A 72,089-nucleotide genomic window follows, 5' to 3' on the forward strand; every position below is an offset into this window, starting at 1 on the left:
TTTAAGAAGTTAAATAAGTGTATTCTTGAATGAACTTAAAGTCAGTATTAATAGAAGAGCAACATCTTGACCAATGAAAGCACCACAAAACAGAGTGTGTTAAGAATACTAGAATTTAGTATTATAAATACCAATCTAAATCAATGTGTTTGGACTCTCTAAAAATCACCACAGAAAAGGGATGAAATTATGTCTGTAAAAATGTTTCATTAGCAGAGTTTCTCACTGTGATTAGTCATGCATGATCATTATCATCTTTGTTTCCAGTTAGGATTTTGCTCCATGTGTCAGGTAGAAACTTGCGTTGCTCTTTTGCTGTTGTGTCTAAATATCCCTGACGTGAATCTGTATTTTTGTCTTCCATTCTAAAAACTAATACGTTAGTAAAAATACAGGGCACAGGCAGAGTCATTGATCTGTAAACACAGATGAAAAATGAAGATTAAGTACGTGACTAGAATTTTTCTTCCCCATAAGAAAACATGATTTGCATGGCATTGCTTGAAACACACTTAAATAATACAGCTTGCTTGAATTCTGGCAGTTTGTGTGACAGCTGAGACTTCTGTTATATCAACATGTGTCTTTTTCACTATTTCTTGAAGATCTCAGACAAGACAATTCTTTCAACATACCCTAAAGAAAATGGGAGACTACATTCACTACAGAAGATGGCAGTAACATATTGGTGACTTTCGTATGTAAGACAGAGATGGTATACTTAATGGCATCACAAGGTAAGTCCAGACATGCTTGGCTCCCGTAATTTTTCATTTCATACATCTAACGAAGACATTAAATATGTATTTATATATGTATCTATATCACAATTATGAATAGCCCTCCCCCATTCATTCCTAGCAAAGATTCATTTTTCCTTTAAGGGGCTTTTGTCCTTCTCAAGTAAAGCAGACCAAACTGTTGATTGACACCTTTTATCAGGGGAGCCAGTGAACTCTGCCCCTCACCTACTTCCTTGCTTGCCTATCAAGTGCCACCCTGCGTAAACTCTCCTTGCCACTCCCAGTACTTAAGAAATCACAATACCGTTTTGTAGTCTCTGTTGTGCCAGCAGCATTCAGCAAACCTATTGCCTCTCAGCTGGTTTCTTTTCACAATGAGGGTTTCCAATCAGAAAAGTCGAGACAGCAGAGCACTTGAAGTATGTCTACTTTCCATCAAGGTCATTTTCAGCCCAAAAATCCAGTAAAACACATTTGTTCAACATGGAGGTACAAGGACTTTCTCACTGTGAGATGCCATGTAAACCTTTCTTTTTACAGCTCTGTTCTGTGATCCTTCTCTTACTCCTTACATCACTTGCAGTCCTGGATACTCTTTACTCCTTTTAACCACAAACATTTTTTCCTACTCAGTTCTTCTAGAATACGTATAATCTGTGGAGCTGCTGGTCGTCCAAGTCCAGACAACTCTACAATAAATTTTCTTTTCTTCTTTCTTCTTCCCAGGCTATGACATTTATACCTCAAAACTTTTGCTGGACAGACTTGCCAAAGCTGGCTAACCCAGGTTTCTGCACACGGTTACAAAGCATATATTACAATTGTCCATGTATTGTGTGGGAGTATTATATGATTTTCTTATATATAATGACTTCTTCTTAAACAAAAATGCCTCCCAGACTGACAAGATTGGGCTGAGAAATGTTGCTTCTTGAGAAGGTTAAAGTCTGGCCCAGTGATTACATGCTGTGGACATAGAGTAATGCAGTAAAATGGTGCTGCTAATGATAGGTCATGTTAATGTCATGGTTGGACTAAAAGTAATCTCAGACTTCATTAAAAGATAAGAGAATACTCTTTGTTGGACTAGAAAGATCAGGTTTTGATCCTAGTCATTGTGATCCCAGTCATAATACACAGAGATGTAGCTATTTCATAAAAGCTTACTCTCTCAGATTTGGCAGGGGGAAGGGTTGAAGCAGCACAAGGTGTAAGTTGGTTTAAGAATGAAACTTACATGCTGGATATTTATCAAACCACTGATACCTTGGCGGGAACAAAAATAAACATTGAGTTATTTAAGAGACTTATTTTCTTGTGTTTACCCAAAGCCACACAAGTAATCTTCTCTTCAGCTTTATGCTAGCCACAGCTTCCCAATGGAATTCCAGTTTAAATCTCTTACATAACCAGAGCACACTTTCAGGGGAGAATTTAACCCTGAGGGAGGCAGGAGAACTGAAGAGACTTGCTAATAGTCATGTGAAAAAAACAGTCTTTTCATTAGCCCTTCATGAAGCACGGAGATTGCCTTGAAACATGCCCTAGCTAGTACCAGAAGTAGCCAAGCCACAGATGAAAAACATCCTTGTGCTCAAATGAAAAGGGAAAAGAAAACCCCTAGGTATTCTGTGACAATATTCCTAATGAGTTTCTCCGCAAGTCACCATTTAAAATGGCAGCCCTTTCTCACCAGCACAGAAGCACAGGAGTACCCTGGACTTTCAGGTTCTCATGTGCCCTTTCTCCTTTTAAATGCAGAACACATTAGCATCAGTTGCATTTAAGGGTCCATAGAAATCAGTCCTTACAGCCCAGGTGTTTATATGTAAAAAGTCAGCAAGTCTCACAATCCCTGGAAAGCAACACTTTCTCCAGGAGTTGAGAGAATAGCAGTTTCTTTCCTAGTTTTCCCTATGCTACATACATAGTTCACCTATTCTTTCTGGAGGTACCCTGGTTCTTTAATCCCCTTTTGTCTCACAGTAGTAGGAGCTTTATCCTACTTCACACTTGGATGGCTGAGAATTTTGGGTATTGTTCTTCCAAATGCATTACTTGCATCTCTAAACTTTTCCATCAACTATGGAGCAGTTTATGCATCTTCCATGGGATATGAAGACGCTAATAAGGTAGGTTTTTCCTTCCCACTGAAGTGGGATAAAAATATATGTAAGTTAAAGGTCATCTCCTCTTGATGGAATAAGTGTCTGGGGCATGAGGAGAACATATGCCTCATCGTTTTAATGACTAGTGAAAGATTGATATTATGATACATTACAACACTTGGTCATGGTCAAGCATTAACAGAAACCTATCAGGGTTAAAAAGTTATAGTGCTGATACATATTTTATAAAAAGTATCTAAAACCATAGCCAGTCTGAAGCAGATACTTTGAGGTAGGTTTGTGCCTGTATATGCAACTAAATCAGTTATAATACTATTCATTTTAGAATACTACAGAAACCACAAGTAATGCAAAGATAGTGATATCATCTTTGTTTCAAGTTAACAATAGAATTCTGTCCTGTCTAGATAATTTTCTACTGAAACAGAAAGAAATTAAGGACATTTTATTGTTTGTGAAAAGTAAGTCCTTTACAAAAATCCATATTTGCAATTAGAAAAAGTTTAGCAGAAGATGCCTATAGTGGATATCTTTGTGAGGTTTTGAGCAAAGCATTTATATTTTCCTGTCTGGCTTGAATTTTATTTTATTGCATACTTAATCCTGAACATTATTTATTTATTTTTAGTACTTTAATTTTTTTTTCCCTCCAGCATTACAGCTTAGGTATCCTTGTCATTGAGCAAGGACAGAGGGCTCCACAAGAGAGGGAGATCCAGGCGCTAAGGCAGGCAGGGTAGTGTCGCTCTGAAGAAAGCCAGGTCAACAGAGCCAGAGGGCAGCAATCATGACAGGTCTGTAGATAGTCTCCAGCTAAAAGTGGAGGTTAACAGATGAATACATGGTGATGAGACAAGTCCAAGGTCAAGCCAGGAAATCAAATCCATATGGTCAGAGCCAGTATTCAGATCAACAGGGTTCCTAACCAGGTGTGGGCATAGGTTATATATATATATAACATATATAGCTCTGGCAGAAAACAAGTGTGAGAGCCCAGCTTGAAAACAGATCCTGGAGAAAGGTGAAGAGTCCCTGCAAGGCTTCTCAGGCAATGTTCCTGCATGTAGCTTCAAGGAGGGAGAGCTGCACTGTCAGTGTTGGCACTGAGACCAGGCAGGTAGCTTCCAGGACAGAGAGGCACGTTCAGGGAGCATAGCCCCTTATAGCCTGTGTCAGGATTGAGTTTCCTTTTTGTTACTCACTTGACACATAAGACATAAAAATGAGATATTTTTTCAAGAACTAAGTATTGGAAAGCACTGTGGAGATTCATGTGGGCATCAGACCTCTGGCTGCTATTTAGGTATTTGAGAATCTCCTTCTTTTGGAATTTTGAAAACCAGGGAATTATTTTATAAGAACTAAATTATAAAGGAGGTGAGTGGTCTGGAAGACATGTGTGAGATAAGAAGATACAGCTCAACTCCTAAATCATATTTGACAGAGTAGAGCACTGAAATACTGTATGGTAGAATCATCTGATATCCCATGCTTCTTGCCAACCAGACTAGAAATCATTAAGGATGCTACTTTGGAGTATACTCTCTGAAGGGAGAGAGATATAAAAAAAAACCCCAGGAGAACAGGCAGCTAGGCAATATAAAATTGAAAAACTGGAAAATAAAAATCCTCTTTATAAATACGACTTAATATGCTCACGTATCTTCCTGCAGTAGGTTCTCAAGTTTTCCATTCTGGAACTAGCACATCATTGGAAAAAGCAAAGATATGTGCCAGGGATTTCAATCAAAGTGAGGCTGAGCCCTAAATCAGATGCCAGTTCCCTGTGGCTGCAAAGGATACCTTATTTGATTCCCAACAGGTACATCACATAAGGTATTCAGGTTTCAAATCAAGCCAGTTTTCTGTCTCTTCCTTTCTGTCACCATTTGGAGCCACTATTTCTTGTGTCAAAGCTACAATGCAAATGGGAGATTGATCTCAGGGTGCGGTAAAAGGAGATGCTGGGTGCTCAGTGTTTTCTGACAGAAGGAAGGCATGTCTGACTTCAGCAGAGAAAGTAATGTACCCAAAGAACCAGAGAATCCTGAATTGCAGAAAAATCTTTTCAGGTTCAGAAGCATACAAAAATCTTCTGCTTCTCCCGCTAGACTACTTCTGACAACTAGTCAGTCACAAAACAGCCTACAAAATGGCATTATGCCAAACTGGACATTTACCAAGTTCACTCTGCTTGAGGCAGAGATTAAAAAAGCTCATTGAGACAAAGGTTCCAGAGAAAGACTGATTTTCATTTTTCTCTATAACTATGACATTTAGTTACAGAATGAGTGGTTGTATGATGGTGTGATCCCAGGCTGCAGTTGTAATCCCTTGTTTGCATACAAAAATCTGAGGACAAAGTGTTAATTCCTATTGTTGAAATATCTGTTCTGCTTTTATTTTTTAATCTCTCTCTATTGTGAAACTAGGATGATCCTTTTTCCCTGTGAAGAAATGTGAGAATAAATTTGTGTAAGACATTTTGATAAATAGTAACTGGCAGAAAACAGAGTGGTGGAGATATAAAAAGGATACAGAACAATCTGACTGTTCTTTGTGCAGCTGTGATAAGTATTGAACTTAAATTATAGCAAGATAGAAGCTGCTGGGGCTATAGAGAACAGCTTCCAACGAGGAAGGGTAGTGAAGCCCTGGATTACACTACAAAGGAAGAAATAGAGGCTCCATTTCTGAAGGTCAATAAACACAGGTTAGACAAACATCCCTGTAGCCTGGCGTATGCAGGGGTGGTCATGACTTGAGGAAAGGAAATAGTCTGGATCTCTATTTATTTTTTGGATTGATCCAAAGAGATGATCAAACAGGCTAAATGTTCCTTCAGTTAAGAGACCCCCTGTCTCAGTGATCTCACAGTGTCTCTTAGGAATTCCTGGTCACCTGATATCCTAGAAATGTGGAAGCAATTGTGGCTTATGAGGGCAACCTTCTTGGGGAGAGAAGGGCTGTGTGCAATATCAATAAATGTGCATTGCTCATTGTACATAAAAATATGAGCTTCAGAAAATCAGTGAAGAATTCTGGAAATAGGAATAAGTAATACAGTGAGAAGTGAGGAGGACAGGAAAAACTCATTATGGGAAAATGAAGGTTTCAATTGAATGCCATTCCTACCAGTGGAATGACCAGTGGGTCTTGGGAGCATGATGCAGTTTAGGAACAGAATTGTCCCTCAGCTGCTGTCTGTCACTATTACCCAGGTTCTCTAGTAGATTTTAAGAACAGCTGGGGTTTGTGTTCTTAAGCTCTGCAGACATCTGTAACATTTCTGCCTGTGTGGGAGGACTGAAAGATGGGAGGCATTTGAGAACATCAGTGATGTTCTGCTCAGTTGAAAAACTCAAATTATTCTGTGCTGAACTGCGACCCACTCTTCTTAAGCCTCCCAGGCAGTCATCCTGACAAATTGAAACATTCTCACATTCCCAGACTTGCTGAATGCCCTTTGAACAACAACAGCATTGACGTGCTACTTTACAGTAACAGAAACACAAAGATTTATTCAGGAAAATCTCTTATGCAGAAATCTATAGTAAGTTATGTACTTAGGCTAGGATTTTTTAAAGTTTAACCTGGATCACTTTGAAAATAAAACTCTTGTTGGCTTTCTGAGAACTGGGAGTTCATTTTTTCTTATCCAATCTCTTTAGAGGCTTTCATTTGTATGTTACGTCAAATAACTAGCATCACCAATATTTTCAGTTAGTGAGATAATCACTGTTACCTGTTAGTTTTCTACCCATGAATATTTTCCTTGCAGAATTCTACATATCATCATTCTATCTTTTCTTTAGAAGAAGAAACATTACATACTGTTTTACATTATGAAAATTCTAGAATGTTGCTTTTATTCTACAATGTCTCGTGTCAATCCTCTAAAGAGAGAATAGTCTTATTCATAAGGAAAAATATTTCTAGTTCAAGTCTGTGACATATCTGAGGTGACAGGCTTCATACAACCTGCAGGAAGTATACAAGATACTTTTAATTTCAAGTTTTGATGTGCTTTCTAACATTTTTGAAATAAATTAAATATTCAGGCTTGGTTAGTCCCAGAGATCAAACCCAAAACCAGCAACAGAACAAGCCTTCCTATGATGCCTGGTGAAGTAGAGTGAACCTGAGGAATGTAGAAGCATACAATCTATAAAAGCATACAATCTATAAAAGCATACATTTGTTCAGCATTCCCAGTAACCAGAGAGTGCAGGGAAGACTACCCACCACCTTCACCAGTTAATACCACTTGCTTTTTTGAGGTTTCTCTGAATTTCTGAGGTGTGTACAACATTGTGAGTGGTAGTCAGAATAAGCAGTTTCTTTACTGTAGTTTTCACTGTCTGTAGTTACCTTTTTTATCTGTTGTGCTTTCATACTGCCTCCCTGCTCTGTTCTTTTGTGTAAGCTTGTAACTGCTACTTCTGCTGTAAGTGACTTGAATTGTCATCAAAGACTAATTATCTAACATTAACTTTTCAGATCTTTGAAAAACACTATGTCATCATTTCTTTTTTTAATTTATGATTACCATTTTTTTAGCTTGAGGCCTCTTTCTTTGAAATCCTCTCAAACTTTCAATATTTGGAAAAGTGTATTAGAGAAATGAGGAGATACTACAAAGTACAGTGATGGTGTGTGTGTAAGACTTGGGAGTTTGTTCTCTGCTCTCCAACATTTCTTCAGACACACACTTTGTTACTTGTTCAGCATTCCCAGCAGATTGAGGGCACTCAATACCTCTGAAGCTACTAATCTACAACAAAAATTATTACAGTATTTAGTCTTTTAATTAAATTATCAGTAACTTTGGAAAAAATCAGGTGTTACTTTTTAAACCTGCTAATCCAGGCTCAGCTGAGGTGTGAGTCTCACTGAACCACATGAACTCACACATGTGTTACTTGAATAAGAGTTTGCAACAAGAATGATGAGACAAAAACAAAGCATGGGAGGAAAAACACGGAATCAGATAAAAATAATGCATAATAATAACAACAACAATAATCCTCATCATAGCAGTTGTAGCCAGATCAGACTTTTGATCCAATTGTCAAGTTCATTTTGTAAGCCGCAAAAAGCTTGGAGGACCAGCACCATGAGGAGAGAACAAGAAGTCCATGCTGAAAGGCCTCTTTTGGCGCATGTAATTGTTTGCAGCAATGTGGATCTACAAGACAAAAGTGACCACCCTTTGTCTGTAGGGCTGCATTACATAGATCAGCAAAACCCTTTCTGCCGGGGGTTTCTGCATAAACAAATGATTAGGGCAACCCAGTGAAAGTGTGATCACTTGCTGTGCTGTGGTATTACCACATGCCAGAGCCCTGGGAATTTCTTGGGGCTGTCCAGTGCATCACTCTGCTCTTAGGAAGGTGTCGAAGGCCGCCATCTCCTGCCTCTGAACTCCCGGGTGAGAACCTGAAATCAGACAGGTTCCCTGCTGCACTGCCGATCCATGCTCCATTTGTGACAGTTTGTGCATCAAGAGGAGGCTTTCCTTGAGCCGGACCGGACAGGGTGGGAACTGGGCTGTAGTTGTTCTGCAAGGGAACCACTAGAGAGCAGTGTCAGAGTGCTCTGGCCATGCCCAGCGAACGCCGCGGGTAGGGGAAAGCTGGGCTGGTGCCAAGAGAGGCACTCGGACTCTGTGTCCTTTGAAATGATTTTGGAGCTGTCATTGTAAAATGAGAATAGAATGGATAATCTTACATCCCTGTAGATGCTAGGAGCCCGGAGCGGTGTAGCGTTGAGCAGGATGCCAACCCATACGCGGGATGAACATACTCTACATAGGGGAGTTTTATATGCTAAGAAGTTGCGCTTTAGCTACTGATTTCACAAAATACAGCACAGTCCTGAAAAATCTGATTAATGATGTCTTTGGAATGCCATAATTTTTAAATGTCAAATGAGCCCTGGTAGTGATTTTTTGAGTTTTTGTTTGAGGGTTTTTGGTGGTTTGTTTTTGGATTTTTTGGTTTGGGGATTTTTTTTGGGGGTATGTTGTTTTTGGGGATTGTTTGGTTTTGTTATTTGTTTCTTTGGGATTTTAGGTGGTTTGTTTGTTTTTGTTTGGTTTTGGTTTTATTTGTTTATTGTTTTAAATCAGTGTTCATATGTTGCTTCCAAGACAAGAACCATCTGGAAAACAAATACATTCAAGGATAGCTTTCATCACACTAATTTTTGCCATATTGCTAGAAATTGCTATCCTAAACTACTTGAAAGCACATAGGTGGCAACTTTTGTTCAGCAATATTATATCCATTGCTATTATTGGCTACAAATATTACAAATTTATATTTATTATATGATTATTGAAGCATTAATAAGAATACATGTTTTTAACAATATCTAAGGTTATATTCCTCATAAAATTTTGAAATATCTTTATTCTCCCCATGTTTCTTTCATAGCAGAACTTATTATTGTGTTAATTCATGATATGGAAATAATATATCTTAAGGGACCATCTGAGTACAGCCAATATAAAAGAAATATGTCTGTAAACATAAAATGATTTGATAATTTAATTTCAATCAGTAGAAATTACCTGGTTGGTTTTGGTTTTTTTTTCAGATTAAGAGATCCTTTGAAGAGAACAAGCCAAAGAACTCAGTGTTATTGCACTAAGCAAGTCAAGGAGCAGTACATAGAATTCATTTAGTCTATGCTAGACTGGGTCTGGCTGTTATGATAAACTAATCTGTGGTATGATGCAATGTTAAGATATTAATGCAAATTATGTAATTGCATATCATTCACAACCAGTAAAAGGAGCAAATGTAAAGCAAATATTATTAAGTTTGAGATGACTACTTCACTTTTTCAAATATATTTCTGATTTCTTTTTTATAAACAGAGAGTTGTGGATAGACCTGAAGAATATACTGATCACTGAGCTGTCAATCCTTTCTTTTTACCAAAGTGTTTATATTTATATTGCACTGGTTTTCTTTTTGAAATTTCCATTGCTTAAATGCAGAAATGGTAATGTGCATCTCAAGTAGCTGGGATGGATTGTTAAATCAGATAATTTCCAGCCATTTGTGTCCATCCATCTTTAATCCAAGATTCCCGTGTACATGTGGCCATTCTCCAGGAATTCTGAATGAGGTAATAGACAAGTAGCTTTAAAGGTAATGTGTGATATTTACAGTCCTTGAATCATGCTATCAATGTCATCTGAGTATTTTTCAGTCCTATTAAAGAAAACAGGATCACTGTGGTAATCTTTTGGCTTCTGTAGAGTCTGACAAGTTGTAATCTCTAGCTTCCATGCCAGCAAATTACGTTTTAAGTAAAGATATCCTAAAACGCAGAGCCAATAAAACCTCTCCAATATGTTAATATAAGTGGGCTCTTTTAAGCACATAATTGTACAAAATCTGAAACCAAACCAACCAGCTGTCCAAATAAACAAAACCCACTAATTGTCCCCTTCCCCCCCTGCAAAAACAAAAACAAAACCGAAACCAAAACCAAACAAAAACAACCACAGTGGCATGCAGAACTTCTCTAAAAGACTTCCACATAGCTAAACCTATAATTTGGGTGAAATCGTCACAGTGAAGCACCGGAAGACAAAACAAATGAGGTTTAAGATCTCACAACAAACATAAAATTTCAACCTAAAACAGTTTATACAAATGGCTCTTTAATGAGTGAATCCAAACAGATTTTTAAATTCATCTACAGACCTTTCAAAATTAATTTGGCTCACATTGTATTTTATTCATGCAATTTTGGCACAATGAATAATAAAGTCCAAGCATTTTGACTAAGATTCTTAATATAAGATTGGGCTGAGGGACAGAATTCAAGAGAAAACATGGAGAAATATTCTGAAGAGCTGAATCACAACTGAAGATTTGTGTTGTCAGGGCTTCAGCAAACATAGATATTCATGAACTTATCTATGTGTTTATTTTACCAGCATGGCTACACAGAGGTCCATTTCATCTGTATATGTAGCAGGACACTTGGATAGAAGTGTTCCTCACCTTCAGGGGCTGAGAAATTGAAGTCAGAGGTTCTCATACAATTCAGCCTGGAAGGAAGCTCAGGAAGCTGGTCAGCCTCTAGCTTTACCATTTATCTTACATAGTTAGCCTTTTCATGCCTTGGGGTTTATACACCTTTCCTCCTCCAGGCTCAGCTATGTCTCTGTCTTTAGTTCCACAGCATCAGTTCATCTGCCTAAGGGTCAAATATGGCTTGCATTTGACAAGGCACTGCAAGAAAATCCCCCAGTTTGGTTTTCCAGTTTTAAGCAGTAAGGGGCACAAATTTCAGTGGTCTGAGAGTGGGGCTGCCACTGCACTAAGTGGGGACTTTTCTAATGGTTTCAGCAGAAGTGCAGAGGGGTATTTCCACTCTGCACCATGAAGTGGGCTAGCAGAGAAGAGGGAAGGAGTAGGAAGAACAGCTGCAGCAGCTGGGGTTGCCAGGATCTGCTTGCCTAGCAACCCCCTTCTTAGGCAAGGACATCTAATTCAGAAACAATATCAGAAGCAGCCCTGACACTTGGTGAGCTGGGTGCACATTAGGGAGCATGGGAGCTGTCAAAACACCAGCTGTAGAGCTCCGAAGCCTCCTCAGTTTATTGGTAGGTCTGCATAGGTCTGCTTACCAGAACTTCTTTCTCTGATCTGTGCGTACAGAAAGAACTGTATATCGCTTATTACAGGGAAACAGCTATCTATACCAGGCAGTTGTTGATTTTTATTTTAGTAATGTAGAAGCCAAGAGTAAAAGAAGGATGTATTGGAAAAATCAGTTGTATCATCTTCTATCTTATTCCATTCATGTTGTGATAAGCAAGTGTTTAATACAGTGGATTATTATGCTTTAATAATATATAGAAAAACAATAGCAGATTTTATGAGTCGAAACTATCTTTCACTTAAAGTAGAATAAGCCCAGAGTGTATTATCATAGAGTATTCTGATCTGGTCATATACATCCTAGAGTGTATTTTTTAATACATGACTCATATAATCTGTTGTAATGCACTATATATACATATATAATATATATTTTGTCCTGTTGCAGTTCGATCTGTTTGCTATTATGATGCTGTATTCTAACTGAAATAGGCTTACGCAATCCATATTTTATGTGTCATTGTGTACATTAACATTTATATGGTTAAAATTTGTATTGTGTTACTAAAAGTATAGCAAAAAATTACATGTTCAAAGATGCCAGGTATAAAAGATTAAAGTAGGGGGTAAAAGATTATAAAAGATTGGAGTAGGGGAGCTCCATTCTTACACAAAAAGACTTCTTTAAATAAACTGTGTCTCCGCATATGGTCCTAGAACCACCTGCTCTTTGTAAAGAACCCTTCTGGAAGAAAAAGGTTAGTTAAATCCCCTCACTGTTTTATGCTAGTTTCTAGACAGATCAAAATAACATAATTATTGTGTTGGTATACCCGTAGGGAATTTTTCTTCTTTGCTCCAGAAATTGAAGAGAGCAAAATATGCCAGGCTATGTTTCTGCATTTTGATTGATTTCTGTAGAAAAATTATAAACTTAGGAGATGGAGCCCATGCTTTCCCTGTTCTCATATTGTTTGCTTTTTTGACTCTATTCATTTTTTTTTTCTTTCCTGACAGGTGATATTAGTGGAGGGGTGGCATGATTTAGATAACAAAGACTATGACTGTTGGCCCCTGGAAAAGCCAGATGAGTATAACATGCTGGACTGTGGAGGTGAGCGAGTCATAAAGAAAGATGGTATCTTACTTGGGGAATGGCTGAAACCCCAGAATTGAAGTATTCAATATAGTACTTTACTCATGATGGATATTATCTGTGGTAGAAAGCCTCTGAATCAGTGACAGCCTCTCTTTCTAGAGAAATAAGTGAAAGAAAACAACTAAAAGGTACTTCAGCGTAATTATTTGTCCAGTATACCTTTGTTCCAACAGAAAAAGTAACAGCAACAGCTGTAGCCCTTTGCCTAGAGAGAAATTTGAAACATTTTCTTTCTTAGAAAACCAAATGCAATTTAATCCAAACAAAGCATGGAGGCAGTGCTGCATTGTAGCAAATCTACTTGCTTGTAGACTGACTTGTAGTGTCTGTTCAAAAGCAAAACCACTGATTCTATGTCATGCTTTACCGCCTTGCTCAAAATTGTTTCATGACTACCTAAAAAACCCTCAGACCTTTAACCACTTACTCCTGCCAGTTTCAAAAATGCATTTACATGATGAGATAAGGAGAAAAAGAAAGAATAATTTTTTTCATCTGGTAATTTATTGAGATGAAAAGTAATTGACAGGCTACTGAAATGTGGAAAATTCAATTTAACTATAAGAAAAGTTTCTTATACTGTAGGGTTTATAAAAAGTAGAACAGGTTTGTTTCTCAGAAAGGTTGTGACTTCCCCATTCTTGGGGATTTTCAAAACCTGGCTAGACAAAGGCTAGAGAAACGTCCTTGAGATTACTTTGCCTTGAGCAGCACAGGCTTGGACCAAATGATTTCTGAAGGTGCCTTCCAATTTCAACTCTTCCTTGATTTTGTGACTCTGTAACAAATAAATAACTGAAGGAAAACTTTGTTTATGTTGTCAAAGGCAGGACCAGAGACAAATGTTCAATAGGATTTTTAGAAAAAAAACCAAGAACATCTCAGAAGGTGCTTCTAATAAAACACTGGGAAGTATACTGCTGAATCACACTCTGAGTTGAATGTTACAGTTAAACATTCTCCAATTAATTCTGTTGGAGCAATGAAATTCAAAGACCATCTAGATAATTTTAACTAAAACTTTTATCCCTGTGTGGGTTTACTATTGGTTTAACATTGAAACAGCTATTCATCAGTAGAGATGCCTTGTTTAAAACCATTTTTACTAAGTACAAGGGAAACTAACGTGAGTAGGTTGCTTAATTAGCGTATAGCCATTACAATCTGTTTAAAGATGAACTCTGAGCTCTATCCTGCCTTTCTTTGTGGATTTCCTTTGCCATTTTCTGGGCATTGCTAGAAGCAAAGCAAAACACATATGCTCTAGCCTCATCGTTGAGGATTTAACAAAAGATCTTCAAAGCTTTTATATGTGGGAGTATCTGTCATTGAAAGAAGAATTTGGTTTACCTTTGTAAGACCTTTAAAAGGAAGTAGAAAGTAATTTAACTAAAATTTGTGCTGACCTTTTGTCTTCATTCTCACATTTTCTTTGAAGCTCAAATCTCTTACTTTTTAGTAGAAATCATACTAGCATTTTTTTAAACCTTTGTGTTATAGTTTTTCTCTTAGTGTTAGCAATTAAAATGAGTTTTTACTTTTCAAGGGAGATGAGAAATAAAGAGGTTATTTTACGATTTGCCTAGTTATATCTGATAGGAAATTAGGGGGAAAATAGTGATTTCAGTACAGTGCAAGTGAAAAATGTACTGGTTAAAACAAGTATGAGTAACAAAAGAGGTTGTAACCGAACAACAAGAGCAAAGAATGAGGTCTCTTGTAAGTCAGGTTTACCAGTCCTCTGCAGAAGGGGTTTAATGCTTCCTGACAGAGTTACACAGTTGTATTATGTAAGTAATTTGATATGGTGCAATTTAAAACCTTCATCCAACAATAAAGAAGAAGGTAGGTTAATGGAGTGAGAAGATTTTGATAGTATTGTTTAAGTTTATGGATTTAAAACTTTTCCCAACTCTTGTCTCACTTCATTCTCAGTCCCAGAGCAGGTAATATGGAGTCCCAGAGACAAGAGACATGAGGAGGATAAGTAATTTTTCCCAGTTAAAATTGTGAAAATGGAAAATGACAGATGTCTGATTAGTAGTCCTTCCACTGTCCTCTGTTCTAGATACCCTATGGTTCTATCAAATGAGAATGCATTCTTAAATATATAATTATTAGTATATATAATTTATGTCTCATGAGTTTAACGGTTTTTGACTGAATTCTCTGTGTGGTACAGTTGCCTGTTCTTCATAATAAGGTGTCTCTCAGTGAAAGCAGCTGAGAATTAAGAGCAATGTTGCCTGATCAGAAGAGGAAAACAAATGTACCAGGACAAGCAGCAATTCCATATACTGGGAACAAAGTTAGTTTATATAAGATAAACAGATTTTTTCTTATGTTTCTTTAACTGCTTGATCTTTTCTATGTGAGTGTCAGAATTCTTCAATCAATGTGCATTTCTGTTTACCTATACAGCCGCTAAAATGCATGACACTTCTCGTCTCATAAAAAGTAATGGAAGAATACTCAGAGGGCTACTCGGAGGGCAGTGAAGCACTGGAACAGGTTGCCCAGAGAAGCTGAGGATGCCCAGTCCCTGAAAATTTTCAAGGCCATGTTTGATGGGGCTTTGAGCAACCTGGTCTCTATTGGAAGGTTTCCCAACCCATGGCAGGGGAGTTGGAACTATATGATCTTTAAGGTGCCTTCCAACTCAAATCACTCTATGATCCTGTGAATAGATGAAAATCACTGCAGAGAAAGTTTTACATTAGTATCTATCTGTTATGTAAAAAAACCATGACCCATGGTTGTGTTGTTTCTAGGACTGGAGATGACATGGGTGCAAAGGCCTCCAGAAAAGGCTGTGAGTGGGGAATCCTTCAACGTGACCTATGCAGTCTTTGCTTCAGAGAGTTTTTATCAATATGCTGTGCAAAATGGAATCCTTTCCCACAGGTATTACTTCTTATAAAAATGCTGTCATAATCATATGAGGATTCTATGTTTACATATTTAGTAGCATAATTGGAACACACACTCTGGGGCTCTTCATTAATTCCTTCTGTCCTTTGAGGCCTCTTATAGCTCTGTTTGTCCTGCTATTTTTTGCTTTGCTCTCAAAGCAGCCATTATGGCATGTTTGCCTGCTAGGTCAGAGACATGTCTCTGGGCATGTCACTACTGTCACAGTGCAACTCTGAACATCGCTTCTTGCCTTCTCTATGTGTGGAACTTATAGCTGAAGTTCGAGCATGAGTCACAGAGTCACTCTATGTTATACTCATTTCAATCATAGGTATGACTGAGGTGCCCAACATGATTATGAAAAAGAGCTACTCCAACCCTGAATGGTTGAATTCACCATTGAATTTGCTGGTGAACCTTCCTTGATTTTTATGGGATTAAAATCACTCCAAAAGCTTATATGTCTACTCACATGCTGTGTTGGTGACTGTGGACATCAGCATTTAAATAGAGAGTATGTAGGGGCACAACTCCAGATCTACAGATTTGGATCTGTAATCTAAGGGTAACACACTCTGATTTCACACTTTTGTCCATACTTTGCAATTCTCAATCCATATACAAGGGCACCTGAGCCAGAGGGTGGAGCCCCACTTTCTGTATTGTTAATATAAGAGATGTTTATGGTATGTTTTTCTCTGCCTTAGTGTTCACATTGCAAAGTTCAATTTATAAAGGTTGTTATCCAGGGTTATTTTATTTCGTATTGAAAGATGATCCATAATCTATTTGCAATGGCAAAAATGTATGTACTAAGCTTAAAAACCTTATTTAAAAATTGTTTATCACATTTTCTGAAATGTATGGCTAGTAATATTTCTGAGTACTTAACTGTGAAGCAGTTTTTCTCACTGTTTGGAATGAATCTGATTTTTCTAGCCTTTGCAGGGAGACTCCCTCAAATCAGTGAGGAATTTGGAAAGGTCTGCTTTTTGTGTACTTATACATACCTTGAACATAGTGACAGATGTCAGATATTTTAAAGAGAGAGAAATCTATGCTTCAAAGGGATCAAATTGGCATCTCATTTTAACTAGAAGGATATCTGGTTGACAGTAAAGGTTATAGTGGCTGACCCAAGTACATCTGAGGCTGGCAAGTCAGTATATGGGCAACAGCAGAATTGGGTGAAGTCGTGATAAAGTTGCTGAATAAAAAAATTCAGAATATAGGATAAATTTTAAAAAGGAGCCCTAAAGAAAAGTACATGATGGAATTAGACACCAACTTAATTAAGTATTTTTTTTAACTTCCAGTATGAACTCGAAGGCTAATAAATTTTAATATTTCATCTGTTCAGATGTTTTGGAGATTGACATATTTGCTTATCTCATGTTTCAAATATGTCTATACCCTTGTAAATCTGGCCATGAGTACTATGTTAACCTATTCCTCTCTGCTTTTGTTTATTTCTCATAATAAACAAAGTTGTCTCATGATAAACAAAGCCTTCTGTCTTAAATCTACTCATTATTGGCTAATTCTTCTTTCATTCAGAGCAAGCAAAAAAAACCCAAAAACCCCTATGTTCCTGAATTGTTTTATAAAGATCCAACACAAGTGCCTAATGTTTTAACTGAACTGCAATTAATTCTGGCTGTATCTGAGTAAATCATGTTTGCAGAAAACAATTTTATCTTACAGCCAAATTTATTAGGGTGATAACCACTGAAAATGTAACTGAGGAAACTGTGTTGCATCACACATTTTGAGGTGAATACATTCATCTATCAGGAATAAGCTTTCAAGAATTTTTTTACAGAACAGTCTATTCATAAAATCTACTCTAAATTTGTGGTTTGGGGAATTGTATGTGATATTATTGTCCACTACACTTATTTTCCTTGGCCATTTAGACTGTGGAGCAAAGACTGGAGTTAACTGGTCTGTATGAATCGCATGCATAGATGAAGGTATATAATTGAAAACACTGAGACTGGAAGTAGCCAGGGGCACATATGTCTCACAGTGGAAGTAGAATAATGGTGTCTTTGTCTGTGCCATATGAAGTAGTGCTAAGTAATCCCACCTGGTCATGAAGTCAGGCTGGAAAGAAAAGTGGAGATTGGTCCCTGCTTGCAGCACAGTATCTGCTGGAAGTCCCTAGTGCGTGGCAGTAGGCAGAGGTCCAGTTAACAGCAATCTTTAGTGCCCCAGGAACATTTCAACCAGAAGCAAAACAAAAAAGAAAGAAAGAGTTCAACAGTGTTTGTTTCACTGCATATATTTTTGCTGCTAATTTCTCTGCGTAGGACAAAGAACAAGCTCTCATGTACTTGTTGCAATTTTTGTGAAAGGAATGGATGTAAAAGTTTTTCACTCTCTCCTGTTTGGTTAGCAATGCTACTGCTGCAAAGGAATTCTGTGAGGAGCATGAATGTCCTGCCAGATGGAAAGACGCAAATGGAGACAACTGCTGTGTCCACCACGCCAACATTCATTCCTGTCCTTTGGCCTTCATGGTTAGTGTGATGCCACAGCATCATGTGGTCTGTTCTTGCTACCGGATGAGACATCATTGTAATAACCAGGTTCAAGTTCATGAGGTATTTCTGTGATTACAGTTGGACCAAATGACAGTTCACTAAAACCACTGTGGCAATGTCTGTCAGTTTTAGAATTTTTTTTTGTACTGTATGCAAAGCAAGTGTCTGGATCTTTGGACAAGGCAATATTCAGAATCTCTCTTTAGTGGAACCACTTTCATCCCTCTGAGTTTATGTGACTTGGATTGCTGTGCAGCCAACAGAGAAAGAAAGACAGATGACTGCATTCTAAAAGAAGCAGGGCAAAATTTCATTTGGAGGTATTCCAGTCTCTCCATCTTATAGAGAGACTGTGAATAATTTGCTTGGATTACTGAGTTGAGGGGTATCAGTATCACCAGCTGTGACTTGTGGAACTGAGGCCTATGTACACATGTCCTGAGATGGAATGATTTTTCTCCATTAAATCAGAGCAAAAAAAAAAGGAATCCAAATACAAGATAACAATATTTGTTCATGCAGTATGAGCAAGATTCATGCCTAGCCTGTCTGCTTGGCCTGTCCCTCTTTGAATGAATACTTAAAATTCTGAATCTAAAAATACAGTTTGAAACACCTTTATTTTTTATAACTATGAGGTAAACCTTAACCTGCATAAGAGTTTTCATGCAGTTGCCCAGTTTTTCTAGTTAATCTTCTTCTGGCAATGTAACACATTCTTCATGATTAAAGAGGGTGGAATAGAAAGCCTAGTCTACACATCTTGCAGCTGTTTCATGTACCTTTTTGTGTGAAGGCCTAATGACTCCACAACAGCTCTAATTTGCTTCTTGACGGTCTATTCTTAAGCATCTGTTTTATTACTGATTCCCTGATAGCCTTAGCTGGCACCAGGACTTTGGTTTAAAAGAGGAATCCCTGCTGGAACCATCGTATCAAAATTTTTGTCTAGAACCATAGTAAAGAACTTCAACATGCCATTGCTGTGGTGACCTCTCTGTTATTTCTATTCTTATGATTAGTTCTACTTAGAATTAAGATATGGAAATGACAAAAGCATCTTCACCAACATGCATCATCTGGTTTCTTCATAGTGCTTTAAATGTTAGAGTTTCTGCTTAAAGGAGCTCTAAGTCATTTGACTGTCATACAGTTGAATATCACTGCATAAGATCGAACATACACTTCAAAGCAAGCTTTTTCCATTGTTTGAGAGGAGTTTTGATTTTCCTTGTTTTAAATTTTTTCAGTGCTGTGAGTTCTAAAACATTTTATCTTGGTTAACATGTACTCCATTTCTTTTGATGTGGTCTATTTCTTACAGTCCTTTGAAAGAAATGTCTGAAGAATAATCTGGAGTTAGGAGACAGACTTCATCCTTTCTAGCCAACAAAAAACCACAAGATCTTTGGACAGCCAAAATTAATCCTCTGTGTTTGCAGTTGTAGGAGATTTACATCTTAGTAGCTTTATTGAGGAATGCACTGCAAACAGGTCCTGAAGAGATGCCTCCCTTCTTCATTAAAGAAAAAAGCAAAAAAAGCTGCTGTATCAAAAGTGACACTTCAATAAAACCCCTTGAGAAAAATATTAAAAGTGGAATATGATTCTGCTTCTGATTCTAACACAGCAAATCCTGAAAAAAGTGAACCATCTTCCTAAGATTACTCATTCTATGAGTACACTACTAAGGCTTATGTATTTTAAGAAATAACAATATATGTGGTATTTTAACTGAGTATAAAAACAATTGCTTCTCTGTTATTTTATTTTTTATTTTGTCACAGAACAGTGTTGCTTGTGTTTTGGCATTTTGATAGCTTTAGTTATAAAATATTACTTTCTTTGCTGTTAGAGAGCATGAGTAATTTTGAGAAAGTAAAAGAGGAGGAGCTAGGATTTCCATTGTGTCATGGAAATGGTTTACTGACATAACCAATATGTCTGCTAAAGGCTAAAGGAGGAATATGTGGTCCGTGGATCCCAGATGATGGTCAGATATTTACTCACACTTCTTCTACTGCTGGCAAAATGAGCCAAAGAAACTGGACTGCCAAGGTAAACTATATTGCATATAGGATTTTACCTGATTTGCTCTTATCAGAGCTTTCTTGCTAGTAATTTAATGCAGTACATGTACATGTTCCCCATCTCGTTTGTATGTAGGTGTTATTGTATAAGTTATGCATATAGCTGAGTACTGTCAATTCCCAACTGACTTGGCTTGGAAGTAACAGCTTTACACCTTAGGTACTTAGTGGAAGTAGTGGGGATGTGAGGAAAATGAATGGCATAATCTGCCCATTTGAGGTCCACACTAACAGTACATTGCCCAACTGACTGGACTGTGAGGCGGGTTCATATGATCATTGGGGAACTTCTATCTGGCAGAAATAACAGGAAAGCATACATGGCAGAATGGACAGGGCTGATAGCCCTGCCTGGGAGAAGTCAGAACAGGAAGGGAATCAGACCAGTCTTTCTCACAAGAGCAGTCTTTCCTGATTCTGAAAAAAATGCTCAAATTCTTCTGAAGGACACCACAGTCAGTCAGCTCTTTTTATAAAAGCCTATTGTCTGCAAGTGAAGTTTTGATGATTTGTAATGTTTGTTGACTTGTTTGGCAGGTTGTTTTAGTTCATGTTGGTGTGACTTCTCTCATTGCACACATCAGAGTTGGGAGAATGCAAGCTGCTCTGGAAGCAAAAACCACAGTCCTTCCTGCAGTAGGTATGATATAAAAAGAAAATGTGAGGTAATTGCTTATTGACTGCAAATCTCAATGCTTTTATCATTCATGCATGGCTACCAAGAGCAAAAGGGAATCCTACCCCAACTTACCTGTGAAAATACACTAATGTCTTCCTGAAATTCTTCACATAACACTGAAATCTGAAAAAGTGTTTGAACTTCTAACATGTGTATTAATCTAGAACAGTAGAAAGACACTCTTGTCAAATACTATGGCTTCAGGTACTACAAGGCTGGTCTGCAGTTCATGGGAATGTGAGACTATTCCTACAGCTAGTGTTCTGAGGATCTGGACACTCTTCCTCTGAAGGAGAGCAGACTAGTCTTAAAATATTGGAAATATTGGAAAGGTAGGACTTCATAGTGGTTCTTTGTTCACACTAAAAATTGCTCCCAAGTGTATCAATCTTTCATTCACTTTAGTATACCTGTATGGAGGGAAGCAGAAAAAACTGTGACAATTCTCTTAGTGTGGTAAAATTTAAAAAATTAACTTTGTTTAATAAATTAAACACATAACCTAAAGAAAGTTATTGGCTAAAACAAGCATGTCATCACAATAGTCTTGTTAGCTACTCTTCTAGAAGTATGAGAATATATTTCCTAATGTTACGGAATAAAAGAAAAAAAACACAAAGCAACTCCAGTGATACTAGAAGTGTTTATCTATAGAATTTTCTACTCATTTCAAAACAACTGCAGCTGAATTTTCCAGGAAACTTACAATATATCAGGGAAGAAATTTTAAAAAATTCATCTCTACCCCTGAGGCAGAAAGTGACTTCTGTTATTATCTTGGTATTATACTGGAATTAATGAGGCTGAAACAGAATTATTACTAAGCAGTGGACTTTTTTTTCTGTTGAGGCTTTTTTATTAAAAAAAAAAATTACATAATGACAGAATAATACCTTCAGCTCACCTCTCAAGGCTGAAGCACAGCATGATATTAGTTTAGTCACAGAGGTAAAATTGAAAGACCATTCAAGACATGGGAGAAGGAGTTTTGTTATTTAAGACTTTTGTTTTAAATTACATCTGATACTGCTGATAATTTATATTAGGCCTTGGAGTAAAGGAAATACTTGAAGTGTGGGTTGCAAGGGTTCTTTCTACAGTCCCCAGTGTCTTCTGCTGCTGCTGAGGAAGGGTCACTGGCTTCTGGGGATCACAAGGGCTGCATTAAATACAAAGAATACAAAAGAGAATGCCTGCCTTGAAGAACTTTGAATTTCAGAAAAAAAACATGTGAATAATAAGAAACACAGTAGTGATGAAGTGATTTATACACATAACATGCTGAAGGCTCGGATGCAATTAATATTTAACTTGATCAAAGAGAACCTGTATTACTTCAGAAATACAGATTGTTCCTTAAGTTGCTGGGCTGGTATCTCTGAATTCTTCAAAACTTATTTTTTCTGGGACTCTGAGGTTTCCCAGGTCAAGAACCATGTGTTTAAATCTAAATACAATCTCATGGATGAATGAAACTGCCTTAAAATTTTCTGATGTGTGTTTCCTTTCCTAATCAGTCTGTGGAGATGGCTTTTGTGAGGAAGAAGAAGGCTGCTCTATCTGTCCAGCAGACTGTGGGGAATGCCCTCTTTCTGCTGATGTTAGGATAGCAATTGCCTTACCAGTATGTTTAGTCTGCGCTGGCTTCATTTTCACAGTCATGGTAAGTACCCTTTCTCTCCTATTTCCTTTCTCTTACTTACGTGATTTTATTAGATGGAATGGTGCTCTCTCTTAATAGAGGAATAGTTTTCTTCTTCATCCAGTACCTGCATGCTATGGAAAAAAGCAGAAAGATGGGAAACAACTTTTAAAGTTTCCTTATGAAGAAAGTCACATTGTACTAGGAATTTTCATCCTGTAAAGAGAGAAAACAGGTGGAATGTAACAGGGGAATGGGTATATGATGGTAAAGGAAAAAAGAGATTTTCCACAATATGGGAAGTAGGGGTTGCCAGCAAGGTAAGAGTACTTTAACTCACAATAAATCTCTGTTGTGAAATTATTGCTTCAAAACCCTATGGTGGCCAGAATTATAAAAGAATTCAAAAACAAATTAGGTAAATTTGTTAAGAGACTAGCTCCACCAGAGGCCACTAAATCTCAGAGTCCAAATACAACTTAAAATGCAAAACATTCAACTTGGGATATTCTAAAAAGTATCATGGGGAGAGGATAATTTTTTTTTTCTGTTTTGGTTTGTTGATTTTATTAATAGGTTTATTTTCTTAGTGTAACAACCAGCCTGGTTCAGTTCAAAGTGATTAATTTTGCATAAGCTATCAATTATTGTAGCAGCCTCATGAAGGAAAAACCAAAGGGGAAGGAGGAGAGTGGAGTATATGAATACTGGAGAAGTAGTTTTGGGTGTCTTTGAATGAAAATGTCTGTGTAAAGCAAAGAGAGAATGCGGTTATAGCTTCTTATTTAACAGTACTTTTGGAAAAGAGGGTCTACATTGCTTGTGTGTGTGCATCTTGAAAAAAATGAGTTTACAAATTTCATAATGGAGGTTTAATAGGTGAAAATTGCATTTGTAGAGTCATTGTGTTGACTGTGTTCATAACAGGTAATTTATTTAGAGCTTGGCCTCTATGTCCTGTAAAATGATAGGCTCCTCTTTCCTCAGGGATTCCTTCTCTTTCCATAATGTACTGTAGTTGCAATGAATATCTGAGGTAGGCAGCTGCACTGAGAGGGAATGAGTAGAAGAAAGCTGATGGCCCACAAATTGAGGTACTAAAGGAGGCCATTGTACTTTTTTCTCGGTCTGTGCCTCACTGTGTGGCTTTGTGAGTTAGGAACAGAAGCACCGTTGAAAACTATTTGAGCATTTATAATCTACAAGGAAGTTGTGACAATGAGTTTATAGCAACTGTCCTACAAAACTGCACGATCTGATAGAACTATGGAATTGGACAGATGAGAGGTTCAGACAGTTTTAGATAACTGGCTTTTTAGAAAGAGCAATGGAGTTTCTTGGCCTCACATATATTTATTTAAAGCTTTGTAACAAATTTACCTATTATTTCTCCTGGTTTTCTGTAGGTTTAGAGTTGATTTTTCTTTTCTTCTTGCATTTCTGTGTACATATTCCTGCTAACTTCTTCAAAAGCAGCATCATGGGTTTTTTTAAGTTTTATTGGTTTTGTTGTAATAAGATAGGAAAGATCATTTTATCCAATTCAGTAATTGATATAACATAAAAACATAATGCCTTCCTTAATCACTTGAGTAGAGGAAAGGATTCTTTTGATATCAGTGTCAAAGGAAGCAAGCCTAATATTCACTTCTTACTAATATGTCTTTGTACAGTCATACCTTTGCAAGATAAAATGTGGGCTTCTTTCCTCAGAAGCCTTTTGAAATAAATGTGATGACTTAATTTTGTTTCAGTGAGCTGTATATTTGTGACAAATTTCAACCAATATATCAACGCAATCTCCACAACCGGTTTCTTGTTTGTTATCTGGGCTTTTATTACCTGTTTCAATGAATGCATCATTTCTAATATTAAATTCCACAGTATAGAAAATGGTATCATGATGGTAAAACACTGCTTTAATTTGACATTTTGGCATTGACTGCAGTCATAAAAACTGGATAATTTAACCTGGTGCTTGTTTGAAAGCATGTGTTTACACTTTGTATGGTAGTTTTGTATGTCAGCTCTACAGAAAATCAGCTATATTAGTTCAATGCCTTCTTTACAAAGTAGCCACAGAATCCCTACCTAATATTTTTTATGCTAGAGTATTTAACATAATATGGCTTAATTTGTAGGTCAAGGGCTAATTCTATTACAAGATATAAGATACACCGCTCCTTATCTCAGGATTGGGATGGAGTGTATTCATGCACTTACATGGCATAGGGAACTTCCATGAGATGAGATGATGTAAACCCCTCATCTGATGTCCAGGTTGAAATACAAATGCATAAATGCTGACAATAATGGAAAATTTGTAGCCAATGCTAAAATATGACATGTAATTACTTCTAGAATATAGTCTATACAGTTTTTAATATATTTATTAGGTGCTGTTTTCTTCTAAGCCTGTAATTAATACTTTTAGTTCTAATGTTACTTGTAAGATATATGTCGGACATTTACATGTCAGCTTTAGTTTGGATACCTTTAAATTTTCATATTTTATAAAAACAATCAACGATTTAATTCCTTCAAAGACAGGAGGGCTACATTAAGAATTAATTTGTTTTATTTTCATAGTGGTTCCAATATCAGAAACAAAAAATGCTTTGGGATGAAAGCTGGATTATAGACTTCACCTGCATCAAACAAGGTTAGTAGCTTGTTATTTGATACTTTGACCAGTTTCCTTATTAATTTTTAAAAATAATCTCAATTATAATGTTCATATTTTAAGGGTCTTGCAAAAAGTGAAGTGGTTTGTGAAAGAAATATGCAGTGTTTCATCCCTGTAACCTCTGTGAGCTGATCACTCACATTTTTTTTATCAAAGCTTCAGATGAAAAAATTATTTTAAACAGTTTCCGTCTTTTTATATATGTTGATATGTCAATTGAAAAATAGAAGCCTACCCCAAAATAAACAGATAACCTCTGGAGCTGGTTGAAATAAATTACAGCTGCTCCAGTGGGTATATCATTCTGTATAACTGGTCTCACTAAGTTGCTTCGGAGTTGCACAAATATATTGAGTGATATAGCACTGTCTGAATTTTTGTCCATGTATGCTGTCTGTGCCAGACTTGCTACAAAAAGTATTTCATTTTGACTGGAGGTTTGGAGGGTTTTTTTCTATTTTGTCTTCTGGCTATAAACTATGATTTAATTCATTCTAATTAAACAAGTTGAGAATAAATTCAGGTGTTAGTATATGCTTTACTATGCTGCACTTAATATAGATATAGATTATTTACTTTACTGTTCCTTTATTAACACTCAGAAGGAAAACAATACTTAGATCCACAGAAGGGGTAAATCTGCAGAAATCTGCTGAAGTTGATAGGTCTGTGCTGTACAGTCTCTCATTTTCTGTCTGTGCAAGAAATTGCTAGGCAGATGTCTTCTTTATCTGTGTTCTGTTGTTGTGTTGGCAGAGTCAAGATGTTCTTGTGATAATGCATAGTAGAGATACTTTCAGCCTTAGACTTGAACATCAATTTCTGCATACCTTTGATAAGATATCCTTGTTGCTGTAAATAAGAGACTTTGGCTTGGAAATTAATTTGATTACAGGAGCCAAAATTAATTTCAATACAGATTTGTGAAAACAGAAAAGAAAAAAAGTGTTTTTCAATACAGCAAAAAGTAACATGAGCAAGTTTTTTGGCTGATAGTAAATTAGCAAATGCCATAAGCATCGCATGTGAGGAGAAACAATAGAAAGAGACTACATGAAATTAGTAGCTGGATCAAAAAATAACACATTAAAAATAATTTGAAAACTCCAAGAAGAATGATATAACTTTCTTGGAAAAAGGCTGCAAAGCAACAATACTGTTTAAGACCTAAGAGTGATGATTAACAACTTAATGAGGAATGATAACATTATAAGGTCACAAACTATGTCTTCTCTGGATACAGCTGTTCAGAGGTACCCACAGTAGCCTGAAATGCAGAGTTATTTAAATGAAAACACATCAGCAGTGATGTATGCAGGGTATGTAGCACTCAGTATGAAAAACTAGCCTTATTTTTTTCAAGATAACTTCTCTTTTTGGTGTATTGCACCATATATAGAGATACAGATATATATATGCACTCTTATTCTCAAAGCTGTCTCAGGGATCTCCAATGTATTTCTGGCTGGAATGCTGCAGAAAGTTTCAAATGTCAATGCAATTTTGAACTGCATATGGATAATACTGTGGTGTGGGAACATGACAGTCCTGATTCAAGGTGAGATGCTGAACTTCCTCAGTGAGATACTTCTACCAGGGAAAGCTGAGAGGTCTCAGCAATTCTGAGAGTAATTGGCTAAATCTGGATTTTAATTGGAGATGGTGACATTATATGTAGTTCATTAAATTTGTTTTGAAGTCCATTTTTTTACCGTGAGCTGGTCAACAGACATTAAAAAAGGTACATTGAGATCACTGGGCTTTTTTTCCTCTTACTGTATTGTTGCTCTTCTCTGGCTTCTTTCTGGTGTCAGAATCACTTCCCACATTCCTGTACTTTACAGTCTTCCAGGAGCTCCAAATAGACTTGTTAAAGTATGGCACAGGGTTTGCTCTCCTTCCCTGGGTTCTGTCCTCAGCTTCTATGTAGCAGCAAGGACTAATCATCTCAAGAGCTGAGAAATGAAAATTTCATCAAATCCTGAGGATTAGTGAGAAAGATCTCTGGCAATGAATCATCTTTGAAACTTTTTTACTTTTTATGCAGCAGTCACGTTCCAAGAAATGGCTTTCTCTTTTAAGTGTAACAAGAGCAGACGAGATGCAAAGATTTGGAGAGTTCTCTATGTTTGTTTGCCTTTGGAGTCTCCACTTGTGCAATATAGGAATCTTCATGTGCCTTTTCTTATCTCACATTCCATTTAGATTGCATTATACGGACAGCAACAGGAAGCATGATGAGTGCTCCTCCAGCACCCAGTGACTCCAATGTCAGTTGTGTTACTGCTCTGAGCTCCTGCACAGCAGCTGCCAACATGTCCAGGAAGAAATACTTCACCCAGACTGGGAGATAGTAAGTCAATATATTAGTCATTTTCTTCAGTATCTACTATATTATAGTTTCATCTTGATTCCTGGTTCTTGTGACTTTACTGTTGATAGGCAGCAAACAAACTTGAATTTATCTTGTTAGGCCAAATCTAGTAACTTAAGATCATCATATGACTTCTGTACTGTGCATTGGCTGTGGAGTATTTTATATGCCAGGCTTCTGGATTGGTTGTCATTTCTCATTTTTTCTTAGGGACTTGTTGAAAGGCTGTTGATGCGCAAGATGTCCTGCATCTGTTAATGAATGGCCCATGCTATTCAAATGTATCTGGAACCAAGGATTTATGCAACCCTTTTTTCTAAAATAGAGGCAGAGCAAGCCACATTCTTTGCACTAAAGAATAATTAGCACATTAGAAATATTGTTCTTAAACCAGCTGACACAACTGAAGATACAGAGCATTTCACATCTGAATTGAATTATAAAAGTACCTATCATATGACTATAAGGACAAATGGTGTAGCCATAACCTGCTATCCAGTAAGCAATTTTTCCCATAGAAGTGATAAAATTTAAGGGGTAGGAGCAGAACACATGCAAAGGTGGAAGCAATACCTACCATTTGAATACACAGGGAAGGATCTGTGCTTTGCAGGATAAAGAAGCTTATCTAGGTTCATTGGCTGGTGGAGCAAGTGCCTCTTCAGCATAGATTGTGGAAAAACACAGCCACTTCACTGATGAAATACTGTTTCCAGCACTGATCCTTTTTGCTACTCCTTTCTGAATATTTTCGTTGTCATCATCATCTTCTTCAGATGACTCAAAGTCAAAAACATACGTCAAGGATGAAAAATGTATTGGGGCATACATTGGTGAAGCACCTACAAGTGCAACACTAGAGACCCCATACTCTGTATTTATATGACGGATATCACTAAAATTCCTGCAGGTATCTCCACTGGATTCCTTTACTCTAACAAGGAAAACTGCTTTGCTCTCTATCAAACTCAGCTGCTTCATTGTTGAGAATGCTCAGTCCCATGAGAACAAAATTACATTAAATATCAGTGCAGGATCTACAGAACAGTAGCGAGAAGTAATGGATAGCAGGGATGTGGCGGTATGTGTTTCTCTAGCTCTGACATTTCTTGTGCTGCTAGTTCATCATCAAACTGCCTCAGCTGACTCTGAACACTCACATTCCAAATATTGTCCACAGATCCAGACTGGTTGAACATAATCACTAATGCTTCCTTTATCAAAAGAAACAGGGTCCTATCCCTTGTCTTAGATTCAGATTTACAACCACATACAGACATGCTTAAATTCTCTGCCTCATCTCTAGAGATATATGAAACTGTTTCCCATTAGAAAATATATACAGTCCATTTTTGCAGCATTGCTGGGTTATGAAGTTTCCCTAAAACTCTGAGAACAGCGTTTCATTCTGTTTCAGTGATGGTAGAACGGTGGCCATAAAGAAAATAATGAAGAAGGCATTCACATTGTCTAAATCCATACGTAAAGAAGTAAAACAAGTGAGGTAAGAAGTGAAATCTAAGAAGTGTATATTGTTTCATTTTTACACTGATTTTTTAGGGCTTAAAATCTTTCCAAATGTGACTGTAAATTCATATTCCTCTCTCTTTCAAGCTTTGCTTTGCTTGAAAGAAAGCAAAGATCAAAATTTCCTTATGTCTCTTTTACTTTTTTCTCTACATTGTGAAACAAGGCACTTGGTTTTCAAATTACACTACAAAACCAGGAGGGACATCTGTGAGAATTGCTGTTGTGCTGTGATTTTCACAGGGAACTTGACCATCCCAATCTCTGCAAATTCATTGGAGGTTGTATAGAAGTTCCAAATGTTGCCATTGTCACAGAGTACTGCCCCAAAGGCAGCCTGAGTGATGTGCTCCTCAGTGAAGACATTCCTTTGAACTGGGGTTTCAGGTAAAAAAAAACTTTTTAATAGCTAAATGACATATACTGTGCTATATGTAGTTTACGACAAGATGTTAATTTTAGGTAAAGTTCTTGGATAGATAGGCCTCAACCGTGATATAGAGAGAATGAAGAAGAAGGAAAGGAAACAAATTTGAATATCCAGTTCAGCTTGTCTTTTGGGTATTTTGAGAAATCATATGTTTAGTGCAGGCCATGCTAAGCCAATGACTTTTCAACTCTTTTTCTAGTTATACTGCAAAACTGTTTTAAAACCCCTTTTTTCCCATATAACTTTATTTTGTTCCTAAATATCTTGGGCATCCCTATTTAACTAAAACCCACTGCATCTTTGTAACGACGTTTTGGTGAAATGGTTAACATACCTACAAATGCTTTATTACATTAGCCAGTACAGAAAATGAGCTCACATTGTTAGTGAAGCTTTCACAAAGGCAGTGACATTGTTTCTTGGGATCGATTATTTTGACACTCCTTTCTGCTTCTGCTGCATGTTTGCCTCCAGCTAAGAAAAAAGTTTTGCGGGAAGGAAACCTTCCAAATAAAGCAAGGAAGGTAATAAAATTGTTTTTCTGGTAAACATGTGAAAACGCTCCCAGGGATACAAAGGTACTGACAATTTCTAGAAGAAACTCAACCATTTTGGCCTGTGAGCTCAGGGAGGTATGGATTTTCAAACAGTCACCGTAAGTGTTTAGGAAAAATGAGTATGGGAACACAAATTGAAAGCTGTAGGAAGGGTTTCTGTAAACTTCAGAAGGCTTTGGAAGCATTCTTGAGTGAAAGTTGAAATACTAGCTCACTGATTTTTGACTTTCAGGTTTTCTTTTGCTACTGATATTGCACAAGGCATGGCCTATCTCCACCACCACAAAATGTATCATGGACGGTTGAAGTCTAATAACTGTGTGATAGATGACCGGTGGGTTTGTAAAATTGCAGGTAAAAAGAAGACTAGAAAAAAATTTTCAAAACTAAATTTTCACGCTAACCCCTTAATTATAGATTTCACAGTCAACACATGTCCCAGTTGCCTTCATGCTGATATTTCATGTGGCATTGCTTACTGTACCAGACTTCACTAGCAGTGCCTTGTGCTGAAGCAAGTTTCATGTTATGTTATCAAGTCGTTTGATGTGTGTCACTGATGCACACATCGGATCCCACAAATGACGTCGTCTATCAACATCAGTCGGAACCAAAATTCTACCTCATTCTCAGTTTTGATCCAGAGAGAAACCTGAGGCATGGACAATGATGTAAAGAAATGTAGTGATGCTGACTGATTGGTAAACACAAGGTAGTTTAATGGAGAAAAGCAGATGCAAATCAGAGCTTTTCAGTCCTGTCCAAAACATTGAATTGTATTCTTCCAGAGATGGAGCTATAGGTCAGGTCTACTCTTGGTACAGGAAAACAGCTTGTAGGAACAGGAAAACCGCTGAAGAGTCTAGTTTAGTTTGCAGCTGCCAAAGGAAATTAAGGCAATGATCATCTCTTCTACTTTTTGCCCAGAGTAGTCATCATACTCTCTAATGCATAGCCATCCTAAAAGCAGCAGCAACAGATTTGTTTTTCAGTGGTATAGCCTATGACTAAGGCTCCTGCATGGGGCCATGCCTGCTTCTCAAATTCCTTCAGAATCCTTTTGCCTTCAGAACTGCCTACTCTGCTTGGAGCCTGTTCTGGAGAAAAACATAAAAATTAGACATAGTTGGGTTACATTAACTGCATCACCTTAGCACAGCTTGTCTCAATTAAATAGGATCTCTATGAAATTATTCAAAACGTCTGTTTTGTTTCTGTTCTGTGTCGAACTGTAATGATTTCAAATTTTCATCATTTATCTGGATGCAATATCAAACAGACCTCCCAAATAACAAGTGTGGGAGCTATTTTGAAAATGACCTCCACATAAAGGTTCAGTCCCTAGGAACATCTTAATTAGAGGTCAATCCAGATAAAACCAGATGTCTACATCCAGCCTTCACATACACTTAGAAGAGTGCTGTTTACGTAAGAAAGAAAACAGAAGTCAGTTGTTTTTTTGTCCTTCTTCCTGATTCTGAGTCATATGCTGAGAATTCCTTCTATATTAGGCTGGAAGTATAGATGGAAAGATGTTTCACATCTATGCTGCCTTTGTTCTGATGCTAGTGGTGTTCAAGTAACGCCCACCGTCTGAATTTCAGTTGTTTGTCTAACTAGTAATTACTTGAGCAACCTGCCACCAGATATAAGCCTCAAGGGACAAAGTAGAACAGAAACCTGTATTTACATGCTAACTCTTGCACTGAGGTGAGACTATTATCTGAATATAATTTGATACATTCAGAAAATAATTGTGACTGGAATGGGTCACATAATTCAATTTCCCTGCTGTCATGCAGTCTTGCCCAAATATTTGGCTTTCCAGGTGCTATATTTGCAATAGTTTAGGGGGGCAAGACCACCCAAACCACACTCATTTTAGACAAAGATGTGTATTTAGAATAGGGAAAATTAATTTCTTTAGACTAGCTGTTACTGTCTACTATTGCACATGTTTCAGGGAAATATCCACTAAAGAATTTGCTTTCTGTTTTCTTCCATGGTAGATTATGGTTTGCAGTCATATAGAAAAGAAGATTCTCCTGACAGATCGAGTTCATTGCAGCAGCATTTGATACAAATTTACACAGCCCCTGAAATACGTTCTCTTTCAGATTTTGAACCCAATTCTACGACAGATGTCTACAGGTAGCTAACATTTCCTGATCTCGCGTTTAGTAATCTCAAATGTTCTTTCATGACAGTTAGGCTCAGTGTAATTCTGTTGTCACTCCAGGATATGTTTGATTGTATTTTTAAAAGGATTGGCCCTGGAATAGAGAACAGCAGGATCTTCTCTTTCAAGGTAGATAACCAAATACTGAATTCACTGACATTATTTAAAAGCGGAGTAGGCCTAATGATTTTTAAGGAGTCACTTGACTGGTAAGATAAAAAGGCATAAAGATCTGCTATTATCTAATTATCCTTTCTTTCTCTTACTGTTTCTTATGAAAAGTAGATTATTTTCAATAATGGCACTACTTCAAAAGTTAATAGCATCAATGTCCCAGGATGTCATAATGCACATGGGCATCCTGTAATTCTATAATTAAATGTCAATATGTTATTTGGGGGTATATACACAGTAACAATATTTGGTTTACAGAGGAAAAACAAAGAGAAGGAAAAAATGGATACACTAGTGAATAGCTCCATTCTTTTCCTTTTGAAAGCCTTTATAGAAGATCATTTTCCAATGACTTTCTCTGCCAGTGGTGGATTGCTTCTATCCAACCACTTTGCAGATAAGCAGGATTACAATTGTAAATAAATGGCTGCATATACAATGTGCTTGAACATCATTAATTTTAATGCATTCTACCAGGTCACCTTAGCAAGAATTTGAAGTCTCAGTAGTATTTGTGCCTATAGGCTTAAATATATTCTTAGAATTTGCTTCAAAATAGCTCAGCTAAGACAGTTTGGGATTGTGTTGGTATTTCTGACTGCTGTCACTTGTCCTGTGTTGTTCTGTACTTTTTCAACATTAAGTGATCTTAGAAAGAACTGTGCTCCAACTAAACAATAACTTTAGGATTGTCTTATACATTCCAGTTTATCATTTCCCTGCAGCCAAAATGCATCCCAGAAAATGTTTTCCTGGTTTGCCTGTTCTCACTTTCCTCCTGTTCAGGATAGATATCATTATTTGACTTTCCAGGCAGCTTAGCCTCCTGAAGGCATTTCTTGCCAAAGGTTCCCCTTAAAATAATCCTAAGATCTGATTTGCTCATATCATACATTTCTACAATGAACTTTTAACAGATTCAGTGAATGTTTCCTGGGTTTATCCTGCTGTCACTTCACATGTCTGCAAAATCCACATCTTCTTTTCTGGCGCTGCACTTGTTAATTTCTTGGTTTAAAAAAAAGGTAAAATCAGTGAGAAATAAAACTAAAAAAAGGGAGAAGAGCAACATGCAGACAGGGAAGATAGAGATGTGCCCTGTAGCATCGAAAAGGTTGTCTTCTTAACTGGGCTGTTCTTTAGAATTTGCATTTTGACAAATTTTTTGTTTGATGATATGAGCAGGAGATAAGCCTTCCTGATATATGTATTTGGGCCCACTGGCTGGACAGCACTGATCCAGTCTTAAAATCCTCAGTTTTCATCTGTGCAAAAATTCCATTAATATTCCTGAAGTTAAGGCCCAGATAAAAAAAATTGAGTAGAAACTGCAGGAGTGGGACTTGCAATTTAGTGTGCTCTTACAGATGAATCACTTGCTTTTAAAGTTCTCTAGGTAAAGTGTCGGTCAGAGGGAATGCTAAAATGGAAATGAGAACAGGAGCATGAATGTAGCTCCTGTTTTGAGCTGAAGAGGCTGTTTCCAGTTCCAGTTTCTCCTATATTGGTTCTTCTTGATTTGTAATCGTCATGTGAATTTCACTATTCACAATGTTAGGATTTTATTGGGTAGTGCTGCTGAAGAGGAATTAAATCAATACTGATGCCTTTTTGGCTGGTAGAAATATGAAGCAGACACAGCAGTAAAGGGAAAAGGGAAAAGGGAATATTACCTTGGTTTTAATAAGATCCTAGGTGCACAACTCATCAAAGGTGGAAACACGCCGAGCAGCACACCCCATACAATAAATATACAACTTTTATGGACCTTGCAAATTAGCATATCTGCCTAAAATGCCCCAATAAGAAACTTAATAGATGAAGTAATTGTCCCCCTATTCTAATGACCCTTTCTAAATGAGACTATAGGCTAGTTCACAAAAACATGTTCCAGGGAGGAGGCTCTGTCCAAGGCTAGAGCCTCTAGTTCTGAGATACTGTGAATGTTTGGTCTTCCTGCCCTGCAAAACCACCAAACTAAGATAAATGTCAGACTACAAGAATTTTAAACATATGGGGCTAGGAACAAGGAATGTGTATAGAGGGTACAAGGGAAGAGAAATGGTATAAAAATGTATAAAAAAGGTATAAAAGAAAATAATCATCAGGCATCAATACTGCTTTATCAGAGTTATCGTCATCTAATTATTATCTTTGAAAATCTGTTTCAACTTTGTTGCCTCGCCTGGACTTATACTGCTTTCACCTACCAAATTAACACAAAATTAATATAAAAAACTAATCAGATTAATTTCTAAATTATTTAGCATGTTTTATATTCATTATTTTATTTCCAGTGGTGGTCCACAAGTAGGCTGAAAGATAAACAAAAATATCCTGTTACCAACAGAATGTCTTGCAGAACAGTGCAACCATTAGCAACACAACACATTGAAAACCAATATTCTCCATAAAAGTAAATGTTATCAAGATGAGAGGCATGCAGGGGTAAATTACTACACAGTTTCACTATCGAAAGAGGCAAGAGCATCTTTATCCAGCCTCTTGGCTGGAGGAGGTGATTGCTTCTAAGAGATCACTGTTCTGAAAGATCTCCAGGGAGTTCAGTAAAAAGACTAAAGCCTCAATTTTTACTCTGTCTTTTTGTATTCTTCTTCCTTGATGAATGTGTTTGACCTTAGTTCAGCTAAGGAAGATGATGACAATGAAAATATCATTCTGAAGGAACAAGCAGAAATGCTTTTTGTAAAATATCTCCTCTGGACACACTGTGTCATCATAGACTTTATGGAGATTTTCTAGAAGTGATCTGTGCTGAAAAGAAGCCACTCCTCCAACTGATGATGCTGATGAACCTGCCCCTGCCCCTTGATTGGAGGAAAAATCAGACCTGTTTAACTGGTATGTTTAACTGGTAGGAATCATGTACATGAATCAGCACAATTCGTCTCTGGATTCCGTTAATTCTTCCAGAGAAAATTGCTTTGCTGTCCATCAGATTCAAATATCTCTGGGACCAATAACCATGAGAGGGGAATGCCGTGAAACATTCAGTAGCAGATCTCTGAAAACACAAAGTAGTAACAAGTAGCAGCATCATTGCAGTCCTTCCTTTTGGGATATTGGGATTTCAGTCATAGAATGGGGAAGAATAAGAAATCGTGAAAAGAAGAAATCACTGAGTCAGTTAACTGTTATTTCATTAAGATTTTGCTTAATTTTTATTCTGCAGTTATGCCATCATTTTACTAGAAATTGCCACAAGAAGTGACCCTATGGCAGTAAGTAAAGATGAACTATCTGTGGCATTTGCATGACAACTTTGATGCTGTTTCTGCTGAAGACACAAACCAAACTTTGAGTTACTGCACCTTTGAGTTACTTTTTGAGCATGCATTTCCCTCATGATTTTATGGATGCCAGTTCAGTTCCCATGGAATATTTAGTCATGGTTTCCTCATGGATCCACCAGTTTTCCCTTTTAGAACTTTGAAGAAGAGGATATGATAAAAATAATGTAGCTCCAAAAATGCCTTTCAATTAGTTTTGTGAGGCTTAATGGCTGGGTGGGTGCAGGGGGAAATGTGTGTATTAACATCTTCCTTTTTCTCCTGCTTCCTTTTCCTGCCATTTACAGGCCTTTTTAGTGGAATCTTGCAGTAATAAGAATTTCCTAGAAAAGCAAATTAGCTGCTCTCTCTCATTAATGATAATGCCTATTTTTCATGTGTCTTTTGATCAGTGCTAAATGGCAAACACAAAAAAGAGCGCACCTTGGAATTGAAAACAGATGGTCTGGATTTGTAAACATGTTCTCTCTGAAATAATTTGCTTAACAAGAATTGTAACAATGAAGACTTGAAACTACCATTTTTCCAGTTCTGACAGTTTGTGAAAACAGACTAATGTAGTCCTTGAGATTTCTTAAAGGTTTCCCAATGTCTTGCCAGGTATTTGTTTTTTTTCCCAAAGTTGTTTTTGTCATATAAACACTGAGATTAAAGCCTGTCAGCCATGAAAAGGCTTTTAGACAAGGCGACCCAGTTTAGACTGGGTTATATGTTTTTTTATTCTTTTCTTTTCTTGTGCTCTTATGTAAAAAAAGCTGACTTAGAAGTGATAGGGAAGATGTTATAAAAGTGGTGATGATAATAGTAATATATTTTCAATTGGTTGGCATGAGAACCATACCACTTGTTTCAACATTGTTTAATCCCCTTTTCCCTAGAAAGATGATGTGCATTCAGCTGAATATTCTTGGTGTTCACCTTTGGCAGAATTAACTGCAGGAAAGATTGAGAATTCTTGCCCATGTCCCACAGACTACATGGAGGTGGGTAAAATACAATATTGTGTACAAAAATTCCTTATTGAAATGAATTTACAACATGTCATAGAAGTTTTATGGCAGTGTTACCTTTGATAAATATAAATAACCCAGAAATCAAGAAGTACACCTCAAACATGACAAAATTAAACTATTCAATATCCTTAATAAAAAACCTGTCATTGTGACAATGAAAGATTCAGTTGTCCCCTCAAGTTGCCAGTGTAATAGATTATGTTTTTAATATTCAATCATTGATTTTTGTGCAATTTCATTTTATTATAAAGTGTTGAATTCCGTACATGTTTTATTTTAGTAATATCTGGCTTACTGACAGAGGGCTTTCAAATAATGAAGTCTGTGTCTCAGGCAAATTATGAGTCTGGTTTGATTCTCATGCAACAAGTCTTTCTCTTCAGCACCCTCAATAAAAGACACCCTCTCCCAGTTTAATTAAATCAGAACAAGATTGTGGCATCCTTATTTCAGTTCAAGTGCAATATAATTCACCTTTGCTGGTTTGTAGCAACCTAAACGTAAAAAACTTCTCATTAGCAGCCCTGGATTTTAATCAGAAGTTACCATTCTTAAGGGGTACTTCAGCTTTTAATCTTTTGTGAATTTTGTGTACAGACAAGTCCTCTGAAAATAGTATGTGACTCTAACAGCACAACACTGTCTTACAGCACAAGACAAGAGCTTAAGCAGTGTTCAGCAGTGTTCAGCAGTGTTCAGTATGTATCTAACTCATGATTTCCCACAGCAGCATTTTCATGAACTAATATCCATTCAGCAAAAACCTGTAGAACTCCAAAGACTTCAGTATACACTTTTCACCAGATGCAGATAGAGCTTCATGCAGCCAGTTGTCACCAGGAAAACAGTGGTATTAACTTAAAACACTTGTGCTTGGAATAATAAAAGGCTGTTTGCCTTTCTCGCTCTCTTTCCCTTCTGCAGTTAATTGAAAGGTGCAGAAAAAATAATCCATCCCAAAGGCCTACATTTGAACAAGTCAAGAAAATGTTGTACAAGATGAATCCTGTTAGCCCAGTTGACATGATGATGACTCTGGTAAATTTAGCTTTTTAATCCAAGCAAGTTATTCTGCTCACTTTCAATAACTTTCACCTCTATTCTTGAGGTCTGTTTTTTGATCATATACCCCTTGTTTGGTGAAAAAAGCCACACTTATTTGTTCATCTCTGTTGGGCTGATTGTAGCTGCAGTTCTGTACAAAACCCAGCTTTCCTTCTCATTCCATTTTTTAACTTTCTCAGCTTCTTTGGAGCTGAACACATTTTTTCAGTCAAATGTTGTTTGCAAACTATAGTTCCCCTTTCCTGTGGCTCAGTGGTCTTACAATACGAGGGATATAGAACCCCTGCATGCCACAAAGAGCATGTTTACAACTCATTTTGAGCAGAGTATCTCAAGCCCATCAGCAGAGAAAGGAGATTCTTGCCTCCACAGCCTATTGCCTCACACAGAGGAGGGATACAAAAAGCAAAAGCATAGAACAACATAGCAAGATAGTTTTTAAATGAGCATTGTGAGCTTTTGGTAAAAGATTGAGACTTAGGTACCTTTTCTTTGGTAAGATTTTGATCCATGTCTGTAACTCTGCATTGGCCCCTAAAGTTTGCTTGAAATTTGAAAAGCCTGAAATTGCCTTTAGCCATCTTATGTGTAAGCAACAACCTCAAATCTAGATTAATTAATTTACCTGAGGAGAAGTCCGATTTTTGAATATTATAAAAAAGCATTAGGTATCTAAGACCTGTACTCTTTTCAATCTCTGGATGTTTTCAAAGCTGAAACATTCAAATTCTTAAATCCTATCCAACTAGGCATCTGTTTCAGTAAAAAGATGATTTTATAAACTTCTTTGTTATTTAGATGGAGAAATACAACAAACATCTGGAAATACTGGTTTCTGAAAGAACCCAGGATTTAATGCATGAAAAACAGAAGACTGATCGTCTGTTGTATAGTAAGTTATAAAGAAAAAAATACTGGATATTCTTCTCAATAATAATTTTATTTCAGCTGTCTAACTGCAAACATGAACCCTTTGATAGGTGAATATTTGATAGGTAACACTGAGCTAGCAATGAATGAATATACTTGTTTCTTGCAAAGCTGGAAAGACACTTCACTACTTTCTGTATTTCTCCCCTAGAAATCAGTACACTCATCTGAGAGCTATGGCTTCTAAATCCATAGTGCTCTGACTTTGATTTGGTATGGCAGGCCTTTTATGTAGTTAAAAATGTTGTGAAATTGTAGTTGGTTACTTTTGATGGCAGTGTATTTTCTAGAATTCGGCAAGAAAAGAGGCATAAAGGGATGGGAATAACATACAAAAGAGAAAAAAAAGGGATCTGAAATTGCAAGATTGGAGAAACAAAGACAATTTAAAAACCAAAACAAAACAGAGAAGAGATCATAAATAACCGTAATACAGGTAGAAAGAACTGGCAGCATTGACATAGAAAGAATTAGTAAAATCCCAAGTCACACTGTTAGAATCTAACCTTACTTTCTTGGAATGTATAGATACTGGTTTGTTTGAACTGAAAGTTATGGGCCACGAGAAAAATCTGGATGTGTTATCAGTGAGATTTACTGTGAATTCTCACATTACAGCTCTGATGCCAGTGTGTTTTCACCATCATAATATTTGGCATTTATGAACATGTTTTGTGACTTTAAACAAACATGTTATGTTTAATATGTGCTTTTATCCATGTAAAAAGATTAACAGTGATCCATGTAGAAAGTTTAACAGTTCTCTACTTTCTACAACAGGTATGTTGCCGAAACAAGTAGCAGATGATCTCAGGCAGGGAAAACATGCACAAGCTCAAAGTTACTCAAGTGCCACCATCTTTTTCAGGTAAATATAAATGAAAGATAGGACTAGAACTGTCTCCTACAGAAGAAAATTCTAGGCTTCTAGCAGAGGTGAAGCTCCTAACTGAGTACAGAATTTCTGTCTAAACTGCCATCTATGGTAACAGGTGGCTTTGCAAGAGAATGTCTTTCAAAATTCTCACACGTCCCCATTTTTAATTATGATTACTTAAATAAAAATTACATTACTCTGGAGCTCTAATAAACAGCAGCATGTCACTTAATATGATTTGCAATTTGCATGTGGTACGCATGCATGAATGTGTGTTTCATAAGATAGGCCTAAGTAAAGAATCCACCATTTAATTGTGTAGAGAAAATTTGTCTGTCCTTAGAGTCCACATGGATTTTCAGTTTCACTTTTTTATATCTTCAGGAAGCAATATATAAATGGCATGTCTTCACTTGTAGTAAATTAACAGATATCAACTTCCCTTTTTTTCATTTATACATAGCCCAAAATTGAAGATCTTAGTCTGTTACAGGTTAAAGTCTAGCTGTAAAAAACACTCTACTGCATTGGTAAGCAAAAAGGCTTAGGTCAGCCTGTCCTTTTAAATGGATAGAGTCTTCTGTCAATTTAAATAAATGAAGACAAAATTATCCAATAAGATAGTTTTTCTTTCTTGGTAAAAGAAATACTGAAAAGAGAAGGTTTATATAATTGCATTGAGAAATTTTTACTGTGTGTTTATGATTACTAATCAGCAATGATTAAGACCGTGGATGAGTATGCTCTTTCTGTTGTGTTTTAACAGTGACATTGTTGGCTTCACTGAGCTGTCCAGCAGCAGCACACCGTACCAAGTGGTAGATCTTTTGAACAAGCTTTATACCACTTTTGATGAAATCATAGATAACTATGATGTCTATAAGGTGGAGACAATAGGAGATGCCTGTAAGTTCCTTGATCTGTGGACAGTGATGGGACCTGGGGCATCAGCATAGAGACTCTCTGGTGAGAAGGAGGAACAGCTGAAGCAGATTTGGAAAGCTTCTGACCACTGGGAAGACCACGTAAAACAATTAGGAGATGAGTCCTACCAGAGCCCTAGCAAATTTTAGGAACATTTTCCTGCATACCTTTAATCATTTGTATAATTGATGAGTGTTGTGAATGGGACAAATGAAATGACTAAAATATTGCTGCTGGTAATTTGGTTCCTATGACTTGTAAGGTCAGTCTTTAAATCTTGGCAGCAGATTAATCCCAGTTAGCAACTTCTGTATCACAGGAAGACAACTAAAAATTACCTTCTACATGGGATCAGAGATGCCATACCCTAAGCTTTATTATCTGTCTGTTTTGCAAAGATCATAGCCATCTTCTCTCTCCTAATACACTGTAGGAGCTTGACTGCCTCTTCTCTTTGAATTTTTAGGAAAGTGGCTTTATATTTGCTACCATGGGAATCTGCTGGGGATTGACTACCATTAAAATAGAGTTCTATCAAAAACCTCAGGAAATCTTTTGCATGAGACAGACAGGAAATCCTGTAAGAGATGTGGAAAAAAACCCCACTCTCTTTTCTCTGTGGAACTGTTGAACACGTGCATAAAATTCCCATACAAATGCACCCCAGAGATCCCTAATAGACCTGTTCCTTGCCCTACACAGTAATAGAATCAAAGAATCATAGAATATCCTGAGTTGGAAGGTGCCCACAAGGATCATAGAGTCCAACTCCTGGCCCCACACAGGACCAACCCCAGGACTCACACCATGTGCCTGAGAGTATTGTCCAAGCACTTCTTGAGCTCTGTCAGGCTGGTGCTGTGATCACTTCGCTGGGGAGCTGTTTAGTGCCCAGCCACCCTCTGGGTGAGAAACCTTTTCCTAATATCCAACATAAACCTCCCCTGACACAACTTCAGGTCACTTGCTTTGGTCTTGTCATTGTCACCACAGAGAAAAAATCAGTGCCTGCCCCCTCTCCTCCCCTCCTGAGGAAGTTGTAACTGCAGTGAGGTCTCCCCTCAGTCTTCTCCAGGCTGAACAGACCAAGTGACCTCAGAAGTTCCTCATATGGCTTCCCCTCAGGGCCCTTCACCATCCTCATGGCCTCCTTTGGATGCTCTCTAATGGCTTTATATCTTTCTTGTATTGTGGCACCCAAAACTGCCCCCACACTGGAGGTGAGGCTGCCCCAGAGCAGAGCAGAGCAGGACAATCCCCTCCCTTGCCCTGCTGGCAATGCTGTGCCTGATGCAGCCCAGGACACAAGTGACCCTCCTGGCTGCCAGGGCACTGCTGGCTCATCTTCAGCTTTCTGTCGACCAGGACCCCCAGACCCCTTTCCTCAGGGCTGCTCTCCAGTGTCTCATTTCCTAGTCTGTCTGTACATCCTGGGTTGCCCCATCCAAGGAGCAGAATCTAGCACTTTCCCTTAAACATCATGAAGTCAGTGATTGCCCAGCCCTCTAATTTCTCAAGGTTACTTAGCAGATCCTCTCTGCTTTTGAGGCCATTTAATAGCATTGGCAGACTTACTTTGTATCCTGTCCAGTCCTGTGTCCAAGCCATTTAGGAAAATGTTGAAAAGCACAGGGCTGAGGATGGAGTCCTGTGGAACCCCATGAGTGACAGTCACCAGTCTGATGTGACCCCTTTCACTGAACCCTTTGTACCCAACCCATGAGCCAGTTGCTTACCCCTTGCATAACCTGTTTATCCAGCTGTGTGCTGGACAGTTTGTTCAGAAGGATCCTGGCAGGGCCAGTATTGAAAATTTTACTGAAATCCAAAAAGACAATTACATCAGCTGGCTTCACTTGATCTGCTGGGTGGATTATCCTGTCATAAAAGGAAATCAGATTTCACAAACAGGACTTTCCTTTCATGAAGTTGTGCTGGCTGCGATCAATGACAGTGTTGTACTTCAGGTATTTTTCATTTTCACCTTCCAGAAAAATTTTCTGAGTAATTTTACCAGGCACTGGAAAAGTGAGACTGACAGGCCTGTATTTTGCAGGGCCATCCCTCTTGCTGTTCTTGAAAATTTGGACAACATTTTCCAGCTTCCAGTAGACTGTGACCTCTCCAGATTTCCAAGACTATTCAAAAAGCATTTTCAGAGGTCTTGCAATGGCTTCAGAGAGTTCTTTGAGTACTATTGGATGAATTTCATTAAATGCCATAGATTTACAGGGATTGAACTAGAGCAGCAAATCCTACATAAGTTCAGGGTTTAGTGGGAGTTTATCATTCTCACAGTCATGGTTCTCCAGCTAACCACTCTGGGACCCCCAGACCCCCCCATCATCAGTGTTGTGAGCACAGTGCAGGAAGCTAAGGGCAATGCCTAGTTGGAGTCATTGCCTTTTTTTATTGCATCATCCCAACGATAAAGGGTACCAAACTGCCAGATTTGCACTGCCTGTCCCATTTTAAGCATTCTCAGTGGAAGGAAGGAGGTAGAAAGAAAGGGTTGGAGGGAATAAAGCTTATGGAGAAGTAAGAAGGAAATACAACATTTTTCATAGCTAAGGTAACACAGGAGGTGTTGCCCTAGCCTTCATTTTTTTCTGGCTTTCTTTGCTCAGCAGGCACAAGTCTGCCTCTGGATATGAAGGAATAGGGCTTCTTTCTCATTTTTATCTTTTGAACTTTTTTATTGTAGGCAGTATATTTTAATAAATCTGTGTGTAATGCCAAAGGTTAATACTGTTGCATTTTTGTGTTAAGACATGGTGGTGTCAGGGGTACCCAAGGAGAATGGGATCCTTCATGCTGGTGAGATTGCAAGCATGGCTTTAGACCTTCTGGATGTCTGCAAGACTTTTAAGATCCCACACAAGCCAAATACCCTTCTAAAGATAAGAGCAGGAATACATTCAGGTATGTGAAGAGAGCTGCAAGAGTCTTCCTCTGGCTTAACAAAGGAATGCATCTGTAAATGCATCTGTAGTGGCCATTTCCCCTCCATTAAAAGCAAAGTTAATTTCTTGATATGCAATGGAACATATCATAGAGATCATCCCAACAAAATCAATTACTGGATACATGGGATGTTGGTACCTCAATGTGGAACAGAACATTGGAAACACCCCACAGCCCCAGTGCGTTTGCTGATGTGAGTTAGAACTCTCATTTTGTGTCTGTTACTTATCTTTATCAGCTGTTCTTTTCACAAAACAGTGAGTTGCTTCTTGACACTCTGATCTAGCCTTCACTCTCAGGCTCCCAGCTCCCTGATCTAATCTGATGTATGCCTGCAACTCCTTCTAGATAGACAGCCAGAGCTGGACATGTTCTGTGCAGCCCAGCATCTACCAATTAATCAGCATACATAGCCTTACCAAGAAATCATATCTTCTATATTTCAAATCACTTGTAAGACAGATGTGTAACCCATGTAAAGACAATGCTGACACTCAGTCTTTATCCAGTTAACAAGTTAGTGCAGGAAGCAGCCATAAGGCTGTATGACTGATTATGTGATTTATAAATACAATATATCTTATTTTCTATTTCATAACAGGGGCAGTTGTAGCTGGAGTAGTTGGAACCAAAATGCCACGGTATTGTTTATTTGGAGATACTGTGAACACGGCTTCCAGGATGGAATCTACGAGTGAAGGTAATAAGGAACAAACTGCACGTGGGGTTTTAATCATCCCTGAATTAGTTCTGAAAAAATGTTATGCTGAGTTTTGAGTCCTGACTTATTAAAATGATGGCAAATCCTGTAAGGACGTTCTTGATTTCTGGATCCAGTCTGCCTAGGGACAAATTATGAGGGTGATATTCTCTATGACCATTTACCTAAACAGATGGCCTTATTTCTCAAGTCTCAGAAATGGATTTTTGTGGCTTTGTTCTCTACAGTAAATAAGGTAACAGTAAAATAAAATGAGAGGCAAGTGGTTATGTGCACTGTTTCTATTTGTGCCTGGCACCCAGCTGGATTTATAAGTAAAAATATTTTCACTACTCCTCTTTTATTGCTGATAACTTTCACTAATGGAGAACACAAAAAATAATAGGACACCATAGGAGCTGTGTCTGTGTCTAACTAGTATAGAAGATTATATATGTGTCCTCTAGCAAAGAGATTAAATAGAAATTTTGTGGAAGTATCCTCACCTTCACTTCCCAAGAGATAACAGAGCTCCAAGTTTAGCTAGTGAGCTTCATCTTTAGCCAACAGGAACTATTGGTTCTGAAATATTTTAGCCTGATCTACAAGAACTGAGAGAAAAAAAACCCAGAGTGATTCAACATCAAAGAACCCTGATGGCTTGTTTCCTTTCATTCATTAAATGAAGCTGAATAGTTTTAGGCTTAAATAGTTTTAAGGCTCACATTGCGATGCATTGTAAATGGATTTGAACTAGGCACATACAAGATTCTTCAAGTTTAATTTCATGATAAAAACTGAAGCTTTCAACATCTATCATGATCCACTAAAAACAAGACAGAAAGGCAGCGGAGTGGTCCTACATGATAGTTTTGAAAGGATTTGAGAATCACCAACATCCATTGCCTCTCACAATTTTTATTTTTCCAAAGCAAATGCTATTATTAAATGCTACCTATAACTTCATTTTCTTTCTGTCAGTCTCCCAGATAACTCCTTTCATGCTCATTATGTTATCTTATCTGAACTCCTTTAAAACTAACTCCTTCAAAATCTGCTTCCATCATTCTTCATGGCTTATCTTTTGTTCTGTATGCCAGTCTCTTTCTCAGGTGGCACGTCAACACTATAGACTTAAGTATAAAGACAGAGCTTTTTATCTTTCAAGCCTGTATTTTCTCTCCCTCTTTTCCTGGCCACATACATCTGAGGACCTCAAATTACATTAAAATATTTTAACCCTAAGACGATTGCTTTAACTTAGGTTAATTATTAGCAATGTGCATTAAAAATGCTATCACCTGCAATCTGAATGGTAGTGTCTTGTTCTCAAGCAGATTGACAAAGTGAAATATAATGTATCTACTGCAGGATTATTTCTGATATGTATCTCTATATATATATCTATATAGATCTATATCTATATACATAATATATGTTGAAACATATATTTCCTGATCTACAGGCAGTGTTCTGAGACTCTAAAAATATTGAAACAAACCAATTACAGTGGACATTACAAAACTGTCATTTTCTGATATAAGAAAAATCAATAGGACAATCTTAGCGAGTCCTATTATCATCTGGGATCTTTTTTAAACAAAGAAGCATAATGATTCACTCCTTGTCACAGTACATTACAGGTGAAAAAAAACCCAACTGTTTCTAAATTTTTTAAAGTTTTGGCAAAATTTTGCTTTCCAGTAAAAGTAGAATTTCTTCTATTTGTCCTTCTCCTTGGCTCTTCCTCCATTATTTGCAAAAGTCAAGACGGGTGAGGTTTACACGGTTTATATGAAGATAAAATCTCAACTAATGAAAAATCACATTATTAAAAAATTGTGGAATTATGTTAGTATTGTCTGTTAGGCCTGTCTTTATTTACAGGTTTGGAGCCAGAGCAAGGATGACAGTTTCTTTAATGTTTAGACTTTCCTGAAAACTGTATGTGCAAAGAAAGCACTGGTCCTTTATTGACCAGGAGGTAGAACTGTGTATGGTTTTCTTCACCAGATGAAAAGGACGTTCATCAGTAGCTAGACAACTACACAAATACTATTAGATACTGAATATGAAGAGTAGTGTTTGTTGACAGTCACATATCTGTCCTGAGATGCTCTCACAAACAGGTCAGGATGCTGGACCTTGTGTGCAAACATTTCAAATAACAAATAAAAAGGAATGCAATCAAAGACTTGAAAAAAAGCCCAAGGGGGAGTTCAGTAATGAGTCTTGAAATTTTTTACACCCATTGGGAGACGGATTTGTCTTAGGTGTATAAATTGTTTGCTAATATAATATTTATCTTTCTTTCCAGCTCTTAAAATACAGTGCAGTTCAAGTGCATACCAGCTGTTGGAGCAGATTGGAGAGTATGTGTTAGTATGCCGTGGGAATTTACAAGTCAAGGTGTGTATGCAACATTTATACTCAGCTTTTCAGGGAGGAGAGTGTGAAAGTACTCTGGAGTCCTTGAATTTTAACCCATGCAGTCCCCTATATCTTGCAGTCCTATATATCTCACAGTACTTTGGTTAGATTGATTCCCATACCTGAAGAGAACATGCTAAAGTTTTAAGCCATAGGCTTGTTCATGGGACAAACCTGGTAAATCAGAGATTAAGGACTTAGTCAAGCTTGGAAGTCCTGCATGGCACATTTGCTGTCACAACTGCTTGAAATGAAACAAGGTCTTTCAGAGACATCACAAATCATCATGTGAGTTCCACAAGAGAATTAACATACTTGTGGACCCAGTTTTGGATTGGATTCAAAGAATTTTTTTAATTGATACTACTGCTATTATCTTAAGGCAAGGTTTTATGCCTCATTTTTCCTCTATGCAAAGTAGCTGACAGGCACATATATTGCCTTTTGGGACTTGTTTTGAGTTGTATATTTCATACATGGCAGATAGTATTATAACCCCAGGACTAATTTTCTTTCTTAGGGGAAAGGAGACATGGTTACATATTGGCTTGAAGGTAAGAAAGCCTCTGTCACCCAGAAGGTAGTCACCAGCACTTCTGTGACTCCTCAAGATGCCAAGAGAGCTTCATATAGTCTGATACCAGGTGTCCTTCCCAGTGAGCCTGTCTGAATTCCTGCTTCCTAGTCACTCATTAACTCCACTATCCCTTCTGCTTTCGGTCTGTTAGGTTATGCTGCTAAATTATGGAACTAGAAAAGAGATAATCCACCCCTTTTGCCTTGTGAATGTATAAGCTCAGGCTTTATTTACAGGTGTCTCTTCCAGCAGTGGCACTGAATACACAAAAAAGCAAAAACTCCTCTTAAGGAATATTGCATAGAACTGGCCCACCAGCACCCAGGGTAAAAGCTAGTGTTACTTATTGATTTGGTTTTTATGGGTAATTCTCTGGCAGCAGCCACCGTGATTTCAAAATCTGCTCCCACAAGAAAGGAGACAGAGCAGTGTTGCTGTTTAGTGGTATCATAAACCTTGTGGGTGTGGTTAGTTTTGTGCTATGAAAGGGAAAAATGAGATGTGTATTGTGTGAGAAAGTAAGATCATCAAAAAAAGATGAAGCAGAGAAATTATAGTGGATATAAATCAAAACAGGAATTTGTATTCCTACTTCCATTTCATCTCCATTGTGTGGGGCATAGAAAGAATTAAGAAGAAAGTGTGGTGTGTTTCCATACAGCCAATTCCTAGTGACACCTGCCATCTTGTTGCAGTGATCTGAAAAATCTTGGGAGAGAAATGCAAGACATTGTATGCTGTTGCTAAACTGAATAAAGTTCACTACAGTTGCCTTTGTCTGTGGCTGCTCTGGGATTTCTTTAAAAAACAGCTCTTAGTATTAGCTGATGTTATGTTGCTGCTTTGACTAAAGTGGCAGTGAACCTAGCTGTCTGTCAGTGAAATCAGGCAGCCCTCTGAGTCACTGTGTAATTTAGGACACACTTTAGGAAAGGTCATTCCTGAGCCAGCATTTCCTGTAAAGAGAGAATCATCACTACAAGTGGAGTAATCTCTAGATGAGCATGATTCTATGAACATTGCTGGTGTTGATTTTCTTTAAAGGCTTTTTTTTCAAGGCTAATCTATTTTGAAGAATGTAGCCATTTCCAGTTCAACTGATTAGCAAACAATCTAACAGAATGAGAGAAGTGAAACTGAGAGACAAAGGATACCAAGAGTCACAGCAGTTCCACCAGAATGTGAACCAGACCAGATAAGGCTAACTGGGAGGAGGTGAAAAGGAAGGACTTTGAGTGACATAGAACCACTTAACTCCTTCTTATTCGGCTCCCTTACACTCAAGTCTGTCCCTGATCCTAGATGTAAGTACAAAAACATGCATGTAGTTGCAATTTTTCTAGAAATTTGTGCAGCTTAAACAAGCAGCTGACTACTCGTTCATGTTCCCATGTAGCTACCATAGCTACAACTTTTAATTGCAAGTACGTGCTGTGTGATAGGAGAGTCACACTACAGTCTGTCTTCAGTTTCTGTGGAAAGTAAATGCAGCACTAGTGATAGATTTTTCAGAGATGCCTAACAGAGGTAGAAAGTTAAATCCTACCAAATTATGAAAAATTTTATTGAAATACACAGAAAAAATGTAGAACATTCTGAGTGAAATTATGTCTCAGAAGTCTGTGACTCTCTGTATCTGCCACTTGACTGGAACCAGAATCTCAGCAAGGGATGTAGACATAGCTGATTTTGGCACAGGAGATCCCAACATAGATCTCCTGTGCCAAATCTTTTAAAACCAAAATTTTTTATTGGTTTCAGATTTTTTCTAAGCTTAAAAATTCTTTTCTCTGTTTTTGAATTTCACGTTAGAAGGTATAGTACAGTTACTGCTTTTGTAATCTTAGCAGAATAAACCTTTGAGTAGGATCCCAGAGATATCCTCTAATGAAACCATTTCCTTTATCTAAATGCTATCTAAATATTGTTAAACTCTCTGCTCTATTATAGTACTTCATGATGTATTAAATAGTTTACATTATTCTTTTAATGAGTATTTGTTTACATTTTTTAAAAAGATGCAAATCCTTATCAAATGTGCATGTGAAAGCATATGCTTTGTCTGTAGTATTTCAGTTTTAACTCTTCTGCTTTATTTTAATGTTGTCTACAAAATTAAAAGCTTTAAAACAAGTGTCTTATGAGTTTAAAATCTTCTAAATATAAATTAGTGATGAGTGACAAATAGCAAACTTGTTGGATTTACAGCTTTCACCACTGACAAGTCCTTGGGTAGTACTAAAGTTCTCCTGAAGACAGTAGAGACTCTTGCTGACTTCAGGAGGCTTGGAGTCTGGTGGTTTTCTATAAAAGAGCTACAGCTTGAAGAGAGCCTGGGTCAGCCTACCTCAGTTTTATTGTTACTTCCTGATCCTCTCCTCGAACAGAACATCTCCAGAACGATAACTAGATTATTTTCGAAGGACCATTGACTCTGTCATATCTTTCCTGCTACTTGAAGCAGTAGTCCTTATTAATGTCAGTTTGTCTGATGACTGTGATCATATGACTGACTCCAAAAGATAGAAGTACAGTAGTGAATGTTACAGATGCAAACAGAAGTATCCTCAGTCATTTGACAAGTATTTTAAGATTTATCTCAGACATTTTGACAGATGTAGTCAATGGCTACAGCCATATTTCAGATACCAGCTGGTAAAGCTGAAGTATAACAAGCACAGTTCTCATCTGTGAGATGCTTTAAGTCCACAGAGGTTCACATCCCAGATTTGGAGCTAGTCAGCTAATCTAGCAAGTGTTCTTTTATGAAATGGCACTCTATACTATAAGTATGTGATGTGTTCTTCCTTTCCTTGATGATTATATCCATGCTAGAAAATGGGAAAGCAATTGCAATAATAGAGCTGAAGAAGTGAAGGTGATATGTACTTTATAGATCACTTCATTTCTTCACTCAGTGGCCATTCATTTTCTACTGTCATGCAAGATAATACAGAGGATGCTAATACTCTATTCATGATGTGGTGATTTTATGGTGAGATTGCATTCTGATTATTGTTTATTGCAGCTCCATCTACCTGGCAGTGAGAATGCAGGCAGGAACATTAAAAAAATCACACAACACAAAAACTGACTTATCAAAGTCTTTTATTAGATTGATAAACCTTCACTATATTGTTTCAACTTGAATATTGAGGAACAGACTGAATAATCACAATATTTTAAAAAATCACAACAAGTAAAGCCAAAAAATCATTAATGTACTTCCAAGTGTAAAACCTCCTAGATTTTTTTCAAACCATGGGCATTGGAAAAGGACTGTGTTTTGCCACCAAAAAGTTGTTCTTTATCCCCTAGATTAGGTAGCAAACATATTATACTTAGCTTCTTATTGTTATGTGTGTGGGGTTTCCAGTTCCAAGGTTCTTTTTTTTTTTTTGTAAACAGAAAAGTTATCTGCTTCTTTGTCAAGGTAATTAGCCAAATGAAATAAATTAATTTATTTAAATAAAAGTGAAGTGAAATCAGGTATCCTTTGCAAACAGTGCAGGGGCATAATATGAGTGCTGAGCCTGACTGCGCAGTCAAAGGATGCAGCATCTCTTTAAGATCTATGTCAGATTAGTATGAGATTCCCCAGCTTGCAGAACATCTCTCCCACCCACTCAGACCCCTAAAAATTACTAATAGCCCTTCCATCTGAACTGATCTCAAAAGTAGAAATCTTTGGTTTTTTTGAGTGTCTTTCTGGGGCTGTCCTTTCAAACCTGTAAAAAGACAAGGCTATACAAGATTGTTCTGATTATACTCCAGCTGAGTACCATCTGCTTTTCAGCTAATGAGTACTTTGTCCTCCTAATTACTCTCCCAATTCTTCCCTACTTCAGTATAAAACATTGCATTGTACCATTTTGTTTTACATTCTAAACTGGAATTCAAAGATAAAATATTTTGCAATAAAATGTTCTCTCCAAATAAAATATGGGGAAATTGCCTTTCCTCCTAATGTAAATTTGGGTTTAAATTTAAATGCACTTTCTGATATAGAGATATAAAACAACCACAGTTTGAAATGTGACAGAGTGGGTGTTTAGAATTTGTTTGTGTGGGAACCCTAATTACTGAAACTTTCCAAAGAACACTCATGAGTCTACATGATGCTATTTAATGTCCCACAGCATAGTAACCACAGTCATCTGGTTCCCACAGCAAACCAACCTACCCTGTCTTCTTATTTGTACATCACCTTTCCACTCCACTGTGTCTTAAACATATATTCAATCCTTTTCAGAATTAAATTCCAAAAATTCAACAATTTTCAACTGAATTTAAAAAATTCCAACTGCATTCAACAGTTTTCATATAGCTGTCGGTTTGACTTTGAAGCTCCACATGAAAAGTTTAGTGTTACACCTTTGGGAAATTTGCCTAGGATTTCAACAGCAACAAAAAAGTACTTCCTATCAGTGAGTGCCAAATATGAAGCAAATGTAGTAGCATCCTTATGTTCATGACCGTGCAAAATTGCTGATTATTACTGTGTTTCATACTAGAATACAGTGGTGTGAAAATAAATGTTTTTATGAGATCTAAATTCAGAACTCTGCTACATGGTAATTTTTTCTGTAGCTCTTGTATCGTGCCTTCAGGCAGGAAAACACTCTCTGTCCCTACCTGAGGGGCCATCCGGGTAAGCTACCAAAGACATGATACACAGATGGAACAGTGTACTAAACATACTGCTTTTGTGATCAGAATTTAACACAGTTAATCTGACAAAGTAATGAAATACTGTATGTGATGCCTTTTTGGTCTCTTTTGCTTTTATGAAAACTTCTGTTCTACTCTCACTAGAACCTGTGAAAGTACAGAGCCAGATTTTCAAGGTGTTAACCCTTTTTCACTCCCTAAGTGATGACACTTTAGGTAGCAAAAATGCTAGAACTGAATCTTTCAGAATTGACTTAAGGTTCAGGGCTTTTGTCAATGGTTTGGGGAAATGCTGAATGTCAAGCACTGGAAAAATTCAGTTTTCAGTTGCCAGGATTTCACAGGGGCTATACTGAAACACAGACCTGGAATGTCTTAACTCTGTTGAAAGAATGGTATGTTCTTAAAGAGCCAAAACAGAGCTAGTCTTAGAAAAACTATTTTCTCTTAAAGAATGGAAGGAATTTTAAATTCCAACAATAGGCTTGAGGCAGAAAGGTTGGGTAAGGTGTTGGAAAAACACCTCTGAGGAGATCCCAAATTAATATGTTGCTACGACTATAGATTCTTTTACCTGCCCTTGCAGACAGAAGTAGAACATATATACATACAACTATCCAGGACACAGTTTGCAAGTACAAACATTTAGCATAAACACTTCTATTTACCTGACACAAGGCTAATGCAAGTGTTCTGAACACAAAATAAACAATGATTTAAAAACTATTGAAAGCTCAATCTCCATGTCTGGTAAAGACATAGAGGGTCTGGAATTCTAGCACTGATAGGACTGCTAAAGTAAAGATAATGCTTACCAATAAATATTTGTCAGGGTGCATGGAAAGTGACTTCTAGACTCCACTGTCTCTGTGGTTTCCAGACATAAGAGGGTCCATACCAGCAGAGAAGTGATATATCTGCAGACAGCTGTCCCAGTAGGGATTGCATGTGCAGACTGGCTGCAGAGTAGAAATGGGCTCAGCATGAGATGCTTTGCAGCTCATGCCCCATGCTGTGTGTTACGAGAGTGTCAAGAGAACACCTCTAGCCTACGTATTAGGAAACTCCTCTACAAGTTTTAATACAATTGATATTAGAAGCGTAGACAGAAACCTTTCAGGACTCAAAATTTTCCTATGCCATGGCTTTACTGGCAACATGCTGGGAGGCAAGGTCCTGTGTGCTGATTTTGCTCTGCAAGTAAATAGGTTAGTCCCTACGCACACATGAAAATCAGGTGTGAAGTTCTTGGTGGCCTGACAGTCACTCGTCTCAAACCCATGGCAAAATTCCAAGCCTGTGCTGCAAGAACTGACAATATAATTGAATGTCTCAACATAACAGCTTAGACTGGATGGATGTGTAGTGTCAAATTCTACCACTCTGGCCAACAACAAAAGCTCACTATACGAAGTCTGGTATGTAGCAGCAGAAATTGTGAGAGGGGTTCACAGTAGCTGTTACTCCAGTAATTACAACATAATAAATACTTACTTGAGCCAGGACTGCAGAGAGTTTGGATCAGAGAGGGAGGAACTGTCTTTGCAAAAGCATGACATTTCTGCAGAATGCAGATCAAGAATACAAAACCAGTCATGAGGGACACATACTCGGAGCACACTCACCTCCTGCTTGTTCAGTTCCAGGCCAAAAGAACCAGCTACTGTTTTGCACTCAGGAGGACAAAATGCATGCTGATTAAAACTTCAAATTGTCTGTTAAAGACTTTGCAGTGATCAGCTTATAAGACTGTAAAAATGCTACTTGTGACAACAGACATTTAAACACAGCCACATAAAACTGCCCTATGTTAATCAGTGTATCACATTGTCTCTTAAAAGATGATAAACTACACTGTAGCACTAGACAAATGCTATTCCAAAAATAAAGTTGATATATCTTAGGAACCTTCTCTGAATGTCCAAATACCTCTTTTCCTTCAAATGCTTTATACACTCTGCCACCCATTATTTTAGGACCCAACAATATGTGCTTCAGAAGACATTTATCCCCCAAGACGTTTATTCCCCAAGATATTTATTCCCCAAGATATTTATCCCCCAAACAGAGCTCTCCTATAACTGCATGTGTTGTTTGGACGACAGCACTGAAGAGAGAAGTGGGACTTTGACCTGGAGGTTTTTTAAAGTAGCAAGAAGAGAAAGAAGCTCTCATCTCTGGTCACAGCTTGGAATCACACCCCAAGCTGCAGTATCCTGAAGTCAAATCTGAATTTGAAGATGCCTCTGAAAAGCATCCTGCTTGTTCTTAGATCAGCACTGATACCATAAGTTCTAGTGTCCACATGAGCTGAAGAAAAATTAAGTCCCAGGTGCTTTCAGGTCTGGGCATGTTATTTGTATAAAAAAATTGAAAATGCTGTCATGCTGTCTGCAATCAAATGTGCAGTGGATTTCTTGTGGCAAAACTATAAAAAGGTCACTTTATTAAAAAGAAAACAAAAAACCAACAGAACCACAACCCCCCCAAAACAAAAACAAACAAAACCAAAACAGCCCCCCATAATACCTACCCCCCAAAAAACCAAAAATATCTAAACCCCTTTAATTTTCAAATTAACAAATTCTTATTTTTAAAATTGCCAAAATAATCCATTTCCATTTCATTCTCTGCTAAGCTAGCAGAAAAGAAAGGAAAAGTAAAGAGAGGTTTCAGAGGCAGTACTAATATATTCTCTGATTTTGAATTCTCACACATTTAATAAACAACTTTAATGAATTATGGTTGATTAGCCTAGAACTATTGCTTAAAGTTGTATTTCATTATGAAATCTTACCTCAGCTGAATGAATAGAAGGATGACATTGCCTGTAAATATCACATTTTAAACACAAATTTTTTGTACCTCTTTCTCTATTGTGGGAAGCTTTCACTCCCATTAACTTTGCTATAATACAAATATTCTCTTGTTTTTACACTAAAAATGGAATAAAGCACATGATTCAAATCTCCATGTCTGTATATCAAGTTATAGATTTACTATTCCATTTGTCACTAGAGTTTGCCGTCTTGTCTTGAAAAAGTCCATGTAACTTTTGACAGAGAACATCTAATCCTAGACAAAATGGAAAAACTTGACTGATTCCTATATATATATTTGCAAAACTGTACAAATCTAGGTTCCTAGCCGGCTGGTGCCGTGCTCTCTTATGCAAGGCAAGCGATTACTCACAACCCTGTCAAAGGCAGCAGGAAGGACCCATAGCCTGTTTTCTCATGGGTCCGATCTCCAGGGATGCTGAGTACCCCATGTCACACAATGAGACCCTCGCCTGCTTTCCCTTGAAAACAGAAAGCAGAAGACCCTACTCCTCATCATGTTCATCCACAATGTTTTAGCTGTTGGCTTCAGAGGTCATGAAATAAGACTTTTGGTGCCATTCACTATCTACTCTGTACATTGCAGAATGAGGTCCTGCAGTGACTAAGCCTGTAGGAGGCAAGCTGCTGACAACAACAGAATGCTTTTATGTGGAAGTTGAACATGTCAGGGAGAGGGTCTGTTTTTGTGGAATTCCTCTGCTCATTGGATAAAGCTTGGGCTGTACAGAGTGTAGGTGTTATTACCACAGTACTGTGGCTGCATGCCTGAGCAGCAGAACTGCCTGTGACCACCTATTCAGAATCTTTGCCTGACTTAAACTAACTAGTGTTTTTGTATTTATCCTACTAGTATCCCAGTGCCCCATCAAAGCCTGCCCAAAGCATTAACACCTTATTTGGTCTGGGAGAAACCAAGCTATCCAGTATAAAAAATTGTTTCCTTCTGGAAACATCTTCAGAGACTGGTTGTTACAATTTGACATAAGTTTCTAAACAAACAAACATACAAGTATATGTATAAAATTTACATTCACTTTCCAAACAATTCCATGGCCATGAAAAGCCTCATTTGAGTGCAAAATTCCTTTCAATTTTCTACACACTATCTCAGAAAGAACGGCTGGTTTTCTTATTTCCTACTCTGGTAACTCAATACATTTCTCTGGTACAACTTATGGTTGACAAAAACCAGCTAAGTAGGAACCGTTATTAAGACTTTCATCACACAGGAACTTTTTGGAGTTGTGGGAGTTTACTTGAAGGAACTGGGGCTTTGTGAGATGTTAGCAAATTACTCTATGCCTTAGCAACCATCACCCTAAGACCTTAACCCTTAGAGTAGCTGCTTAGCATGCACATTGTGTTATACCACATCTCTGTCACCCACATCATAGAGGCCAGGTAGGACGTTTACGCACAGCATGGAACATGCAATTTAGTGTTGGACAGAATAGCCAGGATTCGTATTTCTGTAGGCAGGCTGTGAATTTGAATGGCTAATCCTCATTACTCACTTCACATTTTCTTGCTATGTATCCATAAGCTGTGAAAAAACATCCATCAGTCAGGTCCTCCGTTCCCTTCCCCCACCAAAGCATGGCTTTGAGACCCCTGAGTGGACTGTCACCATGCAATCCCCATACAGAAACATCTGGCATTTTAGAAAAGGCACAAGAAAATGGCATTTTCAGAAGAGTCAGGTCCCACTCTGAACATAACTCACAGAATTCTATTCCTGAAGTGATTTTTGAGGTACTGAAGTATATTTTAAAGACCTGAGTTCACTGACATCTGCTCCTAGTCTCTGCAAGAACTGTGTCATGGTAATGCTGCAATCTCCTTGTTGAGTATGCCTCTAAAATCCAAAAGCATTAGAAACATTCCAGTGAACTCAAGACCAGTGGAGAATTGAGCTAACACCTCTACGTTTATGCTACTAATGATGGATTAGCCTTTGAAAACTCTCCTGAGCCTATCAGGTTCCTGGGAGACTTTCAGAAGAGCCCATGGGGTCAGCACATCTATTCCCTGGCACAGAGGAAAATAAAATTCTGCCAGGAAGAAGGCAGACAAATGACTTCTACACTCCCTAACATGAGCCAGCTGTTGGAGTGCATGCTGACATCTCTCAATCCCTCCCAAAATGACGTGACAGTATTTCAAAAACTTATTCAACCATAGAGCACCACTTTCTTTCCTACAGCAGCTCCAGAGTTTCATTCAGATCTTGATCTCAGCTGACAGCCACTGCTGCCCTCCTGCCAGTGTGCCTACAGGCTTGGGTACAATAGGCAGCAGGAAAACAAAAGGGAGGAAAAGGGAGAAAATAAAATTAAAGTGTAATTTCTTTCTTTCCAAAATGAAGATTTGGATTCTTTAACCTTTAAACATGCTTGTTTACTTACAGAAAGCGTACTTCAGGCACAAAAGGTTTGAGTATCAGTCACATACCACGTTAAATTGAAATAGTATCAGGATTGTCCCATGCAGTCAGCTATATTATCCCCTATCAAGAAGTTGAAGTTGCAGTTTTTGTATACATACATATATATAAAGTATGCATCATTCACACAATGGTCTCCTGGTCTGAGTTGACTCCGGTGGGGTTTATGTAACAACAGTACCTGTCATAAGGGCTGTTATCCTTGTAAGAGCAGACAATGACACTGTCTTTAGGAGCCACAAAAATGTTGTCTTCCACGTCAGGGCAAGGAGCGCTGTCTCTGCTGGGAGAAGAGCTCTTCTTCTCCAAGGCACTGTATGTGGAGCCATCTCCCACGAACACATTCCCCGGCATCTCTGGGTAACAGCTCTCCAGGTATTTCAGCATCTCCTCCTGCTCTACCTTTTTGGTGAGGCTCTTGCGCTCTGGCGTGGCAGCGGCGGGGGTGCTGGTGGTGCAGATGAACACGGTGTCCTCTCTCCTGAGCCCTCTCCTGTCCTTGCGGTAAGCTTTCCTGGCCAGCTCGTCACAACTTCCCTTGCCAGACTCCAGGTCCGAGGGGGTCCGCAGCAGCTCCAGGACATCCCGGTCCTTGACTTCCTTACAGCATGGACGCATGTTCTCGGGACATTTGGTGCAGCCGTCGGTCTTTCTGGTGAGGGCAATGGCGGCTATGCCCGGCAGGCAGATTGCCGGCCCGATGGCCAGCAGCGGGATGTCTCCCAGGGTCTCTCCCTTGATTCCTGACACGGTGAACATGAAGCCGAACACCAGAAAGACGCTGACCAGAGCCACCACCAGTCCCGTCCGGGGATTGATGTCGTCGGGTCTCAGGGTCCGCGCCATCCAGCTGCTGCGCGCGGGGATACTTCCCTCCACCGGAGCGCCCCTCGGGGCAGAGGACCGACGCTCCCCGGCAAGCTTCCGAAGTTTCCCGGGCAGAACGGCGCGGAGCACCCGGACAGCCGGCCCCGCTCGGCTTCCCCTCGGTGCAGCCGCAGACGGAGGGCGGGACGGGGCCGGGAGCTGTCCTGCCTCTTGCCTCCTCCCTCGCTCCCTCCCTCTCTCGCTCGCTCCCTCGCTCCCCGGAGCCGGTCGGAGCGGCTTCCCGGTTTGCAGCCCCGCCGCGCCCTCCCACGCTGGCGGCGGGCGCGAGGGGCTCAAACCCTGCCGAAGGCCGGGGGTACAGAGACCGGGCGGCTTCCAGCAGCAGCGGCTGGGAAGGCAGCGGCTGCCAGGGTTCACCTGCCCGGCCTCCGCCTCCTCCTCCTCCTCCTCGCCCTGCCCCACCGGAGCCCCGCACAGCCGTGAGTACGAGCACCGCCCGGAGCGGGACGCTGCGGGGCCGGCGCGGGGGCTCGGCGGGGCTGCCCCTACCTGATGGCCAGCGCTGCTTGGCCGGCCGCTGCCGCTGCGGGCAGCCTTTCCCTCGTGGGCGAAGGGGAGCGAACCCCGGACGGGCGTTCTTCCTTGGGAAGCCGGGATGTGCATGCTTCGCGCAGGCCCCCGCGCCTTGAGCCTCTTCCTGGGTGGGGACGGGGCTTGCGAAGTAAATCTTCTCCCGGACAGACAGCGGTCCTGCCCTGAGTCTTTTCCTGAGTTAGGCACAAGTGGAGAGCGAGCCTTCAGGAGATGCTGTGCTGCAGCTGGATTTCATCCCGAAGGTGGTCCTTAGAGAGAAAGCCTCTCCTGATGTTGTTCCCTCCCCAAGAGTGAACCTAGATGTTTGAGTTCTCTTGGTATCCATGGCCCGCCGACTGTGATGGTGACGTTCTGTCCCTGTGATTTGATGCACCTCGGTGATGGTAATTTGAAGTAAGCACCACTAGCTGAATGAGTATAGAAAAGGATCTCAAACAGGTGGGAATGTGGAAAGGCAGCAACACGTTTAGGCAGGTTGCCAGTGATACAAAGGAGTAAATGCTTTCACCTGGGGCAGAGATGCTGGGAGATAAAAAGGAGTGATACCAGAAAGCTTCCATGAAAATTAAGGTAACAGAAAGGGACACTCTGAACTAACAATCATGAAACCATGGTTTTTCTAAGTTTTCCCATTAACGTGATTAATTTTCCTCACACTACAAATTTGGAAAGCTCAGAGAAGCCAATTTGGAAAACACTCAAACATTTCTCAAGTCATGAAAAGCATGGGTTTTATTTACCCTCCCTACCACACAACATCAACAGAGTATATTTTTGTTGTAGATTTCCAACTTGCCTTGTGGAGAGCAAGCCCAAGAATATCCTTTCATAAGTGGGAACAACTCCTGCCTTGGAGAATGCTTTCTTCATAAATGGGTGTCAAGTTACAGTGTTTATTGTTTAATTTGAAAGATGAGTAAATGGGAGTAAAAGTACACAGTGGGGAGGGTTTTTAAGCCAATGGCAATAGCCTGGGTTTTAGATTAAAATTTGTAATGGACCGTGATCCTTGTTTCAACTTGTCCTCCAGAAAATTGTCCACTAAAATTCATACTGAGCCTCTTACCTGTTGCAGAGTGACTGAAACAGGAATGCTTTGGACTCTGTTAGAAATACCTTTCTTGACTGAAAGACTTAAAACTCAAAGCCTTCCAGTTAGCACAAGTTAACTTCTACATTTGCCACTGTGCAGGATTTAGCTGTATGAGAAATGACTGTACCATATCAGCTCCTATTTTCCAGAGTGAGAGTTTGCTGTTTCTTTCCATCTGCTGTTACTCAGATACACAGCTTTTATGTCCTCACATTGGAATGAATAATGCCTTTTTTTATCCATCAGCTAAATTCTGGATGAAAGGAAGTGATTAACCTTCAGCCAGCCTGTCCCACATAACTAAAATGTTGCAAAGTGTAAGTTATGAAGTTAGGAGTATGTTTGTAACTAATGCCATGAATGTCACTGTTCCTGCTCCCTGACCTTCCTTCACCCCCTCTAGTGCATTTGAATAGTCTTTCAAAAAATTGGAAACAGTTATTTTGTTGAAAAACAAATTATGATGCCTGGGAAAAGCAATTACCTGAAGCTGTATTCATCAACAGTCCTTCAGAGATAGAAAAAGGACACAGAAATGTAAATATTAGTGGCATTAGTGGAGAGGAAAATTGCTGTAAGAGCTGAAGTATATGTCAGAATATCTAACAGGAGTAAAAATGGCCCTTCAAATTTAAGCGACAGGCTTACTGAGATGGAAGAGGGAACATCTACTTTGGCAAGCTGTTAGTGGACAGAAAAACACAGAAAATGCCAGGACAAAGGTGGAACTAAATGGCTTCAATTTGTCCCTTTATGAGTGATTTCTAGACAAGATTGTATGCTTCCAGCAGGAGGGGATACGAAGGGAAAACAATCACCCAGTTCCAGGAAAGCATGCCACAATTGCTAAAATTGTCTTTCCAAGCTAGAAATCAAGAGACCAGCAAGTGCCACTTAATACAGCTGAGCAACAATGCAAATGGTTTAATTTTCTATCCTGTTCATAACCGGGAAAAACCCAAAACCCTACTCCTTTGAGATGAAGCATTTTTCTGTGCTGGTACTGTACACAAAAATTAGGTACTCAACAACTTTTTTACCTCAGTTACTTTCAATGGCAGCCTCTCTTACCCCACCTCTTGAGTGGATGGACAGCAGGATGGGGACTAAAGGAAAAAAGTGCTCTCTACTGTAATAGATCAGGTTTGTGAACACCTGAAGAACCTGAACAGACATATCTATGGGATCTGATGAGATGCTGTGCTGGTTTTGTCTGGAGTAGAGTTGATTTTCTTCATGGTGGCTGGGATGAGGCTCTGTTTTGAATTTATGCTGAACCCAGGGTTGATGATATAGAAATGTTTTTGGTTTTGCTGAGCAGGGTTTACACAGAGCCAAGGCCTTTTCTGGTGTTCATACTGGCACACTGGTGAGGAAGTTAGGGTTGTACAGAAGGTTGGGAGGAAACACAGTTGGGACAGGTGACCCCAACTGACCACAGGGATAGTCCAGACCATGTGACATCGTGCTCAGGACATAAAGTGGGGGCAAGAAGGAATAAATGTGGGACATTTTGAGTCATTGTGTTTGTCTTCCCAGGTCACTGTATGGTGTGATAGGGCCTTGCTCTCCTGGAGATGGCTGAATACTTGCCTGCTGATGGGATTGGGTGAATGAATTCCTTGTTTTGCCTTGCTTCTGTGTGTGGATTTTAGTGTCCCTATTAAAGTGCTTTTATCTCAACACACGACTTTTCTAGCTTTTAACCTTTCTGATTATCTCTCCAATTCTGGTGGCAGGGGAGTGAGTGAGCAGCTGCTGGGGCTTAGCTGTTGGCTGGAGTTAAACCCTGACACAGTTCCAAAGGAACTAGCTGACATAGTTGCCAAGCCACTCTCATTGGTATTTGAAAAGTCCTGGCAGTCAGGTGAAGTCTCAGGTGAGTGGAAGAGCAGAAATATTGGACTCATCTTTAACAAAGGTAGGAAAGAGAACCCTGGGAAGTACTGATCTCTCAGCCTCCCTGGATTGACCTTTCCTGTTAAAAGCTACCCAGTGTTCTCTAAATTGTCTAGAGAATGATTTGATGGGTGGACTGTTCAGTGGATAAGGAATTGGTTGAACAGTTGCATCCAAAGTGTAGTGGTCAACAGCTCAATCTTCATATGTAGACTGGAAATAGGTGGAGTCCCTCATGGATATGCCTTGGGACAAGTACTGTTTAATGTCTTCTTCAGTGATGGAGAGCCATTGTCAGGTTTGCAGCCAACCTGCTTTGAGTGGTTTGAATGTTGTGGTTGATGTGCCTAAAGGATGTGATGTCATCCAGAGGGACCTGGACAAGCTTGACAAATAGGCCCATGGGAATCTCTTACAGTTTAACAAGACCAAGTGTAAAATGCTCACCTTGAGTTGGGGCAACTCCTGCTATCAGCACAGGTGGGAATGAACAGACCAAGAGCAGCCCTGTGAGAAGGACTTGGGGTGCTGGTGGGTGAGCTGCTGGACATGACCCAGCCATGTGCACTCACATCCCAGAGAGCCAAACGTGTCCTGTCCTGAGCAGCATGGGCAGCAGGAAAGGGAGGGGATTCTGCCCCTCTGCTCCGCTCTGGTGAGACCCACCTGGAACTCCTCATCCAGCACAGGAAGGACATGGACCTGTGGGAGTGAGTCAAGAGTAGGGCTACCGTGATGGACCATCTTTCCTACAAGGAAAGGGTGATAGAATTGTTGAACCTCAAGAGCTTCCCATGGGCCCATTTCTCCATCTTGTCCCTCTGGATGACATCCCGTCCTTCAGGAGTGTCAATCACATCACTCATCTCAGTGTCATTTGCAAATTTGTGGAAGGTGCAATCAGTACTCTCGTCTATGTCATTAATGAGATATTAAATAACACTGGAGCCAAGATGGACCGCTGAGAGACACCAATTGTCACTGATGTCCATCAGGATCCTGAGCTGTTGACCACTGCCCTCTGGATGCAGCAGTTTAACCCCTTTCTTATCCATCTAACAGTTCACTCATCAAATCCAGCTCTCTCCAATCTAAAGAGCAGAATGCTGTGAGGGACCATGTCAAAGGCTTTACAGAAGATAAATGATATTCACAGCCCTTCCCTTCTCCACTGATGTAGTCACTCCATCCCCTCTCTGTTTCACTGGGGATTTCTTCTGACTGCCATGGCTTTACAAATGTGGTGGAGAGTGATTTGGCAGCTATATTAACCAATTCTCTTAGGACTCTGTGATGCATCTCAGTGGATCCCATAGACATGTATGTTCAGGTTCCTCAGGTGATCACAAACCTGATTTCTTACAAAGGGAAGCACTTTTCTCACCCACATTGCTGTCCATCCACTCAAGAGATGGGGGAACAGAGATTGCCAATAAAAAAAGGTTGTTGAGTACTTCAGCCTTCTCTCATCCATTGTTACCAGTTTTCTAGTTGTGTTCATCCAAGGAGTACGTTTTCTTTGACCTTTCTTAATTAACATGGAGCAATCAAAACAGCATAAGTAGTGTTAGATGTGCTACATTCTTTTTGGTTTTTTGTGTAGGTTTGAGGGTAGAGATCAGAAAACAAAGGACTGAGACAGATGTGGTGAAAAGGGTACCAGTTGAATGACAGGTAGTTTTTCCTGGTGCTTCTTTCTTAAACCCTTCTCTGAACCTGCTGTTTTGCAGATATGATTGTCTGCTTCAGTCAATGGCTTTTTGCAAGAGCAAAGCCTTTCTCTGACCAGGCAGTACTGCAAAATCCATGGAAAAGTGTCTGTGCCATATGTTTTAGTATCTTAAAGTTAAAATATCTGGCAGATGGGGTTTTGAATTAATATGTTACAATTGACAGCTGGCTTATGTATAAGATCTCAGCCATATCATGCAAAGACTCCACAAGCCCTTAATAACATCATAGGTAAACTTAGACTCTTAATTTTCACCTTCGAAACTCTCTGGCAGTGCAAAAACTTGATACTGTTTCTGAGTATGGGTTCATGTAAGTCCTATCTATCATTTGGATATGGAACACAGGATTTGTTTTGCTAGCAAGTTCTGTGTGGATTGGGATACTCGAGTTTCAAGCTTTTACACTAATGCACTTGTGCACATATTTGAGCCCCCCCATTAGCTTGAGGAGACAGTCAGTCGTTCTGCTGAGGTCACTGGCAGGCACTTCATATCTGCTCAAGAGCTGCTTCACAAAAGTCCTTCCTGTCTACAGCAAGTACTCCTTGCTGAGAGTGGATGCTGAATGCGCAACATCCATCTCCAGGCCTTTTTGTACATTGTGTTTTCTCGGCAACATATACAAAAGGAAATACTTGACAATTTCTTTGTAATGTGCAACTAAGTGCTGTGATCCTCATATACCTCAGTTAAAAGATTATTTTTCTCCATTTGAAAATGCTTGTTTACCCTGCTTGACATATCATAATTACCTTATTTATATTTCTTAAGGGGTCTGTTTAGCCACTTCCTATGGCTTTTTCATGCCTCTGGACTGCTCTCTAAGTCCTAGGCTGTTCTCTGGCTTCATGTCCTCAAGTGCAAGAAGTTCACCTGAGGGAGGATTTTTGGACTCTGACCATTCACCCAAGGCCCTGGGTCTTGCTCTTTGTAGACAATCATTTGTGCTTGACTGTTGCTTGCTAGCCAATTGGCCGGATGTGGAAGGACTCTGCTGATGAGAGCATCTGATCAATAAACAAGGGGCAAAAGGGAAATAACAGATGCCTGAAGGGCTTGTGTTTTGTCACTGAGCCATCACACCAGGAGTGGGATTCAGCAACCCTGGTAGTGAGTCATGCATCCGTCTTGAGGTGACCTCGGGGACTTAGCAGGATTGCTGTGGAAGAGGTACAGGTTGCTGTATGAGTCACGGCATCAGGCAATAAATTAGCCAATATAATTCACTGGGAACTTTGTCTATCTGCATCGCTTTGCCTGATGTGCTCTTTCCCTTTGGGAAGCTTCTGATTAAATATACTTTATTTCTTCTATCAAAAATTGCTCACAAAAGATGCAATGAACTCAGGGGAGTAACCCACAAGTACTTTGTGTTGTGCACAATGGTGAATAATGGGTAGCTTGCTTTGTCCCAGAGAACTTAGCAAACGCTTCTTAAAAGGGGTCTCTAGTTGAGTTGCTTGTCTGTGGAGAAAGAGGAAGGGAAAATAGGTTGTCTTGACCTAACTCTGCAGAAGAAGCTAATAATTATTGATATGCTGAAACACTTTTAAAGCAGTTTTAAGCATAATCATGTAGAAATGACCATGTATTACGGTACTTGCAATGACTAATTCTTTCTGTGAAGCTTGCTGACATCCTTCCTGTCTGTTTAGGAAAATTTAGTATAAAATTAAGGGAACTGATCAAAAGGCTATGCATGTTCCTTGCAATCTCTGGAAGACTGGAACTTCCCAAGCCAATTAAACTTGAAGCAAATTTTAATGGGGATGGAAATCCTCAAAGCCTATAGCTCATATAAACAATGCAAATTCGTCTTAAAAAAAAATCACCCTGTGCTGTGGATATGAAAGAAGCAACAAAATCTTTGTCATAATAGCCCTGATTGCCTGGCCTATGATTACTTTATGCCACATCTGCACCTTTGCTAAGATGTAGCAGCTAATCCAGGAAAACATTTCCAGGCATATGAATGACAAGAAAATAATCAGGAGCAGTCAGCAGAGATTCACAAAGGAGAAGTCATGATTGATCAGCCTCATAGCCTACAGTGAAATGGTGGGCCTGGTAGATGAGAGGAGAGTGGGTACTGTCTGCTTGAACTTCAGTAAGGCCTTTGGCACTCTCCCATAAGATCCTCATGGACAGGCAGTTGTATGGCTTGGGTGAGCAGACAGGGAGCTGGACTGGAAACTGTTGGAATGGGCAAACCCAAATGTTGATGTTAGTGACACAACATCTAGTTAGATGTCAGTGGCTAGCAGTGTACCCCTGGGCTCAGTACTGGGTCGTTCAACAAACCTCATTAATGATCTCATCAATGTCTATGAGTGTGTGCAGGGAGGTCGCAAAGGGGACAGAGTAGAGCTCCTTCCAGTGGTGCCTAGCAATGGGACCGGAGGCAGTGGGCACAACCTGAAACATGGAAGGTTCCCTCTGAACTTCAGGGTACTTTTTCATTGTAAGAATGCACAAACACTAGGGCCAGTTGCTCAGAGAAATGGTGTAGTCTCCATCCTTGGAAATACTCTAAAGTTATCTGGACGTGGTCCTGGGCAGCCTGCTTGATCAGAGGTGCTGGACCAAATGAACTTCAGAGGCTTCTTCCAATATGCACCATTCTGTGATTCTTTTATGGCACAGAAATGATGGGTGAGTGTGAACATGTGCCATGCACAGGCTGAGCAGTCTCTCATCACTGTGTGTGCTGGGGACAGGAAAGGCATTTTTTACTGGAGATGGGTATGCTCTCTTTGAAGGGAATGAAATCTGCATGGCACACTAGGAATTCTCTGGGTGAAAGTGTGCAATGGGGCACAAAGTTTGCACATACAGCACAGGGCAGCTGTATTCTTGAATAACATGAAATCTGCTTTTTTTCAGGAGGAAGCCTGTCCAATACCTGTCAAATGGTGATGGCTTCCCTCCACCATCTGCTCCAGCAGATCATCACCCATCACATCCGGAGGCACCAGGAGCGGCTTGCTGTAGACCCATGGTAGCTCCTCACTTCAAGCACTTCTCTGGCAGTCTCCCTTCTTGCTGCTTTTGGGAAATACCTGCTGCTTCACTCCCTGCCACCCCATAAGCCAAGTATCTAATAAGAGGTTTCTCCACCAATGCCTGCCAGCAGCTGTGGGGCCAAAGACTTCCTAAGAGGACATATCACCTCAGTCCAGCTAGTAGCTCCTGGTGGCTGCTGTGAAGAGCTTTCGGGGCCTCTCTTAAGACCCTGGGGAGAGTGGTGAGTTATGAGATAGGTACCTGCCAGCTCTGCTGTCCCAGTGATCGATACCCAGCAATAAGAGCAGCTAGGGATCAGACCAAGAGCATGTACACACTGTGAAATTTCCTTTTTTGTGTTTGGCATTTGAGTGCACTAGAGACTAAGGTCAGGGAGTGACAGAAGTCTATCCAGGCTTCCTTCCAACACTGCGAACATGCGGCTGAAGACTGCCTTCAGAGGAAACACTCTGAGTTTGTACCCACAGGTACCATCCGTGAGGATTTGTAGGGAAGAATATGTGGAAATGGTTGTTAGGTACATCTTGCTGTTTGCATCCATGGATAGTGCAATGAATGGGTAGGAAGACGTAGTTGCTGTAAGGCCTCTGTGATGGCATGGGGAGAAATCAGATGTTCTGTTGTCCAAAGAAAAATGCATATGCATCACCATGGCCCTTGCATGCCTCTGCTGCCTTAAAATTAAGAACTGACTTGTACAGACATCTCTCAGAAGAGTGACTAAATGTGTACTTGATCGACCTTAGTGCCCTACTGACTAATTGGGCAGCTTATGGGAACAGCTTCATAGATGGTAATATTTCCTTTCTATGGCCTTGTTCCCTTTTCCCATAAGCTGCACCCAAAAGTATCCATTATCTACCTAAGCCATCGCAGATAGTGAGATGACTACAATACCTGTCTACTGTCTACAATACCAGTACTACTGTACTGTGCCAGGGAGCAGTATTTAAAGGAAGGGTTGTGTGTGCATTGTGCTGGGAGCACAGGTCTGTGAATACTTTATGTATAGATCAGATCCTGGTGTTTACTGCATCAGAAGATGGGCAACCAGAAAGGGTGAAGGACAGCGATGAGGGAGGATTTTGCCGGCATTACAAACCTTTCAGCGTAGTAGTGTGTTCATGTATTTCAAACTCATTTGATGCAGGGGTGTAATAAAGTTTTTATTGTTGTACACTTGGAGTGCTTGCAACACTTAGAGTTGGTAAAAAACCTTGCATGCTGATATCAGGGGATATCAAATGGCTCCTGATTGCAAGTGTGGGTGTAAATACACTGCTTTTCACTCCCTTTCTGTAGAATAGACCTGTGTCTCTGAAGAAACAGGGAAGGATGCCATAAAAACAGCTACATGCGTTGCAGAGGAGGAGCAGAGCACGTGAAAGTCTCCAGCCAACCCACAGGAGTGAGGGGTTGGTGTCTCAGCTTTGGAGACCGAATTTGAAGAGGAAAAGCTCTGGAATGAGGGCGTCCTCCAAAGCGAAAAGGGCTTCCCCCTTTCGGCTGCTAATGAAACAAATTAACAACAGCAGAGGAAAAAAAAACCAAAAAAAACACCCAACCCTGAAACCATTAACACAGAATGAAACTGGGAAAATAGAGAAAAAAAAAAAGGGACAAGTTCGGACCGGGCGGGGCCACCCGCAGGCCTGCCAGCCCGGAGAAAAGGGAAGGAAGGTAGGGAGGCCAGGGGGAGGAAAAAAAAAAAAACCAAACTCCTTTTCTTAGCTAGCAGGAAGAGCAGTGAAGAGAGACGTGCAGCGTCGCCGGTGCACTCCCTCGCGAAGCCCGGCGGAGAGCTGTCCCCCTCACACAGCCCGGCGGAGAGCTGTCCCTCTCACACAGCCCGGCGGAGAGCTGTCCCCCTCACACAGCCCGGCGGAGAGCTGTCCCCCTCACACAGCCCGGCGGAGAGCTGTCCCCCTCACACAGCCCGGCGGAGAGCTGTCCCTCTCACACAGCCCGGCGGAGAGCTGTCCCTCTCGCACAGCCCGGCGGAGAGCCATCTCCCTCAGGCCGCTGGGCCGAGCCGTTGTTATAGCCAGGGCCATTGGACTGACCATTTAACTGACCCGCAGGTGAGAGCTCGGTTGAACTGACCGTTCGATTGTCCATTGAACTGACTCCGGCTTCGGCCCCTCACCCCGGTCCATCTCAGAGATACAGAAGCCCTGGGCATTAAGCAGAAGGTTAAGGAATAAAGTTCTTTCATAACATCACCCCAGGAGAGTTGGTGCAAACCAAGCCTTGAGCACAGTCTCAGAAGGGCCAGACCTGTTCCTCTACCCACCCTCATTCCCCCTGCACTCTGCCTGGAGCAGAGACGGTGCAGCCCACTTGAGGCAGCTTCATTTGAACAGGGATGTTCCTTACCACCCCCAGAGATGCTGGGTTTAGAGGGTGCCAGCCTATTTACCTCATGTTTTTGCTATTGCTGGCCCCTCACTGCCCATCACCAGCCATTCCCTGGTGCGGCTCCATCTCTACAACTAGTATCAGGCATCAGGTGCCCTGTGCCAAGGGATCTCCAGCCTACAAAAAGGCCATGTGGCAGGTTCCTTTCTTGCTCTGCAGGTTGCTGGGAAATATAGTCCAATGCATGTGCAAAACTGTTTAATTCACTTTCACCAAAGAATACATCTTTCATTGGGATGGTGGTAGGGAAGACATGGTAATAGAGATTTTATACCTTTTTGCTTTTTGCTCCTTCCTGCAAAGTGCAAGTGGTTCCTCAGACTCTGGTGGCATTGTGGATCACCAGCATGTGTGGGCATTGTTTCTTTAGGTGGCCTTCTCCTAGAGGCCCTGTTACAGCAGGACAGCTCTTAGATGTCTAGCCCCAACACCTGCAGGTAAAGACACTGCTAAAGGAGAAGCGTGCTTCCACTTCCCTGGCTCCACCCTGCAAGCAGGTGTGCACAACTTGTGCAGTGTCACCCTGAAACAGGATAAAGACTCTTGGGTAAGCACATCCTTGGGGCTTCCAGCTGATTCCAAATGCACTCATCCCAAGACTGATTTTCATTATCCATTCAGGAAGCAATATTCAGCTGAAGCCATAGAATATGGGTATCAGAGACTCCTCGTCCAGACAGCTCATCCCAGTCAGAGTCGCCTGGCTGGGACAGCCCCTCAACTCACCTCCCTATGGAAAGTGAGCACAGGCCAATCTGGGACCCTCCTTTGCTGCTGTCATGGTTTCTCTAAAGGAGCAACCAGCCATTGGTGTGTTTTGAAACGTCCCTTGTGCTTTGACAGGAAGCCGCAATGTGGCAAGATGAGTAATTAATTAGTCTCATGCTGCCACAAGCATTTCAAGTCCCAGCTGACAGCAGACTAATTAAGAACCTCCCTATGGTGTCTATTTTAGATAACCATTTACTTTGATACAAATTAACAAGGGCTTTTCTAATGGTTTATTTCAGAGGAAACTAATTAGATTAATTTATGTGGCAAACAGCAGGAACTTGAATAGACATTTTGAGTTCCCAGCCACCAAAAGTCAAGACAGTTTTGCCAAAGAGTGCACTAATTTTATCAAGGCAAAACACTTGCTTCCTTCTGATATTTCATGTCATGTCATTTGTTCTCAGATGTTACCTTAACCTAAGTCCAGAAGTTTTGAAAATGGAAGGTGACCTTGTATGTACTGATTAATGCCCTCCTATGTGATTTGCCCATCAGCGTAATTAGCACCATGAGTGCTAAGTGCACCCCATTATGAGTGCCGTCTGTTTCAGCATCTCCATGAAGACTGAAGAACCAAACTTCCTGGTACCCCAGTGATCCCTTCATTTATGACTGTGGAAAACACTGGCACATGTGCAACTCCAAGGCTTCCACAGGATCTCCACAAAGCCTAAGAAAATCAGGAAAGGGCCCTACGTCCCTCAAATGGCAGGAAGGAGTGTCCTTCCTTTCGACCTTACTTTCAGATGTTAAGCTTGACCCTATCTAACAACTGCACAAACAGAGGTTGTCTTTAGGAGCCTGCAGGAGTGCCAGATGTAGTCTGGACCAAAGTGGGGACATGGGTTGAAAATTAACACAGAAGCATTGGTTTCTCCACACAATCTGTCCTAATGGAAAAATGTGCAAGAAGATTTTACCTTCCCGTACTGTCTCTGCACTGCTTCATGTTTACTATTATATTTGTAAGGGAGACTCCATATTTGACTCAAATCAAGAGTGAGTGGATGACAATGAAGATGGCAGGTTGGACCTTACATAGCACGTGATTGCACAGCTTGGAACGAAAACTGGGGCTCTGCACGGGGAAGGAGAGAAAAGAACATGAGCTGAAGGGCCTTGCTGGGGGAATAGGGTGGTGCCACAGCAGCAACTAAATACTCTGTGTGATTTTCAGCAGGGTACATTTCTCCACATGACTGAGATCAGGTTTTGTGTCATCACTAGAATTGATTGGGAAGGTCTCTTTGAAATGAATATTTGAACATCTAATAGATTTTCCTTTGCCCTAGGGGGGATACTAGCCAGTTCCCTGTTATCAAACACCATCAGAACTCAGGTTAAAGCCTCAGGGATTAATATTGCTTCCAAGTTTGGTTCAAAGTGGCTTGTGGATTTGCATTCATAATTTCATTGGAAAAATTGCTTAAACTGAGAATGCCTCCCTACAAGTCATCTTCTCAGAGCGACCTTCTCAGATGCACACAGATCATTGTTTGTTGATGAAGAGGAGCGTTTCCATGCTTTTCTTTCTAAAATGCTGTCCCAAACTAAAATCCCTAGATTCTTGTCCAGGCTAACACATAGGAAGTGAAAAACTAAAAATATTGTTGGGATTATCAGTTTGCATTTCTTAGCAATTGTTTGTAATTCTTGCCTCACTCTCCCCCACTCCCAGAAACTCTATGTGACCAGAACTGGGAACATTTTCCCTGTTTCATGGCAACAGAGCTCTGCTGTAGAGGCTCCACAAAGCTACACACACTATGATTTTTCTCCCTTATTGCAGGCTGGCAGTGTGTAAACACTTCCTTCCCAGTCCTGTCTGACCCTTTCTAAATGCAAGCAGCTACAGTGAATATCAAGTGTGACTTCATTTGCTGTAGCTATCTGCCCTCTGCCTCCTAAGCCTTAAGGCTGTTGCTGATTTCCCCCATGGCAGAATGCTGGGATGCTGGTGACCCACTTCCCGAGTCTGAAGGCACCACAGAACATAGGGTAGTTGCAGTGCCCAGCAGCTCTGGTGAAGCTGAGTGCTGACAGCCAGAAGGCAGCACGGACTGAATGCAATTACCTTTGAAATGCACACTGTGCACTTCCCCCAGCAGATGCTTCTGCCATAGCTGTGGGGCAAAATGTGCTCTCGACTCACAAGACTGGACTCCTCACAGGTGAATACTGGCTCAGTGCTATCAGCTTGGATTTCTTCCTGCCAAAACCCTCCAAGGACCCTATTAAGCAGGAGGTGCTTCTAGAGCTTTGTTTTTTTGGCTTCTATTTTCTGAGGAGTAGCTTCATATAAGCAGCCTGTGTCACATTGATGAAATTTGTACTGCTGTCCTTATCTGGCTGGTCCTCTGAGCATTTCATGGTGGCTTTCTGAGGTCACTGGCACTGCTCTGCTGACTCCTGTGTGGCATGCTACTCTGTTGGCAGAGCTCAGCCTGCCAGAACAATAATTTTGTCTACCGGGGTGCTCACGTCAACTGCTGGGTGCAATTGGATGAGCTGCAGTTGTCATTC

The 72,089-nt window shown here is 39.6% G+C and overlaps 2 protein-coding genes across 11 annotated transcripts; one reads left to right on the top strand and one right to left on the bottom strand.

Annotated features, from left to right (window-relative positions):
* Positions 1-604: 604 nt before the first annotated feature.
* LOC146424542 (atrial natriuretic peptide receptor 2-like) lies at positions 605-49,337 on the top strand. 10 transcript variants are annotated; one of them, XM_085041871.1, is made up of 24 exons: positions 605-737; positions 12,517-12,613; positions 14,862-14,966; positions 15,430-15,562; positions 17,970-18,093; positions 20,071-20,175; positions 20,745-20,847; positions 22,404-22,549; positions 25,118-25,190; positions 27,420-27,567; positions 29,006-29,092; positions 29,359-29,502; positions 30,335-30,456; positions 32,112-32,253; positions 35,649-35,697; positions 36,645-36,749; positions 37,704-37,817; positions 38,643-38,736; positions 39,555-39,642; positions 40,418-40,557; positions 43,345-43,497; positions 44,141-44,239; positions 46,557-46,648; positions 47,190-49,337. In XM_085041871.1, the coding sequence occupies exons 4-24, from the start codon at positions 15,438-15,440 to the stop codon at positions 47,337-47,339; spliced, it is 2,403 nt and encodes an 800-aa protein (XP_084897997.1). In that variant the 5' UTR covers positions 605-737; positions 12,517-12,613; positions 14,862-14,966; positions 15,430-15,437; the 3' UTR covers positions 47,340-49,337. The 10 variants fall into 10 exon arrangements, with proteins under 10 accessions (XP_084897997.1, XP_084897998.1, XP_084897996.1 ...); XM_085041869.1 differs by lacking the exons at positions 605-737; positions 14,862-14,966 and adding exons at positions 9,883-10,009; positions 10,830-10,966 and having other exon boundaries at positions 47,190-49,336; XM_085041872.1 differs by lacking the exon at positions 17,970-18,093.
* A 1,038-nt stretch (positions 49,338-50,375) lies between these two features.
* Positions 50,376-60,498, bottom strand: TMEM215 (transmembrane protein 215). The gene has a single exon (XM_085041879.1). The coding sequence runs from the start codon at positions 58,692-58,694 to the stop codon at positions 57,327-57,329; it is 1,368 nt and encodes a 455-aa protein (XP_084898005.1). The 5' UTR covers positions 58,695-60,498; the 3' UTR covers positions 50,376-57,326.
* Between the last annotated feature and the right edge of the window lie 11,591 nt (positions 60,499-72,089).

The sequence above is a fragment of the Lichenostomus cassidix genome, chromosome Z (genome assembly GCF_008360975.1).
Source record: "Lichenostomus cassidix isolate B80296 chromosome Z, HeHo_3.0, whole genome shotgun sequence".
Lineage (NCBI taxonomy): Eukaryota > Metazoa > Chordata > Aves > Passeriformes > Meliphagidae > Lichenostomus > Lichenostomus cassidix.

Coding starts and splice junctions, on each gene's coding strand:
- LOC146424542 (XM_085041867.1), top strand. CDS start 9,881: ATGGTAATGTGCATCTCAAGTAGCTGGGATGGATTGTTAAATCAGATA. Junction 20,848..22,403: donor CACAGTCCTTCCTGCAGTAG/GTATGATATAAA, acceptor TTTCCTAATCAG/TCTGTGGAGATGGCTTTTGT. Junction 27,568..29,005: donor TTCACCCAGACTGGGAGATA/GTAAGTCAATAT, acceptor ATTCTGTTTCAG/TGATGGTAGAACGGTGGCCA.
- TMEM215 (XM_085041879.1), bottom strand. CDS start 58,694: ATGCACATCCCGGCTTCCCAAGGAAGAACGCCCGTCCGGGGTTCGCTC.